We start from the raw sequence: 62,076 nt of genomic DNA, 5'->3' as shown, positions 1-62,076 counted from the left end.
CTTTGGAAAGCTCCATAGGACACTCTAATATGGTGAAAGGTTACGTTTTTTCTTGTTGAACGTGCATGTGAGCAATCTCTTCGGGTTGTCTTTTTCTTTAGCCAAAAAAGGATCTTAAGTTCATAATTGTGTACCTTCTTCTTCTTGATATATACCAAATAAAAAGGAAATTATCAATTAATAATCACAGGAATATATTTTGGACATTGATGATGATAGCATGGCTTCTTCTTCTGCGTCCGTACAATCGAAATTGGATGGTTGTTTGTTGTTTCCTTCTTCTTCTTCCTCCTTCCATCAAGATCATGTGTGTATTTAGCAGAAGATTTTCTGCACATATGATGTGAGACTCTGCCACTTTTCTTAAAATTATATCCTACATCAATAATATTATAGATAAATAAATAAATAAACTTGTATCTTTCATTATTAAATAAATACCTAATTGGTGGGAAATAAAAAAAACAAATGGCTCCCCCCATAACAGCGGCATAATACCAGTGGAAATAGTTGATATAAAAAGAAATTAAAGAAGAAGAAAAAGGGCAAAATGCCAAAGGGCGATTAGTTGAAGAGATGTGATTGGAGGAACATGAAAAATGAATTTGTGTAAGAAAAAGAATGAACATTATTCTGAGGTCAGCAGTCAAAGTGTCAAAGATACTTTTGGTAAACACATGCTCCAGTCCAATGCAGACTCATTTTTATTTGTTAATGTGAATGTGAGTGATTGCGCATTGAATAGTGTCCAGTCAGAGTCAGATGGGTCATTGCGTTGGGGTTGTCTTGTGGGGTTCAGAATTCTATAAGCTTGTCTTATAAATTAATGGTGATAATGACTATCCTTTGTTTTGCCTTCATCCCCTAAAAGCAGCGATAGAGATTTTCATGTAATGGGAGTATCACTTTTGCTATTTTAATTAATAGCGTAATAATATCGCTTTTGATCAGAAATAGCAGAATAGTACTATCTCTGCAACAAGAAAGTTTTTCTATCGCTAAACCCTATCTTTGGGCCATTAGTTTACCTAATTCCTGACTTTACCTACACATACATAACAAATCACTTAAAATAGACAGTGGTTTGAAACACTCCTCTCATTGATTAGAGTAATTTCCACAATTGCTTGTATACAAAAATATATAACTCAAAAAATTAAATTATACTAATATCTATGTAAATAGGACTTCGAATCCCAACACTCTTGGTTTTCCCCTTCACTTTATATAAACCCTACTACTCCATCAACAAAATATATTAACATTATCCCCTAGAAGGCAAAGTAAGGGGGTCCCCCCATCTTTTGTTTTTGTTTCTATAATCCTTGGGGTCCTACACTTACGATTCTTCAATTTATTAAGAAAAGAATTTGAGCCCCAGAAACATTCTTCACGCAGAACTTGAAATGTGGATGTGTGAATTTACATTTGCAATGGATCCTTTGGATTGTGACTTGTAGCCCTACTCATCACATGCTGTGTTTTCCTTGTCAAGACGGTCCAAATGCATAATCAATCCATGGATGAAATGTGCCCACTTGGCTCTTCCAAATGTTTGAAAATTTGACTGAAATGTTGCTTCATTAGCCTACTTCTCTGACCACATTCTCCACATGGCAGAGATAAGAGAAGTCGGCTAACCTCCCCGTTTGGCTCTTTTTCCTTGTGCTCATCATGTTTGTTTAGGCCTCATTCGTTGGGTGGCAAATCATGGGAGTATTTGTGCTTTTAATATTTCAGAAACCACATACCTAATCAATTCAATGCTTTTCCTTTCATTAAAACGTGTTTATCTTCAACTCTTTTTTTAATTTATATATTTTTTTATTTTTAGTAATATGTACATATATTTTCTTATGTTGATTGTTTATGATTTCCCTTCTTATGATATGTGATGCTTATATTGGATGGGATTCTCTAAAATTTATATGAATTGTGATTGTTGATGCATCGTGAGTTTTATAATTCTCATAATGCATAAAAAGCTGACAATCACTCATGCATGTATGGACAATTATCACTCAATTTACACAAACACGGACGACGGATTGTAGGCTCATTGCCTATCATAGGGTGAAATGGCATGTGGGCATATATAAGAAGAGTTATGAAAAGGCTGAGCCTTGACACTCGATTGCATTATTAACAATTTCTTATTCAATTATGGGCAAAACCAAGTGTCCATATTAAACCCACAATTAGGCCTAGGAAACACAACTCGCTATCACCTCACCTATTTCTCACTGATGTGAGGTTTTGTTCTGTATAAGCTTAGGATCAATGGTAGAGGTAGAGGACCTAGCAAAAGTAAATTATATTTCATATTGTATAGGCAAAAAGACTGAAGTAGTAGTCAATTTTAAATTGTGCCCTAGTTTCCTTTCCTTTAGTCGCATTATTCAAACTTTTACCGACTTTTGGCTGTAGAACTTGTAGACCAGGGTAAAGACCTAGCAAAAGCACCCACATGGCTGTCCACGGAAAACTACATCAGCATCAATACTTGCACATATTGCGGTATCAAAAGAGATTTTAAATACAAAAAATAGAAGAACAAACTAGGCAGAGGGAGAGGGAGTGTGTTAGGCCTTTTTGGGCAGAGGATACTAAGTTTGTTTTGACCCTATATGAAATGAATCAAAAGGGCACAATATGACCTTTTGCCTTTCTGATTTATGGGTCCCTTAAGCTTGCCACTTTTCCTCTAATCTTTGAAAGTTTTTAATAGCTTTTGTTTTGATGTGAAGCACTTCTTTTAAAAGCTAATTCTTATGCGATTCCTTTTTTTTATTTTTTTTCTCAACACAAGGATAAGGTTGGTTTAGCTTTGATTTTCAGTCATTAGTTTATGGTTTACAACTTGTTTTAAGGAACTTAAAGTTGGATGCATTTCATTGCAGGCCATTAGTTTCTTAAAGAGAGATAGAGATAGAGAAAGCAAAGGGATATATACCTAACAAAGGTGATTTGTCTTGGAAAGTTTGACAATTTGTTTGGTTATAATTTTCTTCGAGAGATTTTAAGACAGTAGGGTCATAAAATCATTGAAAAGTCATGCAATATTGGCCTGCACTTTTGACTATCCCAAACTGTAAAGAGCATCAAATGTTCAAATTTGACACAACCAATATGCATGCCGGCATCAAACCAAGCTTTAGTGGGTGCCTTTAGATTGGCTGGCTAGCTACCCACTAATTGGGTCCTTAAAACGATTTCCATATTGATGTCGAATTGTCTGCAAAAAAATGCAGAATTTGCTGGCAAATTTTTTGTTGTTTTTTTGTTTTTCATACCGGGGATATTGGAGAGTAGGATTTGAACAGAAGACCAAAATTTTCCATTGTTTATATTCCAATCTTAATGCATCAATGCATTCACAAACTTTGTCATATTTTTATTACTTGCCTTGCAAGTTAAAGATAAAAGATTTTGTAACAATGGTATATATCATTTATAAATATATATAGGTGGGTTTACAAAAAAACTATGATCTGATCAGTGGCCAGCTAGTGCTCAAATTAATTAATTATGATCATACTATGGAAGTGCTTTGCATGAGATGCCCTTCTTCTTTGCCTTCTCCTCCAGTTGTTTGTTCCAACATTTGATGAGGAGGATAGAAGAACTGAAACTTGAGATCATTGTCACCACTGACATACACCACTCGAAAGATGTCGTACTTAATCTCAATTGACACGCTTTCGAGATAGGGCAGCATTGCTTTTCTCTGGTCTGAATTTAGAATCCATGAGTAACAACATTGCAGAGACTTCCACACAAAAAGAGAAGCAATTCTTGGCTTGGTTTGGCATTTCAAGCAAACACCGGCAGCCACGCCTTCCATCTTCTGGAAACCGGACTTGAACATTGCTAAGCATGCGTAAGAGACGTTGTTCATGTCGCCGCCATTGACAACCGCTGTGCTCATTGACACCGTGTCACCTCTGCAAAATTTTGCAGCACAAGACCCGTCTCTTGATTCTCCGGCGTATGCATCAAAGAAGGAGTGTTCGAGTAAGATAGCCATGCTCGACATGTTCGTTAACATTGAGAGCTGAATGGGAAGAAAAATCACTGGCTATGAGAAACATGGGGGAAAAAGTTATTTGCAATGAATGGTTTTGATGACTTTCAAAATTGTGACATGATCAAAAGCGTTTCGTAGCCTGTTGTGCGTTGTTGGCAATCCAGCAGGCATGAAGAAATGTGCACACAAATGCACACACATTACTTTATATGCATAATGAGAGGGAACAATTTTATAGAGTAATGCAAGATAGAAGCACTAAAATCCTAACCCTAATTTCTGGCTATTGGATATTTTAAATCTTTGTTCTTGATGGAAAACTGACTTTGGATTAATTCCTCAAGTTCAATTAAACAAGTTTTTGGAGTAAAATCCATTGATTGCTTAGTTGGTTTGCTCCATCTCCAAGTAATATGCATATATCAATATTGAAACGACACCGTAAATACATGACATATCATACATATACATGGAGCAGAGCAAGCAAGCTACCTTTTTTGTCTTGAAAAAAAAAAGAAGTAGAAAAGAATTTATAAGAGCAAGATATGAGTAGCTAGTAACTGGACTTACGAGGCTTGCAGTCAATGAGTCCTTGTTTTCACAAGATCTCTTCAGCCATGCTCCAAACCATATGATCTGAATATCAAGGGGAAACAAACCATATTAATATCAAATTACTGAGATGAAATTAATTAAACAAAAGTATTATTTTAAACATACCATATTTCCATGGATGCTCTGCAAGATGGAGCTTTGTACACAGCCAAGAGACTCAGTGCACAAAGAGAATTGTTTGAGGGCATTAAGAAGGTCATCAACCAGCACAACAGTTGGTCTGAACACGAAGATACTTATGTCCAAATTCCTGTTGTTGAAAGGCACAAAGCATGCCATAAATTACTCTCTGTTTTTTCTCTTCTAGCTTTCTCTGTGTGTATGTGTGAAAATAATCAAAAGCAGAAAACTGGAAACTTCGACGAGAAAGTGTGGGGAAGTTGTGGCCTTATTAAGTATAGGGTGGTTGGAAAGTTTGGAAAATGAAACTTGATCAAAGGGTCATTGCAGTTTGCCTGGTCGTCTTCTTTTGGCTTGTGTTGAAGCAGAGAAAGGGAGACTGCAAATAAAACAAAATAAAAAAGACTTGGAATTTTAGTCTTGTGCATGCTTTGACTCTTTCTAGATGGATGGAGTTGTTGAATTTACGTTCTAAATTTAACTATAAAAACATTAAATAAATGCATGGAATATGTTTTCGAATTCTCTTTTTATATCAAGTATTATTGAGAAATATAATTAGAAATGGGTGTTGTCGGTTCAAGACTTTCCAGGACCTTGTAGTTGGAAAAACTAGTAAGCTGCTTATGTTCTTTGACCAATATTTTTTATTGATACAAGCGAGCTTCTTTAACATATTACAAACAGGTGGCACATTCTGATTGGACGATGAAAATGAGTCATGGTGGCAATGTCAGCAATGAAATCCCAAGAAATTTGATTAGTTCGAGAATTTTGGCAGTCACAAAAACAATGGGTTTGACTGGTCAACCAGAAGGATGCCTTCTAAAAAAGGACAAGTCCCTGTCTAATATCTCTACCATCCCAGAGATTCCTGAAATTTCTTCATCAAAGCGCCATGCTTCCGCATTTCCAACGAATGGCGTGTTTTAGCTTTTACTCATAGGCATAGTCTCCAGTAGGGGTGGGCACTCAAACCGGCAAACCGGAAATCCGAGCCGAACCACACCGAACCAAACCGGAAAAAAACCGAGTTGACCAAAAAGTCAAAAACCGGTCAAAAACCGAACCGGACCGGTTTGGACCGGATTCGGATCCGGTTCCATGTCTTCAAAAACCGAACCGGGCCGAACCGAACCGGTGAAACTAAAAAAATATATAATTTCAATATATAATTATATTTAATGCTATATTTTTAATTCACTAAAAAAAACCTAATATTTATCCAAGTTCAATGTCAAAATATCTCTCTTTTCTCACTTTAATATTTATTAATTATATGAAATTGAATAATTTGTTAATTTTCAAGTAAAAAAATAATATTTCAGTTGAGAATTGTATTACAAAACAATTTTAAAAAATAATTTTTATAATCCGGTTCAAAACCGAACCGGAACCGGAACCGGACCGAAACCGGTTCAAACCGAACCGGACGGTTTTTGAATTTTTTTAATTAAAACCGAACCGAACCAAACCGCATGAATAGTATCGGATCGATTCTAATTTGAGGCAAAAACCGGTCTAAACCGAACCGTGCCCACCCCTAGTCTCAAGCTTCGAAACCTCAAACTAATAGTGTTCAATTATTGTTCCTCGTGAGGCTTACTAATCTGTTTGTCAAATTTGTACACCGCAATTATCACATCATTCGAATTATTACTAATTAGCTCTTAATCTAGTGCGACGTTTTATTTCATCAATGAAAGATGTCAAAAATTCGAATTCCTCCCCCTCCATTGTTGTTACAAAGAAAAAGTAACTACAGAATTCCATGGATTGAACACTTATCCGAGTGGAAAAAATGAAACGAATTATTTAATGCAAGTGTTTCCAGGAGCTCCACCTGCCCTCTAACATAGCTTTAAATTTTGAGGTGCCTCCAAATTTATATCCACTCTCTTCAATAACTATGATTCATCAATCACCGGCTAAGAAAATTACAAGGCTCACCATCATAATTCGAGTTTTTTGAGCATAAATTTCCTAATCCTTGTAAAATTATTTTACCTCTTCAGTCACTGCAACGATAAGGTGAGCTTCAAGAATATTGCATCTGCTTCCTCCCATAAACATGGGATGGAAACTGTATATAGTATAATACTATATATCATTTTAAAACACACCTACATTAACCTGCATGTATAACATCGAAAAACATGAGCAGTTTTGTTTATCTTACAACTCCATTGATATTTGCAAAGATAACACGAGACACAAAAATATTATTTTAATTCATTAGTTCAAACGACTTTAATGCTGTTCAATTCGAATCCCACTGTTACGTGTTCTCATTTCACATGACTTAAAAACTCAAAGATGCATGTGGTCTCAATTGGAGGGAGGTTGAGGAAAGGATTCAGCGAGGAACATCACTCCATCGATGATGGATGTACAATTATGCTAGGTTAAGAGGGAGCAGATATACAGAAAGGAGAACAGAAAAGAAAGAACAAAATAAAGGAAGCAAAAGAAACGAAATTGTCATATTATGTTCTTTGAATAAGTTATAATGAGAACCAGATGTTTCATTGTCCATTTAATTAAGTTCTCAGTATTCTTTGCAGTTCAAATATGTACTTGCATTAATACCAAAATTCACAAATTGCCTGACTAATTGAAAGAGTTCTAAGAATGCAAACACACCTTATCATAGGTCTATGGGGATTCTCAAACCATCATGCGCAAGCTGCACTGGTATCCCTTCCCTATATTCAAACAACAGAAATGCTGAAAGCATAAGTTTCATAAGTCGCGATATTTCTCACCTATACAGAAAGTGCATTACAAAAGTAGTACCATTGTTCAATTTAGTCTTAACTCTAAACTAAAGCTAGAAGATCAATGCCACAGAACACTGGGACTGCTATCCAATTGAATAAAGGAAAGTGATCATAATTCTTACCTCTCAGACCATTCCGTAAGAAATTTATTGTCCTTGTGGTGATCAAATTGATGAGTCATTCCAATTAACAAGGCTTGTTTTGGAAAAATCCTCTTCACAGCTTCAAGAGTCTGCAAACATTATAGTTCACAAACATGAACATTTGGCTATAAGAAATGCAGACATTTTTTAGTGCAAAAAACAAACCTGTGGGAGGCAAAGGTGAACATTATGGGATCCAGTCTGCAATGAAACAAAAGGCAAAGCAGATTATGAAGAATATGTCTTGAGAATAATAGGAAATGCAAGACGAGCGAAGCTCCAAAAATGAAAGGACGAACATGAGTTAGCAGACTTTGAAATCGCAATTTCCGCTAATATACATGAATGCAGATTGATGTATGAATGAAAATATACAATTATATTTTAGAATGACACTGTACGAAATTACCTAAAAGGACAACATAAATGGAAAAACATCAATTGGGGGATGCCATGGCAGCATCCTTGACTTAGGGGGTGCCCAAATAGAGAAAGCAAGATGGTGGGGTTGGTGGTGGAAGGAGTGAGAGGATGAAAAGCAACAGAATTGCAATTGAGGAGTAACAGAATGAAATGAAAGATATAGTTTTCCCTATAAAATTTCCAAAAGAGAATGTAGAACTGACTGACAAAAAAAAAAATCTGACTAGAAACAAGCACCGTGAATTTGTGCACATGTGTCTATGCTTGTGCTTGTACATTTGCATCTGTTGAGATACATTATTTTACTTGCATGGCATGCATATTATCCCAAATGCAATCTCAATGCCTACAAGGGTGAGTCAGTATAACTGTACAAATGACGGTGTGTGAAAACAGACTTTCTACTGACCTTGTATAGAGTGTCCAAGATAAGAAGATCCAACTGCCCAGCTCCATCTTTTGAAATGACTGCAAAATTAGGCCAGAATATAAATTCAAATGTACATTTTTTTTACAAAGAAACACAGAGAATGCCTTGAAAATGACAAAGCGCATCAATATTTACACGTGACAAAAACAATGGTGAACTACATAGGGGGGGTGTTCACACCACGAGATGTTTTGGGAAGGCCTTTTATGTCAAAAACTGACTGTCCCGACTACAGGCTGAGAAAGTTTCTAAAAAATGCTTCTCCATAAGGAACAATCCCTGTAGCCAATGAACTAATTCACTTAATAAAACATTTTTCTTATTAAAAGTGATAGATATACCTGTCATCATTATCTCTGCATATATTAATGGATTCATCACAAAAGTACAAACTAAAATGGAAGGGATAAATTGACCCAAAGTATTCATACTCTCCTTCGTAAAGGGTTTCTCCCGGTGCTTTGTTGGTGAAGTTGGGAGTAGAAGGGGCAAAACCAACTCAGATAATAGGACGATGTTCTAAGAAGGGATCCTAAACATCTTATCTTCAAATACTCTAACAAAGTTCAGATTTCTCTTAATCATGAATGAATAAATTAAGGGTACATAACTAATTAAGGTATAAAATTCAATGTGCACTGATAGTATGAGGAACATCCCTAAAGTACAAGGAACTAATCAACACTCACCATGTTCTGTGCTTGCAGGAAAGCGAGACACATCAGATATGTAAGCTATTCTACATCTTTCACCAAATAGATAACCCAAACAGACATAATCTTCCCCATGCATCACCTACATTTGAGGAATAGCAGTATGAAACTAGAAGATAAACAAGGAATAGGATATTTATGTCTGACTAGAAAAGATCTGGCGAGAATAACTGGCAAAGGAATAAATTGTAGGCCAGATGCAACAAACGATGTTTCACAATTCTCCTCAATTATCCTCCAGTCAAGCTGTGCTACTCGTCTCAGTTCTTTTCCTTCCTCAACTTTTTTCTTCACCAAGTAAGAAAATTTCTCTGCAATGCTATTCAAAGGTACAACAAGCATAATAAGGTGAACTGCGATTTAGACATAAAAACTGAATGACAAAAAAAAAAGAAAAAAAAGAAGAAGATAAAATGCCTAGAGTAGTCTTCTCATGAGTAACATCTATAATTTTCATTTTATGATGTGAATCCTAAGTTTTGAGTCTGCATTCATGAAAGCAGACTAAGGCTCGTGTTGCCATGACCAATCTATCATGGTGGAAAATTTTACATTCATACATCCAAAAAAATTTGCTCTAGGAACTATTTCAATGAAAGCAGATGGAGCAACTAGATACCAAGAGCACATCAAAGAATCATATGGTCATCAGTATCACAATTATATCTAGATAAAACAAAAAAGCAAACGGAGTTGATGTTGGTCAAAACGTTTGAACAGAACAGTATCCAAGTTCACCCAAAGTACCTCTCCATTGCATACTGAGTTAGGTAGATGGGAGTAGGGTCAATGTCATTTGTGGGACTATATGGTTGAACAGCACGTATATCATCCAGACCAAGAACTGCATCAGCGTGTTCATGAGTCAAAATAATCTGCAGTTGATACAAAAATTAGTTCTTATATATTCCCAGCATTAACAAGCTTTCAAATACAAAACGAAACGTATAGTGTTGTAAATAAAGTTGAAGTCTTGTACAACTATCCAAGCCAAAAAATATACATGCATTCGTCTAAGACATTGATTTTAATAGGCCAAATGTTCTGAAAATATTAACTAGCCATACACGCGAGAGACAAAAATGTGCATAAAGAAAACTCACAGAATCAATTCTAGGAATCTTATAGCGAGTGAACCATCGAATCACTTGCTCCCTGAAAGTCTTTCCAACATCAATCAATATATAACTGTGCTTGCCATCACTTGGGCAATAATCAATCAAAAGCGATGTATTGCACCTGCAAACACAAATCACTCAAATGTTCATTTTCCTCAACATTCTCGGCAAACAAACAAGTACACAATGACAGATCTGAACTTCAATTACCGGTAATTAGGGTTTTGGTCTGGTGGGGTGGAGAGCGCCTGAGGGCATACGTCGCAGGGATTGGAGGGCTGGATCAGGCACATTGCGTTGGGGACGGCGCTAGAGCACCCGGTCCCGAGGAAGATCAGCGCCGATCGACCGCCATTGTGGTCCTCGGCCGCCATTGGAGAGTCTAAGTCGGAAGTTTTCCGGAGAGAGAGGAGAGAGGTGGCGCAAAGGAAGAGGAATATTTGGTCTGCACATTGGCCCGGGAAATTAACGGTTTTATCGGTGGGGCATCTGTCTACGTGGCGCAGAATTATTGGCTCTATGTATCTACGTTAATTTACCTGGTAGGTAGGCAGGCAGGTTGGTAGGAAAAGAACTTGACTGAAGAATCTTATTAGGCTTTAATAAATAAATAGGCTTTCTAATTTCTACGTTTTTCCATTTTTGTTCTTAATTTTCTGCTAATGATTAATTACTGTTTTTCTTCATGCTCTCAAATTATTCCTTAGTTACAACTCAAAATTTCGCACTGAACTTTACTTCATGTCCTATTTTACCATTTTTCGTCTGTTCTATTTACAAAATCGTTAAGTTGATAACGTAATAAATTAAAAAATTTGAGTTAAGTGCGAAAATTTGAGTTTCAAATAATAAATTGAGACCGATATTCGAGCCCATTGGAAAATAGTAATCAAGCCTATTAAAAAATAGGGACCATAATCAAGAGGAGAGAGAAAAAAAAAGCTCAAAAGAACATGGCTGACATTGTTGTGGACGGGCTTGGGTTGGGATTGTTATGCATCGAGAGCCCGCGCCTTTTTATACTTTCAGCCCGTAACGTATGTATACGTCGTCGTTTCGTACCTGCTCGCCGTTTTGCATTTTCGTTTCTTTTTTCCTCTTCTTCTTCACAGTTCCTACCTAGTTCATACAAACATTTTCTAGTCACATTCGCTGGTCAAATTGTTCATATCAGATTGGTTTTTTTAATCATATTTTGTTTGGAATAGTAACTGCAATGTTCTTTGGTCGTAGTTGTTACCTTAGAATAGGAAAAGCAATTGCCTTTGAACCCACCAGCCATCTTGTTGAGCACCCATTAACCTGTGCGGAGCTTGCTGCATTTTTCTCATCATTTTCTTCAAGAAGCTCTGACCCCAGCTCTGATTTTGACTCTAAAATCAAAGCTCGTTCTGTTGAAAGTGATGATTTTGATGCTACCAGTAATGGGTATGATGCAGTTGGGAAATTGGGTGCTCCAGATTTGGGGGACTGGAGTTTCTTGGGAAGTACGAAGAATGATTGCGAAGATGATCAAAGCTCAAAATTTGATATCTTTGATGACATTGAAGAGCCTGATGGTGAAGAAGAAAAGGATAGTGACGACGACGACGACGATTTAATGGTGTTGGGTTCGTCGAATAGGGTTCATGAACAAAAGGAAAACTTTGTTAGAGTTGAAGGAGATGAAGATGAGTTTAGGCACCCATTGGTGAGAGAGGTTTGCAGGTTACTTGAGCTTAGGTCAGGCTGGAACCCAAAGCTTGAAGGACAATTAAGGAACTTGTTAAGAAGCCTGAAGGCAAGGCAAGTTTGTGCTGTGCTGAGGTCTCAGGCTGATGAGAGAGTTGCTCTGGAATTTTTCTATTGGGCTGATAGGCAGTGGAGGTATAAACATTACCCAGTTGTGTACTATGCAATCCTTGAGGTGCTTAGCAAGACTAAGTTGTGCCAAGGGGCTAAGAGGGTTCTTCGGCTCATGGCCCGCAGGGGAATTGAGCGTAGCCCTGAAGCTTTTGGTTATGTGATGGTTTCGTATAGCCGGGCCGGCAAGTTGAGGCATGCCATGCGTGTGTTGACGTTGATGCAGAAAGCTGGGGTTGAGCTTAATGTGTCAATATGTAACACTGCAATTCATGCTTTGGTGATGGGGAATAAGTTGGAGAAGGCGTTGAGGGTCTTGGAAAGGATGCAACTTGTTGGAATTGCACCAAATGTTGTCACTTATAATTGCTTGATAAAGGGGTATTGTGAGGTGCATCGTGTTGAAGATGCATTGGAGCTGATTGATGAAATGCCAAGCAGAGGGTGCCCTCCGGATAAAGTCAGCTACTATACTGTGATGGGTTTCCTTTGTAAGGAGAAGAGGGTCAAAGAAGTGAGGGAATTGGTTGAGAAGATGACCAATGATGGTGGATTATTACCAGACCAGGTTACTTATAATAATCTTGTCCATATGCTTTCTAAGCATGGTTATGGAGATGAGGCTGTTGAATTTTTAAGGGAAGCAGAAGATAAGGGATTTCGGTTCGATAAGGTTGGGTATAGTGCAATAGTACATTCGTTCTGTAAGGATGGTAGGATTGACATGGCAAAAGAAATTGTGAATGAAATGTTCTCAAAAGGTTGCACACCAGATGTTGTAACATATACTGCTGTTCTCAACGGGTATTGCCGGCTTGGGAAGGTGGATCAAGCTAAAAAGATGCTTCAGCACATGTACAAGCATGGTTGCAAGCCAAATACCGTATCATATACGGCCTTATTAAACGGGCTTTGTCGTAGTCAGAACTCATTAGAGGCAAGAGAGATGATGAACATGAGCGAGGAAGAATGGTGGACACCAAATGCCATCACTTATAGTGTTCTGATGCATGGACTCCGTAGGGAAGGGAAACTGGTTGAGGCCTGTGATATGGTCAGAGAAATGGTTAATAAGGGTTTTCTCCCTAACCCAGTTGAAATTAATTTACTAATTCAGTCTCTCTGCCGAGAAGGGAAGATAAATGAGGCTAAACGTTTCATGGAGGAGTGTCTAAACAAGGGGTGTGCTGTTAATGTTGTCAATTTTACAACTGTTATTCATGGATATTGTCAAAAGGATGACTTGGAAACTGCTTTGTCATTGCTTGATGACATGTATCTCAGCAACAAACATCCAGACGCAATCACTTATACAACAGTGATAAATGCGTTGGGAAAGAAAGGTAGAATACAAGAGGCAACCAAACTCATGATTGAGATGCTGGGTAAGGGATTGGATCCTACTCCAGTCACATACAGGACAGTGATCCACTGGTATTGTCAAACGGGTAGTGTGGACGATTTAGTAAAATTATTGGAGAAGATGTTCTTAAGGCAAAATTGCAAAACAGCATATAATCAAGTGATTGAGAAGCTTTGTAGTTTTGGGAAGCTTGAGGAGGCTGATAAACTACTGGGTAAGGTGTTGAGAACAGCTGCAAGAGTTGATGCTAAGACATGCCATGTCCTTATGGATAGTTATTTGAGAAAAGGGACTCCTCTATCAGCATACAAAGTGGCTTGTCGAATGTTCAATCGGAATCTGATTCCTGATTTGAAGTTATGTGAGAAGGTGACCAAGAGACTGATGTCAGAAGGAAACTCCAAAGAGGCAGACAACCTTATGTTACGGTTTGTTGAGCGTGGATGCCTATCACACCAACATCAGGAACATTTGCAAAGCTAACAAGAACTGTTCTGAGCTCAGACTGCAAAGAGTATAATTTTTCTCCACTCAGCATTCTCTGCTGTTGAGATTCTGTCTTTGAGGGCTTTAATATGGTAAGGCCTTATTCTTCTTTATTGATTTCCCATTTGTATTTTTTCTTTGTGTTTTCCTAGCTTTCTGCTCTATACGGAGAATGTATTTATCTGTTAGTTGTAGATTCAGAAAATGCACATCTGATAGAGTTGGTATTTGGCTACAGATGAGGAGGGAACATTTACAACGTTGGATCTTCATCTGAATATTTTGTTTAGACGGGAACGTTTACCTAGTAAGATTTCTTCAGTTTCTATAAAGTTTCCTTTAAATAAAGAAATTTCATTTTGTAAGCATATGGTAGAAAGTGGTTCAAATCCAGGCAAAGGTGGATTAGGGGTTTAAGGACATGATAGTTCTTCTCTACCCTGTGTTGTGTGTAGTCCAGCCATTTGACCCAAAAGGAAAATGTAAATTATTTCTTTACAGAAAACAACAGAAAAGAAAAACCGGAAAAAAGAGTGATGTTAAAGAACATATGATAGAGACTAAGGGCTCAGATAGGGAATCATGTACTTGACCCCTACTGTGTTTAACTTCCATGCCAAGGGTGAGGTAGTCAGGAGAGGTGATTGTTTCCAGTAAGGAAACTGAACCCTCAAATTTGTCCCTTGTAAGTACGTTGAAAGCATATTGATTCCCTTTCTGCATTTAGAATTGAGAAGACCGACATGAATGCAGGGTTGAGAGGGTGTTTTCAGCTGCAAGGAGTCACAGAGGGTCGGGTTACAGTCCAGAGTTTCCAATCTGTAGTTAATTCCTTAAGTCATATGAAATGCAGAGAACAGCAATCCGATATTTTCCTTCACTTCATAACTCTTTAGTTCTATTAACATCAAGTATGCAATTCCTTTTTTTTTTTTTTTTTTTTGCAGGCAATGCCCATGTACTTTGTAATGGAACCCGACAGTGGAATAAGAGACTTGGTACTGCAGTTACATCATTATGCACATGGAACCCGACAGTGGAATAAGAGACTCGGTACTGCAATTAAATCAATATGCACATGTTCGGGAGCGCACGTTTGACAACAGCAGCTGTGCCATCATATAGAGGAATCACTTTCTGGTTATCTCAGAGGCTTGCTTTCAAAGATTCGCTTTTTTGAGCTTTCAGTTCATGGTTTCAGGAGACTGTTTCATTAACTCGTAAGTTCGTAACAGATTCCAGCACCTAGTTAGATAGCAATTGGAAGGTTGACAGTTTTGGTCCTAGTCTTTCCAATGTGTACATGATAATCCTAACCCCCACCACTCTTTCTTCAATATGTAAAAGGAAACAAATAATTGTCAGCCAAAATGTTGTTGAGTGGCCTTCCTAATTTCGTTTCTGCTCATTTGTTGCTTGGTGGAATTATCATCAATTGTACAAAAGGAAAGGCAGAAAGCATGGTTTTTCTGGAAATTGTTCAAGGTCCCCTCTACACGTGATCCACTTGACAACTTTTAATATTGTCTCCTCCATTATTGATCATATCTCATATGCAAACCAAATGTATAGTACTTTAAAATATTTATCAGAGAGTTTATCATGGAACCAAAAATAGGGTTTGTTGTTTAGTGTTGCTCATCGAGGCCATCTCATAATTGAATATCCACTTTCACCACAAGTTGGAAAGATGAAAAGGTGGAAGCAATCTTCGTGTAGGAATATATATGCTGTTGGGGGCTTTACTTTTGCATTGAGCAGATAAAAAGGGCGTCTTTATGTTGAGAGCCACACCACACATGGAACTTCCTAGCATGTCTGCTTCATGGCCAACCTATCCCACTGCCAAATATTCTACTGTTGTGGGGGTTGGGTCAATTGGCCAATGTAGTATGTCTGTCCTTTTGCACCCGAATTTGATCCCCATGTTCTACATTAGAATAGTTTAGAATATCGCATTGCAAAAAAAAAAAAAAAAAAAAATCCATTGTTGCATGCATATTTGCTGCTTAATATCATCGTTCATATTAATCTGTCACTAATCTTAGCTTAATATCATCATTCATAATAACTTGTGACTAATCTTTGTTTACCCAAGTTAAATTAGCGTTTGAAGCACCTGATGAATCTTGTGTGGAACTAAAACACCAGCTCTGCATTTAGTTCCTGCCCACGTTGTGTCCTGTCATGTAAGATGTCTGAGAGACTGAGCCCTTTCTTGTTGGAAGCATATCCTCGATCTCGTCTTTTGGATCTTTCACAAATGCAAGAACTTGAATTTGATTCATGAAAAGGCCATATATTACATGCACAAAAAGGGTTGAAATAGTATTAGTATCAGTGTAGCATTTATTCTTTTCAATCTTTGCTGAGGCAACGTTAATCATATAACTGGGTTGGCTTAATTCACAGCCTGAACTTAGATTGAAGCTGCTTTGGGCAGACAATGTGGTCAAACCAAAAAGCTGCTTTAATGCTAAAATAAATAGCCCAAATAAGTGATGCATGCAGAACTTGAGACACCGAACAGCAAGACCAGCATATGTGATCAAGCTGATACATATGGAAGCTCCATTTACACTTCGTCTCTGGGTTATGTTTTTGGACCACATCACAAAAACAGCAGACAAAGTCTGTGAGGAAATATATTTGATTATGTTTATTATTATTGAAAAGTCTCAAGTTGCCACTAGCAATATGGGCTTTGCTCTCTTTATTGGCACCGCCAGGTTATGCTTTCTTGTGGCATCAATTATGCCTCTCTCTCTCTCTCTCTCTCTCTGTGCACTGAGGTTTAGCTTTGCTTGAAAGAATGATGATTATTAGCAGCACAAGTGTTGTAAAGTAGAGAGGTGTAGGCATAAAGCTTTTTCTTATCAATCAACTTGTGCCAAGCATTGTCCCCTTTTGAGGTATCAGCCATCCTTTCCCTCACCTACCTTCCTAACACTTTGTCAGTAAATTGTTCAATTACTGTTCCACCATACCGTCTAAATAGTACCATATACAGAACAGAAGCAATCATGATATCTATATATATATAATAACCATCTAATTGAGTAGTCAAATAGTTTCGGATTCAAGTATCGAATTGAGTGGTTAATGATTTCAAATTCAAGTGATTTTTTGCAGAGATAATTTTTGAAGGAATAAAAACTATGTAGTTTAGATCATTGAAATATAATTCACGGTTGAAGACATCCCTTACCTTTGCTTAGGAAACCTTTAATAAGAAATTTAAGAGAAAAAAATTGCATGTATGAAAAGCTCAGACAGACATTTTATAAGCTTGTCAGAAATGGTTGGAGACAAAAGATTTTCCCCAATTTATTTTTGATAGCTGACTTTTCCTTAGATATTATACAATATTTGGCTGTCTGGTTTTCTTGGTTATGATTATCTTAATAAAGTAATTAAAAGATAGGTTACTACATATAGTTAATCTGTTCTTAATTATATAGTATTTCAGGTAACTAATATGCCTCTACTTCCTCCAACACAACATGTAAAACAGAAAAACTTACAATATTATTTGAAACGGTAAACCAGAGAGCACTGCTAAAATGAATGTGGGATGTATCTGATAAACCTTGGAGTACAATATTCCAAGAGATAACAAAGGGGCAAATGAAACCGCACCAAACAACTTCAGATCTAAATGATTTTTTACACGGAAATTACGAAGAATAACTTAAATTATAAACGATTCCGATCATTGAAATACATTGTTAGATAGTTTTAAAGAGGAAGTGTGCACTTTTCTTACCGTAAAACACGCTTAACATTAAAAAAAACCCTCACTTTCAATGATATATATTAACTGTTTTAATTCTTTTCAAATTTACCAAACAAAATTCATGTATGAGGCCAAAAGTCTCATATCAGAAAGATTCTCAAGCTAATGAAATCAATTTCGCAGGAAATGTACACCATCAATCAAACGAACCAAAGATATATTAATTTGAAGTGCTATGCAAAAAGGAGAAAGAGGTAAAAGAAACATGAAAGTGCTTTTCATGATTTGCTTTCCCTCAATTATTCCCTTCCACTGTGACTGATATTTTTTTTTTAATCATACATGACAACAAATCTTTGATGTTGAACAAATTTCATTAACAATATAAATTCAATCAGCTTTATCCAAGACAACAAATGCTAGATGTTGAACAAATACATTAGTCACCCACACTTTCTGCTTTAATTTTCTGTTTGAATACATTTCTCCTTCCCTCCCTCTACTGAGTGGTAAATAGCATCAACCTTTTTTTCTAGGAAAACAATAGTCTTTAGGGCTCTTTTTTGGCTGATAAAATCTGGTATGATTGGATTTGTTCAGTCTTCTCACACCGAATTGAGACTTTCAAAATGTACTTTTGGGACTTTGGCGCATGATCTACAATATGGCATGTTTATTTTCAAGTTTGTGCTTTTGACTCAAAAGTAAATATATATTGTATTCAAGTTTGTGTTTATCTACAATAAGTATTTAAGTTAATGATTGGTTACATACTTCTAATTTCGGGCGTTGAATTGCATCTAAGAGACTACCAACACATTTAATGAATGCAATCCAACAGCCAAGGTTATACTTGCTAGAGAATCTCCCCGTCTTGGGGAAGCTAGCCCTTTTTTCTAATATGTAACTAAATTTCTATTACATGATTTGAGCAAAGATAATTCATTTTATACCAATTAGAGGGGTAGAGAAAGAACAACAATAGTGATCCAACAAACACAAACACAAACTCATCCAAATCCAAAAGGTTGGTGTGCAAGCAGTGAAAGATGATCTAGCATGATATTTGTGGGGACAAAGCAATGAAACAAAACCCCATCTTTTCAGGTAACAAAGGCTTCACCTTTCACACATTACATTCCCTCCATCATCAACATTTCAATCATCCTAAAACCCCAATAAGCAATAAAGAAGTTGAGAGGGGCCAAGCCAACCCCCATTACAAAGAAAAGGAAGAGAGAAAAAAAGTTGATAGCTTTCTGTCAAAGTTCCTTTTGTTCATATGATCCCTTCTTCTTCTATATATAATTAAACAACACGTTAAACTGCACTCTCTTAGTTTCTTTCACTGTGTAATTAAAATTCTCCGGTTGATTGGCTGCAAATATGGATGAGTCGTGGCGCATGCGCATGGGATTAATGCCGACCCTCCCGCGGCGGCGCTCTGCCGAGCACGTCTCCACGCGTTCGGTGTTTGCAGCTGCGGATGACTGCCAGACGCTCGATCCGGACGATTTTGCTGACGTTTTTGGGGGACCGCCGCGTAGCGTACTCCCGCGCGAATTCTCCGGCCGCACAACTTCCTTCTACGAGGAGATTTTCCGGCCCCCGGAGTTTGGTTTACCTGCGGATAAGAGCGGCCGGAGCTTGCCGGCTTTCAGGATTCCGGGGAGGAGCGAGGGGTTCTATAGCGATATCTTTGGATCGGACGACGACGGCGGCCAGCGTAGGTCGAGAGAGCGATCGAGGCCGAACTCGAAGGCGAAATCCAACTCGTCGTCGGTGCTGAGCTCGGAGGAGCTCAGCCCTCTCCGGCCGATCATCGGAGATGACGTGGCATTGTCCTCCTTCGCTTCAAAGCTCAGGTAGTGTGACTTGATCATTTCGCGGTATGCCCAACCGTTTTTTTACAGCGGTTATTTTTCTTGACGATTTTACCCTTTCCGTTGCTTTATATTTGCTTCTATTCTGCCTTGGATTTGCTTAAGTTCTCGGTATAGTGAGGGAAAACTAAATAATGATAGCGGGAACTTTAAAAAAATTGTTTGATTCTTTTCTATTTTTCTGTTTTTTTTCCCATAGATTTCATTCTAATATTTTGAAAAACGGATTTATCGAGTTCTTTTATGCTTTGGATTTATTGGGTTGACACTAAAATAATTTGATCGCATAAATCCGTGCGAATATAGTCTTATTTTTAAAAATTAATTAGTTAGTATTTGAACTCGAAATCTCTTCCAACATATAAGTTAAATTATGTTCATAACATGAGTTGTTATTTATTTGGAGTTGACAGCCTAGATCTAACCAAAAGGCCAAAACTTTATCCAATTGGTTTGAAAAATTTAGCAAACCAACTATTATGAGTTCCTCAAGTCAACACATTCTTGATTGCTACAGACCACTAAATGTACCATGTAGATGGAACTCATCGACTATGCTGCCTACCAAACAAGAAAATTCGAAGAAACAAGGCACAGCAGCTTTGCATTGCAATCGCATGTCTTTCACTGAAAACCAAGTTATGGGAAATGCACATGATGAAAGTTTTAGAAACTCCTATTTTGGATTTACAAGAAAGGTCTTGTCCCCAGAAACCATTAGTCTCGAACCCAATTCATATCGAAGCGTCAAGCTATCTGTGGATGATCTAGAGCTCAATTCCCCATCCTCAGCAGTCTCTTCACTCTGTCAAGAACATGAGGTCAAATTTGGAATTCGGGATCGTGTTTTTGATTATGAAAAAGAAGTAATGCGAGCAGTAGAACGAGAAGAAGACGATGAAGCGATGAGCTCTTACGTGATTGAGATCAATTCTGAGCATAGGGAGGGTACATGTGAAGCAGGTGGTATTGAAGAAGCAATTGCTTGGGCCAAAGAGAAGTTTCAAACACACAGTAATTCTGAGAAGGAAGGGAGCTTGACCCAACAGGAGAATGAGCAGTCTGTTGGAATGGATCAAGAAGGTGATCATTTGTTACTTTTTAAACTGAAACTTCATGAAGATAAACATAAAAGTAGATGTAATTTGTGTGTTTGATATGATTCAGGTAGGCCTAATAATGCGGATGAATACTCAGATCATCAGCAGAGAGATGAACTTCATGAAATGACTCAATCTCCAGAGGTAAAGTATTAGTGGTTTATTTTGAAGGGGCATGTAGCAACATTAAGTATTAACAAGGCCAAGGGTTCAATGACATCTCACTTCCAATCTACATGTTTTGCAGGAAGAAGAAGAAGAAGAAGAAGAAGAAGAAGAAGAAGAAGAAAGAACATGGGTTGCGGAAGATGAAAACCAACATTCAGAAAAAGAGGTTAGTCTTTTTACGTTTGATTCTGCATAACCGTGTCATGTTAGTTCAAGTACATCAGTTTAATTAATCAACATAAACTTTATATTTCTCTGAAATATTTGAGCTACGATATGAGCAAACGAATTCTTCCCTTCTTCGTAAGATGCGGATTGAGGAACAAAAATTTGATCAATATGCTGTGTCTAAAATGCCAGATTGAAATGGAGCTTTTGGATGAAGACATAAGGCTATGGTCAGCTGGCAGAGAATCCAACATTCGTTTGCTGCTTTCAACACTACACCATGTAATTAAGATCTTGGAATTTAAGTAGTTTTTCCTCTTTCAATACTATTTTTCAAATCTCCAAAGTCAAATTAATGTTAATTACATGGTGGTGTGTTTGTTTGGTGTTGACTTAATCAGATTCTTTGGGCTGATAGTGGATGGTATGCAATTCCTTTGACAAGCCTAATAGAAAGTTCACAGGTGAAGAAAGCCTACCAGAAAGCAAGGCTCTGTCTCCACCCAGACAAACTGCAACAAAGAGGAGCAACACTTTCTCAAAAGCACCTTGCTGAAAAGGCTTTCTCCATCCTCCAGGTATATATATATATATATATATATATATATATATATATATATATATATAGTTAACCTTTAAAAGGACTTAAAGAATTAAAACAAAAATAACTCCCAAGAAATTATGATGATGAGTAATGAAGCGATGCTATGTGGTTGTAGGATGCATGGGCTCTGTTCATCTCCCAAGACGTGTTCATTATTTAGCGGATCATCTGAACTCCCTTGGAACTCAGTTTTGGCTTGAAGGTTGCAATTGAAGAACCAGCAAGTTTAAGTATGCAAAATGTTCAAACTTTGCAATATTCATGAAGAATCTCTGCACCATGGATATAGGTGAAATGTAAATTAGTGCATGTCTTCCTGAAGAATGTACATTTTTCGATTAACTGCGCTTGGTATTTTATCTGTATATTTTTGTTGGGAGTGTTTAAACAAAATTTTTGGTATTTATTTGTTAATACAAGAAAGCTCAAATAAGACTCGAGAAAGCATCCCAACACAGCCTTTCAGAGATGAAATTTCCTGCTAGCTTCATTCTTAAAGCAGAGTAAATGCGATCCCAGGTACATCATTTTATCAGAATCTGGGAGAATCATGTGATATCCTTACTCTCCACAGAGTTTAATTTACATAACGAGGGATAAAGGAAAATTTTACAGAAAAAAGAAAGGCAAAATGTAGTCCTCTAAAAAAATTTTGAAAAACAAAAGAATATGATGAAAACAACGGAATATTGTCCCTCATCCTTAATAGGGACAATGACCAATTAATTGAGCTTCAACGCATTATTATGTCATTATGGTGCATATCTTCTCCATCACTTGGTTCTTGTAATGACTATGTGGGTGAGATCTAGAAGCGCCCTCCTTGATCGTCTGACATCTTCGTCTTCACTCTCGGGCAGAGATTCGATTGCTGATGCGGCAAGGTTTGCATGTTTTGTGGCTAGCTCCCTTGTCCTATGTATCCCATGGCTCCTACCAAGGTAGTCAAGAGCCTGTGTTTCCCAGAAATATATCATGAAGTCAACAATAAGAATTGAATTTAAGAAAATTAAGGCGTACGTATACAACTTGGGAATTTCAAATATAAGGTAGTAGGACATTGGCAGAAGGAAAGATTATTTAAAAGAAAAGCCAGACTTTCAGGACTTGCCAGTAGATTATACAAACTTACGAGTTCAACATTAGCAGGGTTGTCAAAGCCCTGTTCGACGACTGCACGCAACTGAGGAAACTCTTCCATGGCAAACAATATTGGAGCGGTTATGATGCCCTACAAAATCATTATAAAGTTTCACATAATTATGACAAAACCAGGTATCTGAAACATGAAAGCTCAAAACAAAGCAGCATGGAAAATTATAGTTGACAACTTCTCTCATTTTGCTATGAATAAAAAAGTTAAAGTTTGCTTCAACACGCTAAACGAAAAAATGCTAGCGCTGAAATATAAATTTTCTTAAGGTCAAGCATACCATACATTCTGACAGAAAAAAGCAAGCTTGTTGAGCATTCCAAAATTGAAAAGAAAAAGAATGAAAACCAATACTGTTTCACTAATTAGCACAACTCAAACCATTCTTAAGGCTGACAGACACAGCAACAATTTCAAGCTAAGCTAGCAAACTTAGCCATTAAAGGCACCTAGTAGCTCAGTAATGAGTAAGAAAGTGAGATAGATAGACAAATCTCATTTGTTCAAAGAAGGAAATCTCACACAACCAATCAAATACTTACATGACGGATGTCAGATAAAGAGCCCTTTCCAAGAGAAGCTGATGTACCCATGAAATCAAGAACATCATCAATCAATTGAAATGCCAATCCCTGAGGGACAAAAAAAAAAAAAAATTTATCAGCTTGACATACATAAGCAAACAAACACAAATCGACCCATCCATCCATACATACATATTTTCTGATGGTTATTATGCCCATGCATGCACCATCAGAAAATATCCATGATTTGAGCTCTAGATGGAAACTTTGATCTAGTTTTGATTATTTTTAGTATTTCTCCATATATGCGTAAACTCAGAAAAGATCTTAGAACTTAGCTTGCTCCTCAAGAAAATAAATCAGGAAAGGAGTTTCAAGGGTTCACAAACCAGATTTTTTCCGTACTCAAAAGCCAACATTGCAACTTCTGCTGTATGCCCAGCAAGAATGGCGATTGCCTTGCAACTGTTTGAAATCAATGATGCAGTCTTGAAATACGTCTTTTGTATATAATATTCCATGCTGCAGTCAATATCAAATTTTATCATTATTAGCAACGTCTAAATCTTAATGAAACATAAATCAAGAAACATCATCAGAAAAAAAAAATAAAAAAAAAAAATTTATATATATAACATGAACAAGGATAAATTGAAACTACATGTATGCTTAATTGCCTGCACTCATAGATAACGGAACATTGAGTACTTTGGTAATGGAAAATTGTTTCTCACTCTTCTGCTCTTCCTACACAGCACACTTCGTCGTAATAACCCCCCCAACTTTCTTTTCTTCTCTTCATAACCCCAATTGTCTACCCTTTTCTTACCCAATGAAAATCATAAAACCCCACATACTACCAACACCCCTACATCGTCAAATGGTCCTGCAGGACAGGCTGAAAGTCCCCAAATTAAAGCTGTTGCAAGAAAATTCAAACAACATGAAATTATCATACCAACACCCCTCTCCTTTCTTTTTCCTTAAGAATTAAGTACTAATTGAAAAAGAAAAATGGGGGCACACAAAATTAGAGTGCGCCCCATACAAATTTCTTTACGTTAAAAAAAAGGTCTAAAGAAGCAGTCTACAAGACATAGCAAGCCAACTCCAAACCTTATGAACACCTACAGATATACTTTTATGACCCAGTAGTTTAATAACTCAAAAGCAAATTATGAGCAGAATAGGATTGTAACTGACAATGGGAAAAACGGAACAAAGATCAAGAAGTCAATGCATCATAATCACTACTTGGTCTAAACATCTACTCACATCACCTACCTACCGAGCAAATAGCGAAAAGCAAACAAAATGTATTTATATGATAGAAGCAGCAGAGCAGTGTACCTACAACGTTGATCGGATGTAGTAGTCATTTGCATGGTTTCACCTGTCACAAGATGCTCTACAACTGTTGAAAGTAATGATACAACCTGCAAATGCACAAAAAATATGCAGATAATATTTTAAAAAACTAATGTGAACACACATCCCTGTATCTGTGTTGCTTGGACTAGGCACTTTGGTCCATACCCATCTCAATACAACCCAATATAATAATGGATAGGCATCCCCGTCTCTGAATTGCCAGACTAATTTTTATGAAAAGTAATAAGATGGGCTCTGAGGTGGACCAGGGACATTATGGACCCTGGCAATCTACCATTTGACTGTGAGCTCCATATCTCTGTCATATAGGTACTCACAAACTTCCCCCCATGGCCCCACCCCACCCATCGGAAAAACTTTGTAGCTGTTTTAGGTTAATAAGCATCAAGATCCTGGCTAAAAGTTAATTGACATTCTTTACGACATGGGGATGAAATAGAACTACTCTAAGAATGGAGTGCCAGCACAGCGTATCGAATTTTTTGACCATTTGTGGCAGAGTCCCCTATACAAGAAACAAGATGAGCCAGAGTCCATCTAACATAGCCCCGTGTGTTATTGCTCATTTCAGTGCATTAGTACATAATAGTACATGCGTACCTCTGTGTTCCTTAGAGATGCAAGTGCGACACAAGCTCGGGAAAGCAGGAAATCCCCTGCTAGAACAGCTAACTGCATTCAATGATGGAAAGAAGAGCAACTATCATATCATGCAAAACCTTTCCATAACTGTGTAATTCCCAGCACAGATTCATTAATAAGAAGGGAAATAAAAAGAAAGAGATATCGTGATATATTGTAGCACTCAATTGCATATGGAATATTAAAATGTCCAATACTTCGCAAGAATTAATACTAGATGTCATTTAGCTAAGGGGATCAGCAGCAGCCATATACAGGCCACAAACTAAACTCTAATAGAAACAGAGATATCAGTTGACTAGCAGTGTAAAAGACAAGGGCACGGTAAGAGTCCCATGGATTACACACTTCTGGCAAGGTCAAGTATTTATCAAACTGAGGAAGGTGCATATCATGGTCTAAGTCGTTGGACTAAAATCTAAACATGATACTTTCCCTATGTAAATACTTAATGTTATGCATGTGGACGCTCTTACATGTATATATAATTATAACAATATAAACTCTCCAATACTCCAGTAAACACCTCCATCCCTATACTTATAATCAAACTTTTGAAGAGAGAAGAATAGAGGCATTACAATAAATTATGTTCTTATAAGTGAAAAACAGGAAACTTGATCAATTTTAGTGAACCAAAAGTACACCTTATTTCCCATTACACAATTTAATGAACCAACACCTCGTCTTGTATCTGCATCATCCAATACATCATCATGTAGAAGACTTGCCACCTGACAAATGAAACTAATTACATTAGAAGCTTTTTTAGGCTTGAAGTCTTAAGAGCACTATCATATCCTCGATGTGTACAACTTACACCCGAAGAATTATAATACAGACTGCATTCCTAATAAGGTAACTAGAAACTTCATAGATATAGGAGTTAACTTATAGTATTGTAGATAAGTTGGAGGGACGAAAAGGTAAGATGATAAATTTATACTTAGAGCACTAGCTTTGGGGGAAAAACTCTTGTTATTCGTGCACGTCCACCTCTGCGGGGCTTAGAACAAGCCATTAGAAAACAGTTTTGGAAGGACACAAATGAATTGGCCTCTTATTAGTACATTGCAGAGATATTATTCCAGTTTTATGTAGCATATATCAAAATAAAAGCAACAGTAATAGGATCATCAGCAAAGATAATACTAACATGAATCATCTCTGTGACTTCTGCAATACATTGCTGTCTTGCACGCAGTTCCATTGACAAAGCCTCTCTCAACTGTGTAGGAGGTTCAGGTACTGTGACATTCAGAGCTGTTGACATTAGCAATAGGACCTGCATGTAGCATAAAATTGTTGAGTAACTTTCAGAATTTATGGCAATCATTATTCTGGAAAACCTAAGGTAGGGATGAAGTATTTGCATGTTAGACACAGAGATAGTAGTAACTAAGTGTATAGGGTATCAGCCCTATGTTTAAGTAAAGTAACTTTAAAATTTTAAAAAATAACTGAACAGAGATTAGTAGTATTTAAGTGCATAAAGTTTTAGCCTAATGTTTAAGTATTAGATAGACCGTTGGCACATGTTGATTCTTTGACTTGCAGTCAAAGTTACAACAATAATATATAAATGTAGATAAGATTTTGGGTTAAAGGTTTATGGTTTCGACGTGTTTCAGGGTAAAGTTTAGAAACACCCCTGTGGCCAGGCCTAATTATATTGAACCCCAAGTAGTTTTTTTATTTTTCCTTTGTTAATACTTACACACACCTTGCGGTTTGCTTCATATTTAACATGTTAATTTTAAGGAAAACCATTACTTGCACACTGAAAATTTGCCCCTTCTCCTTAGAATATAAGATTTTACTCAGCCAAAAAAATAAATCAAGAAAAAACAACATTGGATCAAAATACTTTATGTATCCTAATCATTCTTCAAAATTTTTACCTAATTTTGAGCAAAAGACAACTTCCCTCTCCTAATCCTTCTTAAAAATTTTGAACTAATGTGAGCAAACACATCTCATACAAGGTCATGATTGAAACTATACCTGTACCATCAAACAGATTCCATTGTTTTCCTCTTGAATGGCGCTATTGCCACCCTCAAACTACTCACCCCACCCACCTTTTAAGATAAATTTTAATTACAATTTTATCCTCCTGCAAATTACCTAAAAGGACATGTTTGAGATTCTAAATAATAACAATAATGATTGTGCCCATAGCGGCTGCCATCGGTGCAACACCATCTGCCCGCATGTAGGGGTGCTGCCATGGACAACAGCAACCATGGCTGCATGGTTGCTGCCATCAAAAGCTAGCAAACGACGAGACAGAGCATTAGGATTAAAGGGGTACTTTAATAACATTGGTGAAGTAGGATGAATAAAAAAAAATTCCTCAAACTGTTGTGAGGGGTGGGAAAAGCAAGGGAGTGGCTGAAAATAGGCTTCACTTTTCCCCCTTTATTAAACTACAGGGAATACAAGCATAACAAAAGAAAAACTAGAGAGTAACCATGTATATAGGTCTAGCCACAAGGGGTGTGTAAGGTAAGTAAGAGATAACCTTTCAACTTGAGGTGTGAGCCTCAAGTCACTTACGGCTAGATAGAGCAATGAACTCAAGAGTTTTAAAAGATATGTGACAGTATTACATATAAAACCAAGGACACTGCATATAAAAACAAGCCATATATCTATTCAACTGGATTTTCCTAACAATAGGTGACATGAACTTAGAGACAGAAGATAAATTGCTATCCAGGTATAGAACATCTTGATTTTCAGTGAAACAGAGAAAGTCAAACAATTGATTAGTACTATTGCTATTACCGTGGGACGAAACCTCTTTCCCTCCACCCCTATTTTAAAGAAGTACTCAGCAGCAGAGGCAAGCTTAGGGACCTGAAAAGAAAGAAGATCAGTTATGATCTATGATATTACATTTGAATCTTATGAAACCATTAATATCAACTTTCCCTTTCAAACATATACATCCTTAGAGTAATATTAATTCAAGCCAAAGGAGAAAGAAATTACATATACCTCAGCAACTACCATGTCCCGCAACCTGTCAGCAATAAGTGACAGCTCATCGGAAACAAGGGAGAATGGGTCAAGTGGTTCCTGTAAGGCAGTATCTAAGCATCTTAATAGAACGTATAAAACAAATATCTTTTACAAAAAAAACAAAAAACAAAAAAACAAAAAACCAAAAAAACAAAAAAACAAAACTCTCTAAGAGAAAGGGGCATAAGCCAATTTAGCATCGAAAAGTTAAAATTAATCTTCTTTGTAATTGTACCACAAACAACAATACATCATTCATACATTCCATCCAGAGGCTGATCACATACCCTAACTACTTAAACTTTTGCATAATCAACCAGGAATCAAGGAAAAAAAATGTGTCTTTTGAACACTTGGGAACTCAAAGATTTCACACTTGGCATTGAACGAACAAATGGGTATGTAGCAACCAAAAGAAAAGTAAAAATATTAATACCCAACACCTCACCTCAACTATGGAGCTGCTTTGATGGTGAATTTGGTGCCTATAGCCATGGAAAACAGGTGGCAATCCCCAAGAAAAGAAATCTCTGCAACCCAAAATCTACTAACATACACTAATTAAAGCAGTGAAATATATATAGCACTTAAACAATAAATCTAAAGCTTTATGGACCCAAATTACCTTCTGGGTCGATTCACTTAGAGACTGAGAATAAATGCTGGAGACAAATAATTGATGTGCGTCCATACGACGAAGGAGCAAACACCGACACAATCCATTGAAGCTGTTTCTTCCAATCCGAGAAAATCCCCAAGAAAATAACATTTTTTTGCTTCCCCAATGAAATTATAAACGATTCAAAAGGACGAGTTGCCGATAGCGAGAGAGCAAGAGAGAGAGTTACAGCGTGTGTGTGTGTGTGTGTGTTTGAGGGGTTTTGGGGAGAGGTCGGTCAAAGTGGAAGAACATAATCGACTTCGAGTTTATGTGTAAGCGCCACAACCACAACGGCCAAACAGAGCCATGTAATAAAACGCGCACTTTCACTTTCTAATTTCTATTAAGGGTTAGTTTAGATTTGCTAATTCGACGCTCCCCATTTTTATTTTTTTATTTATTTCAATCATTGAGTTTTCTTAGGTTTCATATCGATATAAGAAACAAATAGTTAAGACATTTTCCTTTGAACTTTGGAACTTTAATTTAGACAGTTTCTGGGCCCCGTCAATATTTATATATTTATATATATAATTTATAGACTTTTTTTTTTTTTTTCTTAATTATTTATATTTTGATAGACTATTATTTTATGTATAACTAGAGAACCCACTGGTGGGGTGGTGTAGTGATTTAGAATAATTGCACCTCAGGTAAGGTTTTAGGTTTAAATTTATGTTGTGTGCGTGAGTTTGGTATATTATCGCCTCTCTTAATAAGAAAGGTTTAAAAACACAAAAAAAACTCAAGTAAACTAGCAAAGTGAAGTAGCCACTTGGAACCTTTGGCCAATAAAATTATTCACAAACAGCTTTAAAAATTATCCAAACTGTGCAAATACACAATCTAAGATGACCTTGTAAAACAAAATAAAAAAGTAGACAGTCTTGAAGATTTGCAAGGAGAGAAAAAAGAGAGGACAAATTGGCAGAGCTGGCTCATCTCATCCACCCCCAAATTCCCTCAGCAACTCCCTGAACTCATCATCAGTGCTCTTGAGCATCAATGGCAGAGGCACTTCCACTCCCCTCTGCACAACCTCCATGTGCCTTGGCTTTATCCTCTTCTCCAGGCTGAAAGCAAAGTACTGAGGAAATTGCTTCAGCTCCTCCAACTTCTTCCCCATGTCCACAGAAAAGTATTCAAACTTTGGCTTGAAGTTATTCTCAATGCTGAAAGTTAGCAGTCCAGGACACCTCAGCACCATCCCCACAGCCTCATCTCTTGAGAATCCTAAGCTCTGCAAAAACTCCAGTTTGGGGATTAGGGTTTTCTCCACACTTGATACCAGCAGCACAGAGTCATGGTAAGCCAGGGCAGCCAGGTCCTTGAACCCAAGTCTCTGAAGATAAAACAGAGCTGGCTTGAGCTGGTCTATTACACTGCAAGCAAGCAATCTGGGGCACTTGTTGATGACCTTTCTGAAGCTGTGTTCTGGGACTTTGAGGTCTTCTGAGAGGAAGATGAAAACTGGGTTGAGGTCACTTTTGATGCTGGAGGTGAGAATGTTGGGGCACATGCCAAAGATCTTGGGCAGGTCCTTTTGGTGGATGCCTTTGGATTGGAGGAAGGAAATTATGGAGTGGATGGAGTGAAGAGAGGCTGTGTGGAGAGAAGGGTTTTGGGAGAGTGCCTTGCCTGCATCAACTCCCATGATTTCAAGGCATAGGATTTTCTCTTTGAATTGGAGGGAGAGTTTGGTGTGGGTGGGTGTGTAGAGAGGGTGCTTTTGGAGGAGGCTTTTGGGTTTTGCAGCCAATTGGGTGTTTGTGCTTGTGTTTAATGCCTGGGAATTAGAGGCAGTAGATGATGACGGTGGAGGATTATGAGAAGAGAAGCACAGAGATGACTGCAAAGCTGCTGCTGCTGTTAATGGCATGGTTTTTCGAGGGGGGAGAGAAGGGAAGAGATAGCCTTCTTTTGGAAATATCTTCTGACTGGTTTTAATGGTATGGGCAGTGAGGCACACCTGGCAATTTGCTTGAATATGATTGGTTGAGTTTGGATTTCATAGATTGTTTGGGATTAAATCCAGACCAAAGCAATTTATGCTGCATCCAGTAAACTTACAAATTTGCCTTTCCCTCTCACAAGTCGCAATATCATTGGAAACAGGACTGAGAGCCTTGGATTCATTGCAGATCATGTTCTTCCTTCCCCTTGCTTCTTTTTACAAGTCATCTTTTCTAGTAGGAAGGAGCTAATATGAAGCTTGTATAGCAACAAATTTTTTAATTACCGCTAGTTTTAAACAGAAAAATATATGTTAAATTTGTGATGACATACGTACATAAATCTAATTCCCCGTAGAGCGAATGGCTATTAAAAGTACAAGATTTGCAAAATAATAATAATTTTTTGAACTTAAATGAACACATTAGGACAAAGGGGGAACAAATATTTAGTCTGTCAAGCAGAAACCCATATTTGCAGTCTAAGAAGATATAACATTAAAGCAAGTTGCGGGGGATTACAATTGTTCAAACATGTCCAGATCCAATTGGTCCATCACATCACTAATTTTCTAAGTAATAGTAAACCCAAAAAAAAAAAAAAAAAAAAATATCTTGAACAAAAATACAGACAAGGAAGTTAACTCTGCATGAAAATGCGTCTAAAGTTACATACCAAAAAATGCATCTAAGATTCCTGCCTTTATATAAATTACACCACCATAAGGAGGGGCAAAGGGGGTGCGGCTCCAGTGAAACTTGCTCTTCAAGTTCCTTACGACTTTGAGCGAGGTTTCTGATCCTACGAAGAATGCATAAATGAGTATCATTAAAATAAAAAGCGCCGTCGAAAAAGATTGTTTGCTTCCCATGAAGATATATACAAGGTGCACAACAGACAGTTCAACTGGGACTCTGTAATGCATCAGCAAAAGTCAGACAAGGCGTGGCTGATGCTCATTTAACTGTAATTGCTTTATATTATAGAAGCTGAAACCCAACTGCTAAAATTATGACATCAAATGGCTTGGTTTCAAACAAGAGAAAGACAACGTGGCCCAAATAAGTTTAGTTAGTCTTCCTGTACCCAATGGACATGTTATTGATAACTGAAATACATTTAATTTCAAAGAGAGAAAATAATGTCCTACTACCAATGTATATCCAATCATGCAACTACCTAGACTGAAAATTGCAAAATGATCATACTTAGCAATTAGCAACAATAGAAGTTCAGTTTCCTACCCATCATATTCACACGCAGCATAAACAATCTAGAGCTTCTCGTGGGTGCACGTGCATAGTATGTGTGTGGGTGGGTGGTAGTCTTAATTATTTGATCGAATGTAACTTCTTGACAGAAGATAAAACCAGGTGTTTCCTAATCATCAGTCTTTTCAAGAGAATTAAAAGAGCTTCATTCTAGTGAAACACTTACATGTAATTGGAAGTACGTTCACTGCTCATCTCAATGTTGCCCCTGGCTTCGACTCATAGAGTGGTGTCGAAGGAGCTTCTGGCCAGGGTTTTGGTGTTCATCCTGTAAGTAGAAATGCAATCAATGCATATGGTGCAACAAGAAGATATTGTTCAAATGGTAAGGGGAAATGAGAAGCTGGTTAAACTATAAGTGTTGGATCGGAGGATGCACACACTTGAGTATAAATGTTGGATCTATAACACCAAACCAAATTATAAATGTGGGATCTACAACACCAAAGTATAAATATAAAAGAAATAAACCTTGTATAAAGATGCTGCTGATTCGGACTGTCCCGTCTGAATTGCAGCCTGCCCCAGGGAACGCAAAGCATCAAGCGCATCTAACGTCAGCTGCCAGCCACAAAGTGCAACAACATCAGCACTGGTACCAGGGCCACAGCCACTACTGCCAGCAGCAGCAACATTCCCATTGACCCAGGGGCAGAACTGGTTGTGATGGCCAATTGGATCAAATTCCATAGGTTCTTCATAATTGCTCTCACCTTTTGGAGGTCCTGAATAACCAAATAGAGTTAACATAGCACCAATCAAAAAGCATAAAAATATATATAAATGACTAAATCCTTTTTAACATATATTTAAGATGTTAAACTGTCAGTCACAAATATCTTAAGCAGTAAGCATCACTTTTCAACTTCAATAACAAGTCAACGTATTGCTCTAAAAATCTTAATCATTCACCATCCCTAAAAGTAAACATAAGAAAGAATAGAAGAAACTGTCTTCATATTCGTACAAAGTTTCTTTAGAAGAATTGGGAGGTGAGATATGATACAGGAACATAACTGCCCAAAATATAGATTTTTACCTATCCCATTGGCAACTGCATATTCTGATTCTTGGTACACACAATTGTTCGTAAATGAAGATTTGCCAGCATTTTTGACCTCCTTTTTGGTTGTTCTATAATTGGAGTAAACATTAGCATTGCATGAAAGAGAAGGGCGGGCATTGTTCTCTAACTTGCAGCTTCGACTAATTTTTTCACCACTTTCCACAGATTCAGCCTTAGTAGACCCATCAACCTTTGAGCCACTATCAGCCCTCCCTACAGATCGAGATAGCATCTCCTGGCTATCACCGTGTGGATCTTCCCTATTTATTTCATCAGGAACAATTTCATCCATCAGTCCAGGATCTGGGGCAGATTCGCCTGTCTGGCCCTGATTTTCAGCATCTTCTGTTCTGGGCTCCACATCACCAACTACACTATCTGCTCTATGGACAGATACATCAGCCCCGTGAATCTCAGCTTCATGACTAGCACACATTCCAACACTTCCTCCACTAATCCCGAAACTAAACCCATCCCGCGCCTGAGCAGTCACGGTTTCTGTGTTGAAAATTTCTTCCCCATCATTTGTACTACTAACACCCATTTCCCCAGGAATCACATCAGCAACAGGTTGGAAACCAATGCTCTGCTGAGCTTGATTACTATTATTCAATTCTGATGTATCATTCATGTCCAGATTTCCATATGTACTAGAAGTGGGGAAATGAGTATCATAATGAACATCATCAACATCTCCCGGGTAATTTTCAACACTTTCCATAGAGTCATCATCCGTACCGTGACAGATTGTATCCATTGCAATAACTGACGACGCACGTGCCGAATCCCTATTCGAATGGATTCCTGCAAATTGATCACTACCTTGCTGAAACGAAGCAACTCTATTACCATCAGCATAAATTTCAAGACCCATTGAATGACTCGGACCAGCACCAGACGAACAATGTGTATCGAAAATATCTGAATCACGAGCACGTTTTGAGGGCCCAGCTGAATATTGTCCACCATCAGTAACTTCATCACCATCACGATCAATGACAGTTCCTTCAACACTATCAGCCTGCTGCGTCCTTAAATGTGGTCTATCAACAGAGCTGCCACCTTTTTCCAAACTCCGTTTACGAGAGCTGGGACCCCTTGATTCATATGAAGCTGCACGATCACCAACCTCACTGCCTGCAGGTTGCCCAATCATCAGATCCCTTCCCATATCTACATCGTGAATGTTTCCGGACATTTCTGTTCTGCCGAATTGGTTAAAAGTGAAACCACCTCCCATTGTGAGATTCAAATCAACATCTGATTTTGGAACCAAACTCCCCCCAGTTGTTGTTGCTACCTCATCACGGTCTTCAGTCTGTTCTTTCTCTGCATCATCAGCAGCAACCCAACCACTAATCCCGCTGGCTGCACTTGCCCCACGTGTCAATCCCATTTTCTTGCTTGTGTCAGGAATATCAATGTTGTTGGGAGTAAATCGTGCAGGGCGAGGAATGGTTAAGAAATCCAAAATTCTAACTGTAGCACCACATAAGCTGCAATCTAGTAAAGGTGACCTGAGATCACCTCTAGATTCCTTAACTAACACTTTATTCTTTCCAGCATCCTTTCTAGCAGAAGCAGAAACTGCTTTCCTGCTTGATCCAGGTTCCTGTGAAAGATGGATCTGGGCATACGTAGGCCCAATAGAATATCCATTTCTAGCTGATTGGGCTGAATGTTCTTCACAGTCCTGAATATTCAAAAGCCATCTCGGTTCCCATCCACAAAGACTTATAAGCCTCTGAGCCTGATAAAGGAAAGGAACTGGGTTAGAAGAACATGTAATTGAGTAGTACGTAATTGACCAAGTCAACAAATCACAAGAAGGAAGTTCATAAATAAATCTTACACGAGAATATAAATAGATTGCTCCATCTCGGGAGCTTTCCAGTTCTGGTATACTTTCTGATTTAAAATCTACTTCCCCTCCCATTAGATTCTGCGACTGGGACAGAAAGCGATCAACCTGTGGACCCCGAGAAACCCACATTTGCTCAACTGCAGATGCAGCTACTTTAGGTAGAGAGTGGAATTGCAAAAGTCCATCACATCTATCCTTATATCCCCCAATTAAGGCAGACTGAGGGGTAGGAGGGAATTGCACCAGGCTTTCTGGGCAGCTGTTTCCTCTCCAAGGACAAGCAACTTTGTGACCAGAATCCAGCTGCTTGACAAAGACTTCTGCTGCATTTTGAACTTCACATTGAAATGAAAAGGAAAGAACAAAAAAAAGATTAAAAAACAGGAACAGACAAAGTTATTGTATTCTTAACTAATTTTTTTTATCAGAAGGAAAATAGGAAGGCAAATAACTTATTCTAAAATTGAAGATTTGCATTATTATACTATATTTTATAAGAAACAATAATTCTATTAACAAGTAAAAAGAGAAGTACATAGCATGGTGGGCAAGAAGTCCAACAGGAAAACCCAACTAAAAATAGACAAGACCACACTAATCCAAACAACACTTAGCCCCAAACAGCATAAATTGGATCAAACAACAGGGGACATCCTTCAAACGCTTAGACAAGGTCACAGGGAAGCCTAACTTGAAGCAAGGAATTCAACTCTGTCCCACAGTTTGGACTCAGCAACTTCCAGTTAGATGGTAATTTTGCAACCATCAAATATAGATATTGTAGACTAAACAACCACTTGAAACCAAAATAACATAATGCATTAACAATATAAGAAATCACATTCTTAACGGAATATTTCAATTTTATCTTACAATAAATGCAGAGTATGTAGGTCTATAAACATAAACTTTAAACAACAATGCTTTAAAATCAAATAACTAGAAAGCCCCTAAGACAGCAGTAGCTAACCTTCATCAGGAGTCCAAGATGGCAATAAAGAAAAACCCAGGGATGCACTGCATGATTCACATGCAATCTTATCAACATCAACATTCACCCAACCTCTCCGAGCACATGCCAATGAACTGATGACCTGCAGGCAATGACAAAAGCAACAGTTAGATGCTCTGAAACATATAAAATGTCAAAAAGCTTCATTTGAGAAACATTATAAAAGAAACTCATAATTTGCGCTACAAATCACAATAACCAGTTGAATATTTAAAAATATCACCATACATTTCATCTTTCTATATAAATCCCTTGATATGACAATTCCATAGCCAAAAACAAAAAAAAAACAACAACAACAAAAGAAAAGGTATTTCATTTCGATAACATAAAACTAAAATATAAAAAAAAGTACAGTCACTATATATATTCATATAATAGGTATAGGTTATGTGTATGTGTACATGCACGCATTTATGCATCTAAATGACTTTATAATGGAAGTATCAGTGTTGCAAAGTTTACCGTTACAACTCAAATAAGTACAGAAAGACTTCAGATTTAAAATTTTTGTTTATGGAAATAATAGCTAAAGTGAAAACCTTGGGCTTTGCAAACCAATTTGAAGGCTTAAAGGTAGCTAAGCGACGCAGTAAGTCTCCTCTTTCCCAAGGTCTACATGACAGTCTTGATGATCCAAAAATAGAACTACCCCCACCACCACCACCAGCAGCACTCGTGCTCAAAGACGTCATTGGGGGTTGTGAACCAACACAAGATATGGATGCTCCTTTGGAGCCTTGTCCATGAATAGACCCATCTACACTCCCCACATTTGCCGGAACAGTTGGTGAAGATGCCCCCGCCGAACTAATACGCAGAAATGAAACATATATAAGGAAAATCGAATTAACAATAATACATGTAATAAATTGTAACTGAGTAGAGTGTAATTATTTCACCTAGAAAAGAACAACAGCTTAATCTAAATTCAGCTGAAAAAACATGCAACACTTGGTAATTAAGCTGAAATTCGTGCACTCCACTTTCACAGTAACCAAACAGAAGCGTGAATTGACCGATTCACCACAGAAATAACCAAAACCCTAACACTGACAACACAAATTGGTATACTACACTCACAGCTCGAACCAATAGCAAGCAAATGCAAAACCCTAATTAGATCAGCAAGAGAAATTGAACGAAAACGAAGACCGAAAAGCCTTGTGAACAGGGAGATAGAGAGAGAAGAGAGCAAGGGGAGGGATAGGGTACCTGGCAGCAGGAGTAGGATCAATGGTCCCTCCGGAGCTGATGACCTCCTCTCTCATGGTCGTTGATTTTCCCCACAATGTTTTTCGAAAGCAGAGAATGGGAGAACGCGTACTGGCAGCTCGTTTTATAGCGAGTACCGAATGCGTGGCGCGTAAATGATACTCACTATTTTTTTTTTCTCTGCAAATCTGGGTTGGGTTTTACGGGTCCGACTGGTATGTATGTTGGGCGGGGCGGGTTCGGTTTGAAATTTCGTTGGTTGGACCTCACTACTGGACAATGGGACTAGACGAGCCTGGTTGGCCTTGGACAATTATTTTATATAAAAACTTTTATATTTATTTATTAATATCTTCCCTAAAACTTGAGAATATGATTTTTATTGATATATTTTTATACAAGAGTTTTTTTTTTCAAAAAAAATATATGTTTGCGTTGCATTCAACGGTTGAATTTGGAATTTACCAACAAAGCAAATCATCTAACTGGATAGGATTCAATGCTTCCCAAATTACTGGACAAAAAAATGTTGAAATCACCAAAACTACTCTGAAAATTTTAAATCTCAAGTGATGTGTTTATATAATTTTTTCTTTGTGTTTTGGTGTTGATGTGTTTATATTTCACTTTGTAAGATAACTATTTTGAAGTGCCAATAACAGCTCTATACTCCTTTATCGATCACAAGATATTACGAAAACATACCTCGAATACTCTTTATTTTGCACCCCAAATTGAATCCAAAAGTAAATACAACTTGCATGTATTATTACACAGATGTAATAAACCAAAAATGAGGGGGACAGAGAGAGGATGAACAACTGTTTGATTACATATTTTCCCTGTGGAATGTGTTTGTATTTGTAGAGAGATATTAGATTTCACGTTTTATTTTGTTCTCTCTCAAAGGATACAACAACAACTAACAAGTATAATACATTCAATTCCCAACCCAAACTGCACCAAGTATCTAACAAATGACTTCTGAATGACACTCAAAGCAAATACCCCAAGTACTTTATATAGATAATTCTGCAAGCCATGCTGTCTGTATTCTTTCAACAACTGACATCTGATGAGGTTCACTCAAATTTTTTGAATAAAGAAACAGAAAATAGCGAAGAAACCCGTCAGTATGTTCTGTCAAGGAAGCCAATCATCAAGATGGCAGCGCACCGGCACTGGCACCTGCAGGAGAAAAGGTGTCTTAGGGTCTTGCTTTCAAAGTGATTATTAGGAAAGGAGAGCAAGACACTCTGATTAATCCTTTGAGTTTCTACAGATTAGGAATTGAGACTTACCACCTTCTGCTTCCTTCCTTGATTCATCTCCTGATTTCCAAACAATATCTTTCAGCCCCGTCGACAAGTTCTTGTAGAACTGTAAATTTAAGAGAGTCAAGTGAAAACATGCAAATGAAAAAAATTCACAACACAAAACAAGAACAAAAAGGATTTGTGCATGCTCTGTTGTAACGGGAGTTTTAAACGTTGTGCAAGCAGCAGCTAGATGGGCAATAAACCTAACGTCGTAGGGGACTAATAATACATGTCTGATCCTTGAGTGGCGCTCTACATCTTCTTACTTTTCCTTGAAAAATCAAAGAAAAGTAAAAACATGCATGGCCAAACGTGATCAGTCGGGCCTGTCTGGCTCAACCTGGTAACTCAATCTGGTGCTGACTTTCTAGGCCGATGGGTATACCAAACTCAAGACTGAAAATAATTCTCACTTCTATATCCAGCCCACATCATGTGGCCATATGAGGATAAATCCTCTTATTTAAATCAGCATAAAATTCCCTTGCCATTTGCTGCTTGCTATGTAATAAAGCAAGCAGGGTGCCGACCCAGCTTTAGCCCACCAACTGCTAGCGATTAAATTTTGCAAGCAACAGGTGAAGCCCAGAGGCTATTATTTGTGAAGAGCCCCTAATTGCTCTTAATTAGATGAATATACAATACTTATTAGATGTCATGATTGCATCAACATTGCAATAACATACATTGTGAAATTCCAGAGTGTCTCCCCCAGACTTGCGGAGCTCAACCATGTAGAGTGACGGGGCCACCTCAAAAATCTGGAAAAGAAAGTTAGTTTGTATCCCATTTGTCAAAAGGGGCGTCAACTCAACAGGAAAAAAAGAAAGTGAAAGGTCAGAAAATGAAAGAGGCCTACCTCTGTTGCAACAGATAAATGACCTTTACGTCCAGTTTTTTCACCTTGAAGCTTCAACTGAGATGGATAAAATGAAATCAGGTTGTGTTACATATAGATGCATTTCCTCAGCTTTAAAATATGTTACCAGGGAAATAGAAACGGAAACTCATATCACATCATGCAGAGAGAGAGAGAGAGAGAGAGAGAGAGCAGTCATTGTACCTTGAAGTTATTTTTCTTTACACCAAAACCCAAAGGTCCTGCAGCTTCCTCAATTTTCGAAATTATCTCATTAGCAGGACGTTTGGATGTGAATCTTGTTTCTCTTTTAACAAGTTCCTGGTTAGTTAAGGAAATGTCAGCTGTCTTCTTAAACTTTACGCAAGCAGAACCAAAGAGGAAAAGATAAGACTTGCTAATAATGCAAACAGAGAAACTACAAGGTGAAATATAACAATTACAATTTTACTTTTTTTTATAAAAAAATTTGACCATACCATTTTTTTCTCAAAAAGACTATTGAGATTCAGGCCCTGGGATGTAGAGATAAGCTCAAAGGCATTCATCGTGACAGGCGCCACATTTCGTACTTCTCGCCTCTCCACAACAAGGTTTTGAGATTCCTGTGCTTGGGAAGAATAAAGTAGATAGTCAAGCCCTGGCATCATAAACCAAAGTAAATCATAATACGTAATGTCTCACTCTTACCCCTGATTCATTGAATATAGAATCCACGTCATCAAGACTGACATCAACTTGTTCAAAACTAGGTGGCTTATATCCTTTCTTAAACCACTCATTCTCAATGACCTCAGCAATTGTAATTCTCTGTTTCATGAAATTAGCTTGTATAGTAAATGCAACATATAAATAATAGTACAAAAAACAAATGGAAACACCTGGAAAAGGGAAAATTCTATATTATAAGGGAAAAAGACATACTGCAAAAGGGTTAGGATCCAATATTCTCTTAATTAGCTTCTTTGCACTTGAGGAGAACCATGGAGGACATGTGAAGTCGGCCTTGAATATCTGGTGGTCGCATAAAAACCATAGATGTAAAACAAGGATAACAGTGCCATAGGATGACAAAGCAAAGTAAATTTAAAGAGGAAGAATTAATAGGTGGGAGAGAAAGAGAGAGATTCACCTTTTTGTATAATGCCATGAGGTTGGAATCTTCAAAAGGCAAATAGCCAGCCATTAAGACGAAAAGAATCACACCACAAGACCATAAATCGGCTTTTGCTCCATCATACCCTTTGTTGTTTATCACCTAGAAAAAGAGTGTCATTAAGTGGAACATGGTAATAAGAGAAAGAAATAACTGATTAAGCTAACATACCTCAGGGGCAACGTAATTTGGTGTCCCACATGTTGTGTGAAGCAATCCATCTTCCTAAATTAAAGGGATAAGATAATCACTCACATATTCTGTAACAAATAAATGTAAAACTGCCTAATTATTCATCATGGTATATTATGACTACAAGTGTGAGATAGGTATTGTCAAAACAAAATAAGATTCAGGAAGCCATCCAGTCCTCACTATCAAATTTTGAATGGATTTAATGGGTTTACTTTTGCTTAAGGCATTAAGTCATAAGACTCACTCGAACTTGCTGAGGTAGTGCACTCAGTCCAAAATCTGAAACTTTCAGAATCCCATTAACATCCAGCAGCAAGTTCTCCGGCTGTAATTTACAACCACAACAGTTTAGTCTTACGTGGTAGAATAGCTCAACACACACACACACACACACACACACACACACATATAAATATATATATATATATATATATCAAAGGGGGAAATCATAATTCCCACCTTTAGGTCTCTATGAAAAACACCTCTGCTATGACAGTAATCCACAGCATTTATAAGCTGCTGAAAATAATTTCTTGCTTCATCTTCTTTCAATCTTCCTTTACTTGCCTGGCAATTGAAAATAGCGCAAAGATTCTGATTATACATAATATATCATCATACGTAAATAGAAAGTCCAGAAAGAATTGAAATAAGCAGTGTCTTACAATTTTGTCAAACAGTTCTCCACCAGTCACAAATTCTAAAACGATGTATATTTTTGTCTTGCTAGCCATCACCTATACCATAAACACAGCAGGAAGTCACTTCCAAGTACCAAAGAAAACAGAAGAGAGAGAGAGAGAGAGAGAGATAAATGGGACAATAAAGAAACACTAGAACATAAATATAATGGTTTAAAATAAATCACAGTTTTAAAACTCCGCAATGGAAAAACTGCACCACCTTCTTGTACGTGTTTGTTTTGATAATGATTAAAAACATGTACAAGTATATGCCGAACATGTATTTTATCCCAGATAGTGATTAAGAAAACAACAAACTTCTAAACTATTTTCTAAGAATACATATAGAAAACATTAGGAATCCAAAAGGAGAGGACATAACAACAATTAATACTCATTCAATTTTATAAATCAAAATACAGATATTGCTTTGTCTAACCTCATACATACGGATGACATTCGGATGTCTTATTAATTTCATCGTTGATATTTCTCGCTTGATCTGCAAAAGGAGAGGACATAACAACAATTAATACTCATTCAATTTTATAAATCAATATGAGAACAAAAATGACCATGAAAACAAAATTATTACTTTTGTTTCTTAAATTAGCTTTATAAGTATAGATGTTAAAGATATCAAAAAGGCAAGGTCAGGGTAACAAAAGCATATCTGTCAAGTCAGACCATGTGATTGGCTTGTTTCTTATTGGTTGGAATTAATCTCAACTAAACCTTTATTCCAAAAATCATTGGAGTTGGTACATCTACTAACAGGGTATGCTGATAGCAAACTGACGTCGATTCAATTTCAGATGTTAGTCAAGTTTAGCTGGGTTTTCCAACATCCCACAAACAAAGAACCTCCGAAGGCAACTCACATGATAGTTGCAATGAAATGCTCACATTCCATTTCTTCTTCCTTTATATTTCCACAAGTATATGCTTTACGAAATATCTAATATAAAACAACAGCAGTAGAGGATATATTAAGTAAATTGTGGAACTTAAATATGTTTAAGAAAAGTCATAATCTCCCTAATTCAACTTTGATTGTGAATCTTTAAATCTCTCTTCGTTTCTCATAAGTTAACTTGGAAATTAAAAATAGAGAACTTTTTTAAAACTATACAAAATTCTTCAGTGTCAAGAAAGTCAATAAATTTCTTATAAATACACAAATTTCTCCAAAGTCAAAGAGTCAATAAAACAGTTATAATCAAACAGTAAAATGATTCGGGTCAGAAAACGACAAACTCAATCAGTCGTGCGTGTCAATCTTTCCGAAGTTGACTTTTTTCTCCCCTCACTTCCTCTCCTTGTTATTAACTTAGCAAATAAAACTAAAAATAAAAAAATTCATTTTCCCTTGATTCTTCCTCTCCATTTTTTCACCAACCAAACAGCAGATTATCCAACATTACAATCTCCAGAACATCATTAAATTAACAGGAAACACAGAGGGAAATTAGTCAAAATGATTAAAAAAAAATTAACCTGGCCGATCATCTTGTGCTTGAGGACCTTTTCCTTGTCGAGTATTTTAATGGCGAAGTTCTCACTAGTCTCGACGTTGCGAGCGAACTTGACCTTGGCGAAATTGCCCTCCCCAAGGGTCCGACCCAACTCGTACTTCCCGACCCGGGTCCTGCTGCCAGCCGCCGACCTCGACGACATCTCCAATCTCTTTCACTCTTTCTCCCCCCTCTATCTCTAGAATCTTCCAAATCGTTCCTCTCAAACTTTCCTTTCCAAATTTTAATACAGCGTTCCCTCTACCTCTTCTTCTTGCAAGGCTGCCAAACCTGAGACTTCGTCACTCTCATTCTTCCTTTTTATGCTTTGATCCAAAACAAAAAACAAAGCCCTAATTCTCTGAGCCAATCAATCCCCAAATCGAGGTTCAAACTGGGAAAGAGGAAGCCTTTAAGCCAACACCGAAGCACGAGGTTGAAGAATCGCTGGCCGTTCGATCCGAGAAGAACCCCATCAATTCGGTTCCCTAATTATGAATCAAACGGATACTGATGATGATGGCGGTGATGCATGCACAAAACTGAAAACTTTGTTTTGGAGCAAAAATCAGAAATAGGTTGATTGGGCAGCGACCCGATGGGGAGATTGAATCAGGGCCGTCGATCTGATCTCTGATCTCTGTGTTTGCTGTTTTTGGTAAGAAATGGGGAACAATGGCAGGCTTCAAATTGAATGTATCAAATATTTTGGGCGATGATTGTGGGGATGGAGAGGTGATGGGCTTTGGACTTTGTATTGGTTTCTTCGTGTCTATACGAGGAAGGCTCCATCTGAGGAGATTTTATAATTTACTTTTTTGGAGGTTTGGGAGGCTGAGAAGTTGGAATTCCCTGCTTTGCAGCCCACATGTTCTCTACTTCATCTCTTTTTGGTCTTATGAAGTATCGGCTGTGATGTGCCATATAGCTTGTGTGGTGTCACTTTTATTTTTATTTTTTATAATAGATGAAGACAATAGATTGCATTTATAATTCAAGCACAAAGTCCGTCAGTCACAAGAGCCACTACAAATACATAACGCAGTAATCACAAAAAGTAGCACAAAATCCGTAAGCCACAAAAGTCACTACAAATACATAACGTAGTAATTAAAAAAAATTAATTTATAATTCAAGCACAAAATCCGTCAACGAAAGCCGCTACAAATAGATAATGCAGTAATCATGAAAAATTAATCCAAATAGGAAGGATTCCACCGGCTCCGCACATAGCCATAAAGGACCAATCATGTGTGGTCTCAAATTTTTAAATTAGTTTGTTCAATCATGTGTACCAATCTCACTATTTTAATTCAATTTGTTCAATTATATATCAACATTAATTAAGGTAGCAATTAAATTTTATTTTTTACCCTCATCTTTCTTCTTATCCACTTCTTTTTTTTATTGTGTTATTTGGTAATTGTCGTTTCAATGAATAAGTAAATATATCAATATTTTTAATATTACTTTTATGTGAATTATCGATTGATCATTATTTTTTATTCATCATGACACAAGCGTGATTTTTATGTGAATTATGGATTGATCATTATATTTAATGCATCATGACACAAGCATGGAACAAACAAGTCACAAAACAACACGAAATAAGACCGAACTAGAAACAACCTATTATGCGTTACGCGACAATGTTCGTTTTTGGGCTTCCTTTTCGGCATTGAGTTTCCCTTTAGAACCTTACTTCCATTTTGTTCTCTCTCTTGTTATCAACTAGTTCTTAATTTAATGATAATATTACTTCCAATATTGAAAGAGATCGAATCCTTCCCGTTGATGAAGACAAGAAACCAATTGGGTTATGAATTTTGGGCTGCCTGAAAGCCTGAAACACTACAACTTCAAACCTTTTGTTTTTGGTCGAACCCAAACTTTTAAGATTGCGTTTCTGGTCCAGGCCTCTAATGCATTGGGCTTCGTTCAAGTTCAAATGAAAATTCCCATTCTAGTCCCTACCTCAATTTTTGTTGGCCAGCTAGTCCCTGTCTCTGAAACTTGTTTCTAAAACCCTAGTGAGCCATTGCTGAAAGGGTTTTAGTTCAGGCAAAGAAAACAAAAACCCTGAAGCTGGTTCTTAAAAATTTGAAGCAAGCATCAAAAGCTGTTCATAATTGTTAAAAATGGGTGCAGAAGAAGATAAACAAAAGAGCATACCAGTTCTGCCATGGATGCGAAGCCCAATTGATGTCAGTTCCTTTGACGAATGCCCTCTTACTCTCCTTCCTTGCATTGACCCCAGGTAACCATACCAATCCAGTTGGCCAAAATTAGCTTCTAATTAGCTTTGTGAAAATTACCCAATTGGCAAAATGTTCCTTTTCATATTCTACTTTGTGTTATAGAAATACTCACTTCATTTTACTGTGGATTAGGCTGAAGGTGGCTTTGGAGAACTTGGAAATCTCTTCACTTTTCCCAGTTCAGCTTGCAGTTTGGCAAGAGACTATTGGCCCTGGATCTTTTGAGCGTGATTTATGTATTAATTCTCCAACTGGAAGTGGGAAGACTTTAGCTTATGCTTTGCCCATTGTACAAATGTTGTCAACTCGCTCTGTCAAATGTCTACGCGCTCTGGTGGTGTTGCCTACTCGTGATTTAGCCCTGCAGGTTTCATGACTTTCCATAAAAACTAATGTTATGAAAGCTTTGTATGGGCCTTTGGGTGTGATATTAACTAAATCAATGATTTTCATGTGTTATTGTGATTAGGTTAAAGAGGTTTTTTCTGCAATTGCACCTGCTGTAGGATTATCCGTTGGTCTTGCAGTTGGTCAATCTTCTATAGCTGATGAAATTTCAGAACTTATCAATAGACCTAAGCTTCAGTTGGGTGTCTCTTTTGACCCAGAAGATTTTTTGCCTGAGTTACAAAGCTCGGTGGATATATTGGTGGCTACCCCTGGAAGGCTAATGGACCATATCAATAACACAAAAGGATTTACGCTTGAGCATCTCTGTTATCTTGTAAGTAGGAGATTATGGTACTGCAATTTTCATTCATATGTTGTGACACTGGAATTACAGATATTTCTTATGCTACAGTATATCTTTTTCCAAACTGAAACCTTTGATGAGGCCTGTTATATTTAAAAAATGGTTTCAGAATATGTATATGTTTGATGTGAGTTGAAACAACTTTTTCATAATCTCTTATAAGGCAAAGCATATGATGGTTTATAGGTTGTTGATGAAACAGATCGATTGCTCAGGGAGGCATACCAGTCTTGGCTACCCACTGTGCTTCAAATCACTCGCGCTAATGATGAAAGTTTCCTTCCTTGTGCGCAAACTTTTCTACCGTCCCCATTTTCCTTGAAAACCATAAGGAGATCGTGAGTTCTATGTGCATTTTCTCTTCCCTTGGAAATTTTTATGTTACAGATCTGCATCTTTGTCATGTGGCTTGTGACAAGCATGGTTTCATACTGACAGTACTGACACACAATTGAGCAATGGTACTGCTCTTTCATAAATGAAACTATAGTTATGACATTTGCCATGTTTTTTAATATTATCTCAAATTTGTTGCAGTGGTCTTGAGAGGGGTTTTAAGGGTAAACCTTACCCCAGGCTTGTGAAAATGGTTCTTTCTGCCACGCTAACCCAGGATCCAAGCAAGCTTGCTCAGCTTGATCTGCATCATCCTTTATTCTTGACAACTGGTCAAAAGCGTTATCAGCTTCCAGAAAAACTACAATCCTATAAACTGGTATTTCATCATCACTCTATTGGCAAACATGAGTCCTTGGGAGAATGGCACTGTTTCGGTTATGCACGGAAGTAATAATGCTTTTTACCTATTTAGTATTTAGGATAAATAGATTAGTGACCTATTTGATGGGATGACACATGTCTAAGCCTCTATCTAAAATGATACCTTTTGCAAACCCTAGTCGTGTTTTCCTTGCAAGTGTGGGATGATGGCAAGGGTAAGAATATCTTTCTGTATGGTAGTTGAGTTCTGATTTTACACTAGATTGATTTAGTCTCTTTCGGTAGCATAACTAAAATAGAAAATCTAGGCATTATATTTTTATAAATTCTAAAATACGTGTCTAAAGAGAACTCAGTGCCCTCTCCTAATTTTATATTCCATTTCTTATCTACAGTTTTGCGAATCAAAATACAAACCACTGTATTTGGTTGCGCTCTTACAAAGCTTAGGAGAAGAGAAGTGCATCGTTTTCACATCATCTGTGGAGTCGACTCATCGTCTATGCACCTTATTGAACTGTTTTGATAATTTGCCTTTCAAGATCAAGGAGTATTCAGGCCTTCAACGGCAATCTGTACGAAGGTAATTTCTGGGCTTTCACTTGTTTTATGTATGTAATTTAAGGGATACGATAAACAGCAGTCTCTGTCTCTCTACAAATTAGGAGTGTCCTGATGTAGTTAGGTTGTGTTCTCTACAAATAACACAAAGATGTGGACACACATCTAAAGTTGGGATAAATCTGATAAACGGCATTCTGGAATCTGTTTGGGTGTAGTGTCTGTGTTTGTTTATACAAACATGATATTACTATTTTTTTAAGAGTGTGTTGATTTAGACTGTGAAACAAACTTTAGGGTCAGTTCAATCCATGGTTTGTGTGGCACAAGCTACTGTCCTGAATGTCAAATCACCTTCCATGATGAAATTTACTTGAGCCTCAAAGGAGGAGACTACTCTTTTTCATGCCGACTCTCATAGGCCAAGAGCGTAAGATTAGTTCTCATTTCCAAGTATTGCTATCCATATAAACACTTCTTATCTGCATCTAAGAAACATGTCCTAGCTTCGATATTCTCATTCCCAATAGATGGCTGTAACTTGTCACAGCATATGGTTATTAGGTTATTTATAAACTGTTGACAAGATTATGACAATGATATTTCTCACGGCAGCAAGACACTGAAGGCATTCCGGAAAGGAGATATTCAAGTACTTGTTTCATCTGATGCAATGACTCGTGGAATGGATGTTGAAGGAGTGAGGAATGTCGTAAATTATGATATGCCTGCATACATAAAGACATATATACATCGAGCAGGTCGGACAGCAAGAGCAGGCCAAACTGGTTGTTGCTTCACATTGTTGCGTGAAGACGAGGTATGTGTTGTCTTGTTAGCAGACCAACGCACGTTCTAGGTGAAGGTTATGTGTGATAAAAAATAGTTGTTACCATATACCCATGTGTATCTTTGTTTTTTTTTCTTTCTCTTAATTTAGTATTTCCTTCAATTTTTCTATGTCCAAGGGTGCAACTTGGATGGGTCACATGGTCAGTGTCAATTGGCTGTGAGCTTGTCGTATAAAGTAGACGTTTGGTTTGAGTTTGGGACAACTTTATCTCATCCTACTTCAGCTGAGTTCTATTCATAAACTGGAATTGTATTTACTTGATTTGTCCCACATAATTGTCAATTTTCGGATGTACAAATATATTTTACCTATCAATTTGATGCCGGTTTGAGCTCAAAGGACAAATGAAATTTAGGTGTTAATCATCATTAAGAATTGGAATGAAAGTCATTTAGATGTTGGAGTGAAAGTCATTAGGTGTTTTTTTTTCCTTGCCAGAACAAAGTCATTAGGTGTTAATCATGGTTAAGAATTGGAAAAAGTGAAAAAAACAATAGAAGAAAAGATTGAAGAAAAAAGAATGTGCTCTGTTCAGATTAAGCTTAAATGTCATTAATTTGAACTCTCACTCATAAATTATTGGGATACTTGTAATTTTCTGTTTTATGCCAGGTTAAGCGATTTAACAAGCTGTTACGCAAAGCTGAGAATAACTCTTGCTCTAAGTACTCCCTTCCTTCCAGTTGCATTGAACCGCTCCACTCTGTCTATGAATCTGGTAATTGCTTGGCTTATTTATATGTCTAATTATAGGTTAATTACACTTTGTGATTTTTGGTATAAATTTTAAAAAAAAAAAAAAAAAACACTGATTTTGGTGAATTTACAGTTTGATCCTTGATTTGTAAATGTTTGCCCCCGTTAAATTTACCCATTGTTTGAGCCTCGTCAGCTAGACCAATTGGAATGACTTTAGATGCTTCAGTAGCACTGGCTCTGTTTTTTTCTTCACTGGCTCTGTTTTTTTCTTTCTTTCCCGTTTTTATATTTTTTTTCCCTCAATGTGACAGCACTGGAGAAATTGAAGGAGACAGTTGAAATGGAAACCTCCAGGAAGAGAAAAACTGGCTTCAAGTCTTCTTTGAGTGGCGAAAGGAAATGAAACACAGCAGCCTCCAAAAGAAAATGATTAGTGATGCAAGTTTTGTGGGCACTGCCTGAGAGTTCAAATTTGTGGTTAATGCAAAGCAAGTTCTAGGGGCTAAAAGTAATGACGTGAGTTGGTGCAAACTGAAGGAAGTCCTGGAATATAAGATGAGGGATGCTTTGTAAACTTTAGTATATCCAATATACACAGAATTTTACATCCACCTTTTGTATATTCAGTACTCCTCTCTTCCCTTTTTTATTTTTCCAAATAATAATAATTTCTTAGAAATTTGTCCTCGTATGAAATTACCTTCCCTTTTTTTTTTTTTTTTTTTTTTTCCCTGGGGACTGATTGCATAAAATTGCCTAAAGACAAAATTGAAAACTTTTCCTCCATGGAATCACTTCTCATTGCGACTAGTTAACAGAATTACCATCCTACCTTCCCTAAAGAAAGACTCTTCACTTTCTGAATTCCAATCAAGGAGTTATTGGTTCTTGGACTTGCACGTTTAGTGAAGTGATGTTGTTGCCTTGTGTTAGTACCTTTCTTGGTTAAACAAACGTTCCTCAATATTTGTCCAAACATGAAACATGGAGGAAAAGGAGAGAATAACATTGACCATCTGCAAACATATATTACAAATGCCAGTATCTAAATATTGCATCTTTCTTTTAGTTTTCTCTAATATCTTAAAAACATATCTAATAAATATTGAATCACTTCGTATAAATGCAATATTTCTTTACCTAGATAGTGTTTTTTTTTTTTTTTTTTTTTTTTTTTTTTTTTTTCAGACGCCTTCATGTCCGCGTTTCTCCAATATAATATCTTGAATATATATATATATATATATATATATAAAAATTATTCATACACTAAAATATAAAATTTTAAAAATAAGTTTATTATGACAGACTTATTGACGATCACTTTTATTATGACCAACTTATCATGTAAAAGTGATATGAATAATATTGCACAACTAATTATTGGACTTATAGGCGTAGGTAATTGACAGGATATCGTTCGTCTCATTTTAGGTTAGTCTGCCACTCAAAGATAATTTACTTTATTCTCAGAAAACTTCCCGACGTGTTCTTATCAAAATATTAAATAATAATAATAATAATAATTTCGTGTTAATCATTAATCATCCCTTAACCCAAATAAATGTTGGATAATAATTAAGATTTGCCGAAGCATATATATATTGATCCTCAATTCCAGAAGTAAGTAAGAGGAGCATACTAATATGAACTATATAATTTTTTGTGTGACTTTGTACAGCATAAAGTTACATAATGCATGTCTCATATTCCATATCTCATCAGCTCAGCTGGTTTGGTCATCTCACTAATTCTTCATGGCCATGTTAGTTGAACCAAAACAAGAAAATGACAGAATATAAACAGGGCCTCAAAAAGACGGCTGCAGCTCAAATATATATGTCACACAATAACGCCTTCAAGGCTAGAGCAAGCTTTCAGCTTTTATTTGTTGATCATCTCTTCAAGGCTCAGTTTCAGTGACCGAACATCGAAAAAGCCCGATGAACCTCCTTGAGAAAGTACCTAGACTCAGTACCAGCAGCTGCAGCACCAGAAGCAGCAGAAGCAAAGCTAGGTGGTGATGGTGTGGAACAAGCACAGCCCTTGGATGATGATGAACTGATGAGAGAATCATTTGAGGTATTAGCATATTCTCTCTCCTCCTCATTGATTGTATCCAACACCTTTGAGGTTCTGTGCCTCATGACACTCACAAATTGTGGTGGTGCCACCTCTGTAATGAACCTTGCTAGCCGTGAATTTGCCATTTTTCCAAAGGAAAAACTAATTAAATTTAGAACTTTAGAAGTGAAAAAGTAGCTAAGAGAAGAAAACCCAAGAGAGAAATGAGCTTGTAGAAAACGGGTTGCTTGTCAAATTTGAACGTATGAACACAACTTATTTATAGATAAAAATTCATAACCTAAATTTATTAGGCTTACACTCAGCCACTAGTCACAGTCCAAGAATGTTAAATCAGGTTTTAAAATCTAGTGCCGCCTCTTGCTTTTGACATTAATTGGGATGGCCTGCCGTGGGACCCACGCAATGGTAGGTGTCAATGCTTGGATGGAGATCAGATATCTCCTGCAGATATGCTTTGTGTTGGGGACGATGGCTTCCAAAATTGCACTTTTCCCGGCTGAACTGGGAGTAGCCATTGGCCTTGCTACGTGTTAGTTCATGAAGCTACTTATCGGCAGATTTATGCTGACAAAACTTTCTTGGGGACCTTTCTTTGATCCGAGAAAATATGGTCCTCCATTCGGTTGGCTCAAATTGAATTAGGGTGAAATGTTAGGAAAATATCCTAATCATTGTTTTACTAGTACGCATGTACGTACCGTGTTTTTTAGGCTGACAAGGACTTTGATAATCAGTTTAGTTAGCCCATCAAATTATGTGATTGCAATTAAGCTTAACGATTAATTAGTCTATAGTTGTGTTAAAAGTTTGAACCCGGCTATTAGAAGTCCATTTGTAATTAATCAGCTTTGTTTGTTGGTGAGGCTACACCTAGATGGATTATTTGTTAAATAATCAGCTTTGAACTTATGTTTGTTTCGAGTGAAGCATTGGCAAAAGAATGTAGAAATTCTTGTACACGGCTTATTATCAGAATGTGGGACCCATATGTGAGTTCTTACATATGAGTCTCACGTTCAAGATAATGATACAATATTCGGTAGTCTTACTCAAGACTCCTCGACAAAATGAACTAATTTGTTTGCTAGCACTTGAGTGATTTCAAACTATTGGTAAAGTATGAGGCTTATATCAGAAATCGCCAATGTGAGTCTGCATCTCGAATTTTTGTTCAAAGAGTGAGCGATTCACCATATCACAACTCCCGATTACTTTTATTGCAAGTGAACATTTTGGATGGGCTATATATATCATTGGGCATGTAATGAATAGAAGCTTGATTATCACATTGGCTAGACTTCCCAGCTAGCCCATGATCCAAAATTAAATGCTAACCTATCCCAATGATCCTAAAGTGAGTTGCAAAATAAAAGAGAGTCATACATATCAATTTATGTATGGTCCTACAAATCACATGCTAGAAAGTGTAATTAGGAAGAAATTGAAATTTCAAAGGATATGGATGCCAAAACATTTGGCCCCATCATCATCATCATCTTCATTCAGCTGGTTGATATATATATATATATATATATATATATATAACTTTTGGTCCATGTATAGTTTGCACTTCAACCATATTTGACCATATAGTTTCAATTTCGTCAATTTTGCCATTGTAGTTTCGTATTTGTAGCAATTCAAGGACATGTTAGTATTCTTGTCAATTTCTTTAACGATGCAAGGGGCAATTTCGTCAACCCAAAACAACTGAGACTAAGAGCTTGTCTGAAATTCTCCCCATTTCATACTAGGGCTTGAATTCCAACCACTAATCCCAATTTTTGAAGAACCCTAAACCCAGATGACCAATTTCAAGCCCTAATATTAAATTATGGGAGTTTCAGACGAACTTTTATGCTCAAGGATTTTGGGTTGAAGAAATTGCCCTTTGCATCGTCAAAGAAATTGACAGGAATACTAACTTATCCTTAAATTGCTACAAATACAAAACTACATGATCAAAATTAACGGAATTAAAACTATAGGATGAAAAATGGTTGAAGTGCCAAATTAGAGTGACCAAAAGTCACATTTAACCTCTATATATATATATATATATATATATAGATTCGTTTTGTCTTAGTCAACATACCTACATTTGTCTACTTTCGCTTTTTTCCTGGGTGAATTAATTGCTTCTTATCCGATGCATGAACAGTCACGCTTGGAGAAAAGCGTTAATGGTCCAAATTCACCCTAATTTCCACGCTCCTTTCTTTTTCGTCTACATCAGACATTCCCACATTCAGAGGCCTTTTCTGTCTCCTTCCACCTATTTTCTCCAGACTTGGCACTTGCCAAAGAGATCATGATAAAACAAAGAATTCATGACCTAAGAATACATGAATTACATCGTAAAATATAGAAAGAATTAGAGGAAGGAAAAAAAAGAGGATTATTATTGTTCAAATCTGCCTTAATATGGATCAACTTTGAGAAGCCATCATTGATTTGTTAATTATGATAACGGATCTTGTTAGCATCCAGTTTATATGAAATGGAATTAGCTTAGCAAACCACATTATCTGATACGTTATGTGTTAACTACAAACTGATTATCATAATAATGGTTGTAATAAGTTGATTGATCGATATCTTATCTATCATATAACGTTATAAAAATGTGATCCAACCATCTAAATTAATTCTGCAAGAGAGAAGAGCTTCTCTGCACTTGGGATCGATGCCAGTTTGTCGTATCAATGCCAGTTTCACATCGCTACGTCACACACATGGCTAGCCATCATCCAAGACCAAGAATGCAATTGCTCCTCACGTACGTTTCTGCCGTATGAAGTAGGGCACCAATAAATGCAAAAAGCTATAGTAAGTTAAAGAAGACAATGAGTTTTGTAATGCATATGTTGGTCTATAGTTAAGTCTGTTTGAGACCCAAGTTCCAAAACGCCAGAAAGAAAAGGGCAACAATCTGTCATGGCCCACCTTACCCAGATTGTCAAATGAGACCGCAAATATTTGGATAAAAAAGAGCCCCAATTGAGTAGCTCCAAGATTTGCATTTAATTCATAAAGTAGTATTCACATGTTCATCTCCTTGACAACAAGGTTCTTACAACTTGGCAGCAATGCCTCTATTTTTCCATCATTTACATGGAAAATTCCCAAAATGATATCTTGACAAGACAGAGAAAGAAAATAAAAGAAACATACAGGAACATGCATGCATGCATATATGCCTACAGAATTAACTAATTTAATTATTCTGTAATTAGAATTATTTCTTCAAAGAAAGTTGTAGTTGAAGCTGCCCTCAGTCATATGGGGCGGCAGAAAGATAATGATATATAGGTCCCTACCAGCACGACCTTTATCTAAAAAGTTCACTTACGCAACTCATATTTCCTGATATTTTGCTGCATTCGTTCATATTTTTCATAAGTCTCAGACCCTCTATATAAATCAGACCACAGCATACCAAATTCCTTACATCAGCCAAAATGGCCAACTCTACAGAAACAGCTTTGGAAGGCCTCCCACGGCTTCCAATCATCAGCCAAGCTTCCAAGGCTGAAACCTCCCGACTGACCCCATTGTCTGCAGTTGCACCCTCTCACTTTCTTCCACTACTTAAACATTCTAGGGTGCAAGTTCATATGCCTCTGGACACAATCTATGAGGAAGAACCAGCGGACGATATTAATATTATTGTTGAAAATAATCCTGAGATAAACTATTCTCTCCCTCAGGCTTCTTCACCGGCATCATCGCTCTTGTCGTCGCCGTCAACATGCTTCCTGCAAGTGATGAACAAACCTCTGTCGCCGTACAATCACACTAGTTCAATTGCATGCCATGGCCAGTACTGTGCTTAGGGAAGAAATCAATATAGACCCATAATTAGCTAATTAATGCTTCCTTTTTATGAAGTCTTTAATTAGGTTTGTTAATCATATATATGCTTTCCATGTTTATGCATGGAAGCCAAAGTGTATGCTTTCCATGTTTATCATTTTGGTACCTCGCTGGAAGCCTTTTTCTCATTGTAAACTGGTAATTCTAATTGTATCGTGTATAAATTAAAAATTAAGAGCCCGTTTGATAACCATTTCAATTTTAGTTTTTATTTTTTATTTTTTATTTTTTATTTTTTATTTTTTGAATATAGAGAAAAAAGAGGGAGCATGAAAGTGAGAATGAAAGTGAAGATGGGATTGAGAGGGAAAATGAGAGAGGGGATGGGAGGAATGAGTAACAAAAGTGAAAACAAAAACTAAAAATTGAAATCAATTTGAAATTGTTTTCACTTTTGTTACTCCTCCCTCGCATCCTCCCCCTTTAATCCTCTCTCTCAATCTCATCCTCACTCCTCTATACTATAGCATAAAAAGTGAAAATTAAAAATTAAAATTGAAATGGTTATCAAACGAGCGACAATTTATAATTTGTAATATTTCCTAAAGAATATTTTAAAATCTAGAAACTCCTTGAACCAAAATCTAGGGATATCATGCACCAGCCACTTGTGATCGCAAAACCTAAACACGCGGTTTTGTGTGACGCTGTTTTACCAATTTGGTAATTACACGCTTAGTTGTTGTGCGTTGTAACGTGCTTTTGCCATTTTGGGTTTCACTCCGCGTAAAACTGTAAAATTCAAATCTATCCATCCCTACATTCTCTCCAAACGCTGCTCATCCCATGACGTGGCCTCATCTCCACCGCTGATTAGCTATAGCAAGGCCAGCCCACCACCCTATTTTTGCACCTCTAGTTCCATTTCAACCTTCACTCACTTCATCTATATATACAATGCATCACAAACCCTTCTCTTCAACCCAATACCATTCATATAGCAATATTACGTGTTGATCAAGCGCATCCATCTCTGATTTTATTTTTCCACATTGAGATTTGATTTAGTGAGATATTCATTATGGGTCTGATGGCAAAGGAATTGAGGTACATGCATAACTGGGGCGAGGTGGCCCCAGCACTTGTTATACCTCACGAGAAGCCCTCCAATAATATTTCGAAATTGGAGACCATTGCCGAAGAAGGATCCGAGAGCTTTGAGATTTTGCCAAATGGAGTGGTGTTTCTCTTTCCAGTGTTTCTTTCTTTTTTGACTTATTACTTCATGTTGTATAGACAGATTGTTTGATTTGTTCATGGGACGTTGATCTCATGTAGATGATCATGAAAAAGAGGCAAAATTGTATGTCGAGTAGATTGTATTTAGTAGACTAGAGTTGAGATGTTTTCTCCTCTACAAATACAATGGTACATTTTGCACATTATAAACCATTATTTCATTATTTCGGAAAATTTTCATATCTCTCTTGCTCAATTCTTGCCGGCTGTGATTGAGAGTTATTCCATGAATTTGATGTGTTTCAACTTCAAAAGGGCCAAGCATAGCTCGGCTTGAATTAGAGAAAATGATCTAAGATTATTATGATCAAGATACATGATTAAAATCAAGACCTCCTATCTATGAATATAAATACACTTAAACACTTGAGTTATACAACTCTTGTTTTAATAATTTATTTTCTTCCAAATTGTAAGCTTAAAAATGTGAAAACCTTTTGGTTGCCTGGTACATCCAGTTAGCTAATTGACTCACCTATATAATAATTTCAGTGCTTTTCCGAGTTTCCTTTCTATTCTGTTTGGGCTTATTTTTCAAACGATAAAGAGAAAATGCTAAAATCGAAGAAAAAATGTCCTGAAAGCCCTTTTTTTTTTTTCTTCTTCTTTTTGTTGAGAACCTAATTGTGTTTGTTTTCATTAACTAAAATTGAGAACTTCGAATTTTGAACTGCTATATAAATATATGCGCTCTTTTTTAAAGTTATAATATATTTTTCTTTTTTTTTAATTTAAAACACACCGAGTATAGCCGGGCGGCTATACTATTTATATATATAAAAAATGAGGACCCGCCTGGGGCCTAGCGCCTAGGGCCATTTCGGAACGTGTTAAAAATAGTACACTCGGGCGGCTATGCTTTTTTAAAATTATAAAAACCGTAGTACAGCCCGACGGCTATACTTTTTTCATTTTAAAAAAAAAAATGTAGAGTATAGCCGGGCGGCTATACTATTTATAATAAAATAACGACCGCCCGCTTGCTAACGCCTAGAGACCGTGTGGCCACGTGTTAAACAGTATAGCCGTGCGGCTATACTCGTTTTAAATTAAAAAAAGTGGTATAGCCGCACGGCTATAATATTTACGCATATTATATTTAATAGGTGTATGCCGGTCAGATATAATTTTTTTAATAATAAAAACCGTAGTATGGCCGAGCCGCTGTACTATTTATATATTAAAAAAAGACCCGCTGGCGCTTAACGTGTAAAAATAGTATAGCCGCTCGGCTATACTATTTTTATTATAAAACAAACCGAGGACCAGCCTGGCGTCGAGCGCCATTTTGCCATGTGTTAAAACTAGTATCTCCCGGCTATACGATTTATAATAAAAAATGACCACCGCCTGCCTGGTGCCTCGGGCAAGGTTCGACACGTGTCAAAAATAATAGCTATACCCGGAGTATAGCCGAGCGGCTATACTATTATAAATAGTACCGCCGCCTTATTCTCTTTATTTTAACTAGAAGATGGCTACAATTTGCTAGATGGAATGGATCCCTGAAGAAGGTTACGGTTCATGGTCAGGTTTGTCAGATTATAAAGCATCCCTATATTCGATGGAAGTTCCCCTGTTCAGAAATTGATGCTCATTGACAAATATGTTTGATTTGTCAAGTTTGTAAGGAATGAAGGGATCTCTCCAGTAAACTTATTGGAATGCATGGTCAATACTTGTAATGATCTTAAAGATCCAAGCTCAGATGGTATAGTCCCGGTTAGAAACTCCTAAATGGGTTAACGACTTCAGCTGAAAAATGGAGAGTGGGATTGTGGAATTTAGCCTGTTCTTGTACAATCTCAATGTTTCTAAGTGCACCAAATTTCCAAGCTCAGAAGAATTGCCTCGGGTGAACTGATTGACATAAAGTTCAAGGTTAACAAGCTTCTTACAACGACCTAGTTCATGAGGAATGTTCCCAACAAAGGAATTCCGAAACAATAGAAGTGATTCTAAATTTGACAAGTTCCCTAGCTCCCTGCGCAGTACACCTGAAATTGTACCTTTATATACTGAGCCAAAACCACCAGTGCCAAGTAAGTTGCTTTCATCAAATCCATTCGTCGCGCTCAGAAGTTCAAGGTGTGAAACTCTTCTCCAAAGAAGTCAAGGTAATAAGGCAGTCTCTGTTGCAACTTCCACTTTCCTTTTCCTGCGCAGTATGAACATTGATACAAAGGCCACAAGGAGTATTGCTGATATGATCCCTGGAATAATATATTTCAATTTGGATGTTCTAGCTTTCCTTGAATTTGGTTGAAGTGTACTATTTTGGCATGGTGGAACATGGAGTCGGGCTTCACCACAGAGAGCACCAATCGATACCTTTTGTTTTAAATATAATATATTTACATAGTATATACTACGATATTTCTTTTTTTCAAAAATAGTATAGCCGCACGGCTATATCATTTTGACACGTGGGCACTAATAGCTTGACGGATCTTTTTTATATATAAATAGTATAGCCGCCAGGCTATACTCGGTTTTGACACGTAGGGGCCTACTCGGCTATACTCGGTTTTGACACGTAGGGGCCTACTCGGCTATACTCGGTTTTGACACGTAGGGGCCTACTCGCTGGGCGGATTTTTTTTTAATTTATAAATAGTACAGCCGTCCGGCTATACTCGGTTTTTATTTTTATTTTTAAAAAATAGTATAGCCGCTCGGCTGTACTCTGTTTTATGTTTATCATGGAAAAGGTGTAGCCGGTTGGGCGCCAACGTGTCAAAAGAGTACAGACGCGCGTCGTATAGCCGCACGGCTTTACTGGGCTTTTTTGTTTTTTAATAAATAGTATAGCCGCGCGGCTATATGCTTTAAATACCATTTTTCTTTTTTATTTTTTTTCCCCATGATTTTCGTTTATCGATATGAGTAGTTTAGAGTGTTATCCATTACTATTTGGCCATTACCCGAGTCTTCATTGTCTCTTTTTGATTTTTTACTTTTACAAAATTATTACCGATATAAGCAATTTCATGTTTAATACTATATTACACACGTACATACATATTTTTCAATAATACATATGTGTTATGTACACGTCTTAATGACTCGGTAAAATTCACGTTTTTAAAAAGCAAATGTATAATAGTTGTATGGTACATGTACATATGTGTTTTTCATATTTAATACATGTTTTTTTTTGGGCAAAATTTACATATTATATGCATAATTCTCACATAATATTAAAGAAAAATAATATATTTTAAAATATATAAATAAATTATATTAAGATATAACATAGTGGCCGGTTGGTACTTCCAACGGTCACCTTCTTAGATTCATCAAAGATACAGTACTAGAGGACAACGATGCCATCGTAAGGTTTCCGTGCCACACAGACATGAACTTCACCACCATTGTTGTTCAGCATGATGCCGCTGGCTTGGAGGTTAGAACAAAGGAAGGAGATTGGATTAATGTTGAGTGTAAACTCTCACTAGTCAAATAATCCACGTCCCAGTCTTGAATCACAAATTCCTCTGAGTAAGAACATGTTATTCTTAATAATTAATATATTTTGAATGATTAGAGACCAATAATTCTTAATTGAACTAATATGTATAATAAAGTATAAATTCCGGTGATGCCATGGTAAGCTTCATAAACAATTGATGTCTTATAGCAGCCAAAGAGTTGACTTTATGCAGAATGTTTGCTTGACTTTATGTCCTTCAAAAACTTAATCTTGATTTTATTGAGTGTGACTAGAGCTTCTTGCATGTTAATCCTCTCTTTCGGCAATTCTGCACAACAAGCTAGAGCTAATCTCATAATGGATGATAAGCAATCCCTCCTGCTCACAAAATCACCATCTTCCTCTGTCCCAAGTAAATCGGCATCAACAACTTCAACAATTGCAGCATCTGGAAGTAGTGAATTTGCAATCCATTGCTTTAAATTCATCTCCCCAACAAACATTTCATCAGTTGGCTTCCTTCTTGTGAATGTCTCCATTAGTACAATACCGAAACTATACACATCTCCTCTGGTTGAAATGATTCCTTCCATTCCAAACTCTGCAATATTATATATGTGAATTTGGTTATATATGAAGGAAAATCATAAGGTCACCTTGTTCATAATGAAGGACAACATATATAAAATTGAAATGTAAACAAGCAACAGTACATGACCTGGAGCCATATACCCAATTGTGGCAAGGGTCATGGTTTGGGTCATAGAATCTCCTTCACCTAAGAGTCTTGCAATGCCGAGATCAGCAACATGTGCAACCATATCATCATCAAGTAGTATGTTGCCTGGCTTCACATCACAATGGACAACATGATTCGGACCATGATCATGATGAAGGTATTCCAATGCGGATGCAACATCTGTCATTATATTCAACCTTTGTAGGATATTCAAAGGAGAGTTTTGATTCTCAAGGCTCCCATTAGACATGTATTGTAGTACCAAGGCTCTGAAATCAGGTTGACTGCAACAACTGATGATTTTGATAAGATTTCGGTGACGAATATTGCTCAGCACATCACATTCACTATCAAAACTCTTGAAAGCCCCTTCAATCTGTAAATTGAAAACCTTTACAGCAACATCTATCCCATCTGAAATTGTGCCTTTGTATACTGAGCCAAAACCCCCAGTGCCAAGTAAGTTGCTTTCATGAAATCTATTTGTTGCCCTTAGATGGTTGTTGGTGCGCGCCTGATAGCTGGTTATTTTCCATATTAAATACTTGCAGTGCAGATAAGTTGAAGATTGCAGCAGGCATGGAACCTGAAAACTGATTACCAAAAATATTGAAGGCTTGAAGTTTGGATAAGGACCCGAACCACACTGGAATGGTTCCCATAAAATTGTTGAATCCGAAGTTAATCGACTGCAGTCCGAGTAAATGGGCCAATTCCTGGGGCAAGGTACCATGGAAACTGTTATTTCTGAAGTGCAGCTTAACAAGAAATGAGAGGTTGCCTATATGGGGACGAATGGTGCCTGTGAGGTCCATGTAAGAAAGGTTCAAGGCTGTGACTCTAAGGTGGCGTACACCGCAAGTAACGCCCACCCAGTTGCAAATAGAGGTAGTGATGGACCATTTGGTGGTCAAGATGTTGTGAGGATCATTGGTGATATGGGATTTGAGGAGCAAGAAGAGCAGACTGATCTGTGGTGAAGTTGGTAATTCGTGCTGCTACTGGGCCTTTAGTTATACACAGCAGTAGCAACGTTATTATTGTCAAGAGGAAACCAGGTTGTCTCTCCATTGGATTGGATTGGACTGCCTATTGACTGTTGCTGGACGAGATGCGTGCAATTGTAGAATTCTTTGTTAAACTGATTGGCTTAGGAAGGAATTAAGTTCGAAGTTTAAATAGCTTTTAAATGATCTGAAAGAAAAAGAATTTTCATTGCCGGGGGTTTCATGTAAGATGTTGGTTTTATTATTATAATTTTTTTCAAGTCACTGCCAAATAATAAACTACTGATACAGCGGCTTCCATGTTCCATTGTAGCCTGTTGGGTTTTTGTTATTTCCCTGCTTTGTCCAAGTCAATGTTAGACCTATATTCTCCTAGTATTGAATACAGTTCACGAATCACAAATATATTCCTTAAATATGTCTAACTAACATAGTTTATAAAATTCCTACGAGTAAGAAAAAAGACACATGTTTTTCTTAATTAAACTATAATATGTATAATAACGTATAAATTCCAGTGATGCTAAGCTTCATAAACAGTTTCGTGTATTTTCTAGAAGCCAGAGAGTCGAACATTAAACAAAGATGGACGATTAGCTCTCCAACTATTAATTTCATGTG

General features: G+C 37.1%; 9 protein-coding genes across 16 annotated transcripts; 3 read left to right on the top strand and 6 right to left on the bottom strand.

The window, feature by feature from the left end:
• Positions 1 to 3,373: 3,373 nt before the first annotated feature.
• LOC117626383 lies at positions 3,374 to 5,137 on the bottom strand. The gene is made up of 3 exons (XM_034358057.1): positions 4,748 to 5,137; positions 4,598 to 4,663; positions 3,374 to 4,054 (listed from the first exon to the last, which is right to left on the bottom strand). The coding sequence occupies exons 1-3, from the start codon at positions 4,919 to 4,921 to the stop codon at positions 3,533 to 3,535; spliced, it is 762 nt and encodes a 253-aa protein (XP_034213948.1). The 5' UTR covers positions 4,922 to 5,137; the 3' UTR covers positions 3,374 to 3,532.
• Positions 5,138 to 6,425: 1,288 nt separating this feature from the next.
• On the bottom strand, positions 6,426 to 10,922 carry LOC117626381 (putative hydrolase C777.06c). Its single transcript, XM_034358055.1, has 10 exons — positions 10,580 to 10,922; positions 10,355 to 10,490; positions 9,999 to 10,126; positions 9,423 to 9,570; positions 9,228 to 9,333; positions 8,518 to 8,576; positions 7,851 to 7,886; positions 7,665 to 7,774; positions 7,406 to 7,467; positions 6,426 to 6,895 (listed from the first exon to the last, which is right to left on the bottom strand). Exons 1-9 carry the CDS (start codon positions 10,741 to 10,743, stop codon positions 7,410 to 7,412), a joined length of 945 nt encoding a protein of 314 aa, XP_034213946.1. The 5' UTR covers positions 10,744 to 10,922; the 3' UTR covers positions 6,426 to 6,895; positions 7,406 to 7,409.
• Positions 10,923 to 11,366: 444 nt separating this feature from the next.
• LOC117626372 (pentatricopeptide repeat-containing protein At1g09900) lies at positions 11,367 to 15,557 on the top strand. 2 transcript variants are annotated; one of them, XM_034358035.1, is made up of 3 exons: positions 11,367 to 14,152; positions 14,299 to 14,367; positions 15,008 to 15,557. In XM_034358035.1, exon 1 carries the CDS (start codon positions 11,586 to 11,588, stop codon positions 14,055 to 14,057), a length of 2,472 nt encoding a protein of 823 aa, XP_034213926.1. In that variant the 5' UTR covers positions 11,367 to 11,585; the 3' UTR covers positions 14,058 to 14,152; positions 14,299 to 14,367; positions 15,008 to 15,557. The 2 variants fall into 2 exon arrangements, with proteins under 2 accessions (XP_034213926.1, XP_034213927.1); XM_034358036.1 differs by lacking the exon at positions 14,299 to 14,367.
• A 3,198-nt stretch (positions 15,558 to 18,755) lies between these two features.
• Positions 18,756 to 22,152, top strand: LOC117626378 (J domain-containing protein required for chloroplast accumulation response 1). 5 transcript variants are annotated; one of them, XM_034358049.1, is made up of 7 exons: positions 18,756 to 19,661; positions 20,218 to 20,762; positions 20,847 to 20,923; positions 21,027 to 21,113; positions 21,308 to 21,397; positions 21,517 to 21,693; positions 21,835 to 22,152. In XM_034358049.1, exons 1-7 carry the CDS (start codon positions 19,183 to 19,185, stop codon positions 21,877 to 21,879), a joined length of 1,500 nt encoding a protein of 499 aa, XP_034213940.1. In that variant the 5' UTR covers positions 18,756 to 19,182; the 3' UTR covers positions 21,880 to 22,152. The 5 variants fall into 5 exon arrangements, with proteins under 5 accessions (XP_034213940.1, XP_034213939.1, XP_034213938.1 ...); XM_034358048.1 differs by having other exon boundaries at positions 20,197 to 20,762; positions 21,045 to 21,113; XM_034358047.1 differs by having other exon boundaries at positions 20,197 to 20,762; positions 21,042 to 21,113.
• A 27-nt stretch (positions 22,153 to 22,179) lies between these two features.
• On the bottom strand, positions 22,180 to 29,433 carry LOC117626379 (solanesyl diphosphate synthase 3, chloroplastic/mitochondrial). 3 transcript variants are annotated; one of them, XM_034358051.1, is made up of 12 exons: positions 29,083 to 29,433; positions 28,906 to 29,001; positions 28,434 to 28,514; positions 28,221 to 28,292; positions 26,587 to 26,715; positions 26,078 to 26,164; positions 25,389 to 25,460; positions 24,747 to 24,832; positions 23,786 to 23,918; positions 23,415 to 23,504; positions 22,852 to 22,950; positions 22,180 to 22,672 (listed from the first exon to the last, which is right to left on the bottom strand). In XM_034358051.1, the coding sequence occupies exons 1-12, from the start codon at positions 29,224 to 29,226 to the stop codon at positions 22,493 to 22,495; spliced, it is 1,269 nt and encodes a 422-aa protein (XP_034213942.1). In that variant the 5' UTR covers positions 29,227 to 29,433; the 3' UTR covers positions 22,180 to 22,492. The 3 variants fall into 3 exon arrangements, with proteins under 3 accessions (XP_034213942.1, XP_034213943.1, XP_034213944.1); XM_034358052.1 differs by lacking the exon at positions 28,434 to 28,514 and having other exon boundaries at positions 22,319 to 22,672; positions 29,083 to 29,416; XM_034358053.1 differs by lacking the exons at positions 28,434 to 28,514; positions 28,906 to 29,001 and having other exon boundaries at positions 22,319 to 22,672; positions 29,083 to 29,416.
• A 440-nt stretch (positions 29,434 to 29,873) lies between these two features.
• Positions 29,874 to 31,407, bottom strand: LOC117626382 (transcription termination factor MTEF1, chloroplastic). The gene has a single exon (XM_034358056.1). The coding sequence runs from the start codon at positions 30,995 to 30,997 to the stop codon at positions 30,062 to 30,064; it is 936 nt and encodes a 311-aa protein (XP_034213947.1). The 5' UTR covers positions 30,998 to 31,407; the 3' UTR covers positions 29,874 to 30,061.
• Positions 31,408 to 31,518: 111 nt separating this feature from the next.
• Positions 31,519 to 44,010, bottom strand: LOC117624262. The gene is made up of 23 exons (XM_034355415.1): positions 43,209 to 44,010; positions 42,151 to 42,213; positions 41,694 to 41,765; positions 41,488 to 41,595; positions 41,273 to 41,353; positions 41,005 to 41,058; positions 40,810 to 40,935; positions 40,602 to 40,691; positions 40,368 to 40,487; positions 40,157 to 40,282; positions 39,882 to 39,998; positions 39,678 to 39,734; positions 39,505 to 39,579; positions 38,801 to 38,879; positions 38,660 to 38,687; positions 37,500 to 37,664; positions 36,827 to 37,094; positions 36,243 to 36,366; positions 35,261 to 35,607; positions 33,382 to 35,158; positions 32,814 to 33,067; positions 32,509 to 32,610; positions 31,519 to 31,872 (listed from the first exon to the last, which is right to left on the bottom strand). The coding sequence occupies exons 1-22, from the start codon at positions 43,386 to 43,388 to the stop codon at positions 32,539 to 32,541; spliced, it is 4,383 nt and encodes a 1,460-aa protein (XP_034211306.1). The 5' UTR covers positions 43,389 to 44,010; the 3' UTR covers positions 31,519 to 31,872; positions 32,509 to 32,538.
• Positions 44,011 to 45,221: 1,211 nt separating this feature from the next.
• On the top strand, positions 45,222 to 49,764 carry LOC117626376 (DEAD-box ATP-dependent RNA helicase 1). The gene is made up of 9 exons (XM_034358044.1): positions 45,222 to 45,485; positions 45,619 to 45,853; positions 45,956 to 46,210; positions 46,427 to 46,578; positions 46,778 to 46,955; positions 47,356 to 47,543; positions 48,137 to 48,341; positions 48,987 to 49,092; positions 49,385 to 49,764. The coding sequence occupies exons 1-9, from the start codon at positions 45,367 to 45,369 to the stop codon at positions 49,474 to 49,476; spliced, it is 1,530 nt and encodes a 509-aa protein (XP_034213935.1). The 5' UTR covers positions 45,222 to 45,366; the 3' UTR covers positions 49,477 to 49,764.
• A 10,169-nt stretch (positions 49,765 to 59,933) lies between these two features.
• Positions 59,934 to 61,181, bottom strand: LOC117624261 (putative serine/threonine-protein kinase). The gene is made up of 2 exons (XM_034355414.1): positions 60,428 to 61,181; positions 59,934 to 60,310 (listed from the first exon to the last, which is right to left on the bottom strand). Exons 1-2 carry the CDS (start codon positions 61,179 to 61,181, stop codon positions 59,934 to 59,936), a joined length of 1,131 nt encoding a protein of 376 aa, XP_034211305.1.
• Between the last annotated feature and the right edge of the window lie 895 nt (positions 61,182 to 62,076).

This window comes from Prunus dulcis, chromosome 4 (genome assembly GCF_902201215.1).
Source record: "Prunus dulcis chromosome 4, ALMONDv2, whole genome shotgun sequence".
NCBI lineage: Eukaryota > Viridiplantae > Streptophyta > Magnoliopsida > Rosales > Rosaceae > Prunus > Prunus dulcis.
This window is presented reverse-complemented; position numbering and strand designations above follow the sequence as displayed.

Excerpts from the sequence above, each read along its gene's own strand:
- LOC117626383 (XM_034358057.1), bottom strand. The coding sequence starts at position 4,921 with ATGGCATGCTTTGTGCCTTTCAACAACAGGAATTTGGACATAAGTATC. Across the intron at positions 4,664-4,747 it reads AGAGCATCCATGGAAATATG|ATCATATGGTTTGGAGCATG; the intron begins GTATGTTTAAAA and ends CTTGATATTCAG. Across the intron at positions 4,055-4,597 it reads ACTCATTGACTGCAAGCCTC|CTCTCAATGTTAACGAACAT; the intron begins GTAAGTCCAGTT and ends CTTCCCATTCAG.
- LOC117626381 (XM_034358055.1), bottom strand. The coding sequence starts at position 10,743 with ATGGCGGCCGAGGACCACAATGGCGGTCGATCGGCGCTGATCTTCCTC. Across the intron at positions 9,334-9,422 it reads TACAATTTATTCCTTTGCCA|GTGATGCATGGGGAAGATTA; the intron begins GTTATTCTCGCC and ends CCTCAAATGTAG. Across the intron at positions 7,468-7,664 it reads CTTACGGAATGGTCTGAGAG|GGAAGGGATACCAGTGCAGC; the intron begins GTAAGAATTATG and ends GTTTGAATATAG.
- LOC117626372 (XM_034358036.1), top strand. The coding sequence starts at position 11,586 with ATGTTCTTTGGTCGTAGTTGTTACCTTAGAATAGGAAAAGCAATTGCC.
- LOC117626378 (XM_034358045.1), top strand. The coding sequence starts at position 19,183 with ATGGATGAGTCGTGGCGCATGCGCATGGGATTAATGCCGACCCTCCCG. Across the intron at positions 19,662-20,196 it reads TCCTTCGCTTCAAAGCTCAG|ACCACTAAATGTACCATGTA; the intron begins GTAGTGTGACTT and ends TGATTGCTACAG. Across the intron at positions 21,694-21,834 it reads AGGCTTTCTCCATCCTCCAG|GATGCATGGGCTCTGTTCAT; the intron begins GTATATATATAT and ends ATGTGGTTGTAG.
- LOC117626379 (XM_034358051.1), bottom strand. The coding sequence starts at position 29,226 with ATGTTATTTTCTTGGGGATTTTCTCGGATTGGAAGAAACAGCTTCAAT. Across the intron at positions 25,461-26,077 it reads ATTGTGTAATGGGAAATAAG|TTAGCTGTTCTAGCAGGGGA; the intron begins GTGTACTTTTGG and ends CATTGAATGCAG. Across the intron at positions 22,951-23,414 it reads CTTTATCTGACATCCGTCAT|GGCATCATAACCGCTCCAAT; the intron begins GTAAGTATTTGA and ends ATGATTTTGTAG.
- LOC117626382 (XM_034358056.1), bottom strand. The coding sequence starts at position 30,997 with ATGCCATTAACAGCAGCAGCAGCTTTGCAGTCATCTCTGTGCTTCTCT.
- LOC117624262 (XM_034355415.1), bottom strand. The coding sequence starts at position 43,388 with ATGTCGTCGAGGTCGGCGGCTGGCAGCAGGACCCGGGTCGGGAAGTAC. Across the intron at positions 37,095-37,499 it reads GATCCTACTCCTGCTGCCAG|TTCGGCGGGGGCATCTTCAC; the intron begins GTACCCTATCCC and ends TCTGCGTATTAG. Across the intron at positions 33,068-33,381 it reads TGCAGTTGCCAATGGGATAG|GACCTCCAAAAGGTGAGAGC; the intron begins GTAAAAATCTAT and ends TTGGTTATTCAG.
- LOC117626376 (XM_034358044.1), top strand. The coding sequence starts at position 45,367 with ATGGGTGCAGAAGAAGATAAACAAAAGAGCATACCAGTTCTGCCATGG. Across the intron at positions 45,854-45,955 it reads CTCGTGATTTAGCCCTGCAG|GTTAAAGAGGTTTTTTCTGC; the intron begins GTTTCATGACTT and ends TATTGTGATTAG. Across the intron at positions 46,956-47,355 it reads AACTACAATCCTATAAACTG|TTTTGCGAATCAAAATACAA; the intron begins GTATTTCATCAT and ends TCTTATCTACAG.
- LOC117624261 (XM_034355414.1), bottom strand. The coding sequence starts at position 61,181 with ATGGTACCTTGCCCCAGGAATTGGCCCATTTACTCGGACTGCAGTCGA. Across the intron at positions 60,311-60,427 it reads AATTGGGTATATGGCTCCAG|AGTTTGGAATGGAAGGAATC; the intron begins GTCATGTACTGT and ends ATAATATTGCAG.